The sequence below is a fragment of the Lolium rigidum genome, chromosome 5 (genome assembly GCF_022539505.1).
Source record: "Lolium rigidum isolate FL_2022 chromosome 5, APGP_CSIRO_Lrig_0.1, whole genome shotgun sequence".
NCBI classification, from domain to species: domain Eukaryota; kingdom Viridiplantae; phylum Streptophyta; class Magnoliopsida; order Poales; family Poaceae; genus Lolium; species Lolium rigidum.
The window spans coordinates 55,878,637-55,950,725 of NC_061512.1; the positions used below are offsets into that span (position 1 = coordinate 55,878,637).

Here is a 72,089-nt window from a genome sequence, read left to right on the forward strand (position 1 = left end):
GCTCCCGCTCAGGAAAAATAGGGGTGGGATATTTTTCAAGTGACCAACAGTTGGAACACAAGGTGTTCGTCAGCCGAAAGATGAGCTAAATACATCACCAGTCCTAATAGTTGTATGTTAGGTGCAGTTTAGTCCCAATAGTTGTAAAACGGGGTGAGGTAGTCCCAAAAGTTGTCCAAATATGCAAAAGTAGTTCCAACTTAATCTAATGCAGACACCTGGCTTCGGTAGTTTCACAAAAAGACCCCTACACATTTTCTATACCACTTCCTGCCTATCGTAGGTTGACCCCACCTGTCAGATGAGAGGAAGAATAAGAAAATTTAAGTGTGGGGAAAAGAATTCGAACACAACTGTTCGCTGCCACGCGATACAACCAATAGCTCAAGACATTCTTTTCGACATAGCTCAGACCGTGACCTTATTCATCATACTTAGTCTTCTGATTTGCCTGCCCAAGACGCAATTTTATATGCGGGATTAAGTTGTAGCCCATTTAATATTTACACGGTGAGAGGAAAGAAATAAAAATGTACATGCTCGTGGATGAATTCGAACATCTCCACGGGCTGACCCAAACCTAGGGAGCTTCTGCACGACCACGGACAGACGAGGACACGTGGACGCCCCTTTCTATCCTTCTGCGTCCGGGCATGGCCCATTTGTTTGAGACAAAGCCCCATATCATCCTCTCTTCTATGTTTTTCTTTGGCTTCTTTTTCCAACGAAGGCTTCCATGGCTATCGGTGGGAGGGCTCGCCTGGCGCACTGCCGCCGCCGCTCCGGCTGCACGTTCGGTTAATATGGTTAGTTCGGTTCGGTTAATACGGTTTTTGGTTAATATGATTATAATACTTCGGTAAATACGGTTTCGTATAAACATACGGTTTGGTTTCGGTAATAACCATATAAATTCGGTTTGGTTTCAGTATTAACCAAATTAACCAAAGTTGACGCGAATTTTTAAATAACATTTATTTTTTATGGGCATATATTTGATTTTTGTAGTTTTTTATGACCAAACCGATTGTGTTACAGGAGAAAGAAATGATAAATAACGAAAGTGCAGCCAAAATAAAAAATTGAAGCATTATTAGGAACTTGAACCCTCGACATGTCACAAATATATGCACAGGCCCGGTTCTGAGGGGGGGCAGGCGGGGCGGCCGCCCCGGGCCCCCAAACCTAAGGGGCCCCAAACTCCGGCAAGCTAAGGCAGCGGCGGCGGAGGTTCATCCGGCGGCGCCATTAGAGCATGCAGTGTGTTTCTCTCGTGTAGTTCATGAGAGGGGGACGACTGAACGAAGCGTTATTCTGTTTAGTGGGTATCGGCCACCTCCATCTAGCCGCGGCTCGCCACGCCGCCGCAAGCACGGGTTGCGCTGCGCCACGACTAGTCGTGCCTCGCCACGCCGCCACGAGCACGGGCGTCGGACGCCTCCATCTGGCCGTGCCTCGCCACGCCGCCGCGAGCACGGGCGTCGGCCGCCTCCATCTGGCCGTGCCTCGCCACGCCCCCGCGAACACGGACGTCGGCCGCCGGGAACCGAATTGAATTTCCAACATATCACATATGATTTTAGAACACGTCAATGGTGTTTGCAAGCCTACGTTTAATCATATAATTTTAGAACACCATAGAGGTGGATCGGGTGGTCAATTGTTTACCAGCGCATCACCATAGAGGTGTGCCGGCGGTAAGGAAAGCACATATTTTTGATCTGGCAAGGACATGTTCAAACCTTGTGTTCGGCGCAATAAAAAATTTCAGAAGCTTAATCAATATGTGAAATTTTTATGAATGCCGCATCATTGACGTAAACACAATCTCACATATAGAATTCCGGCTTGGGCAGGCAAATCAGAAAACTGTCATATAAATAAGTTCACGGTGTGTATTCATTCGAAACAATTGTATTGAGCTGGTGGTTGTATCGCGCGGGCTATTACCAGGAAGTTGCGTGTTCGCTTCCTTCCTCCAAGCTTAAATTTTCTTATTCTTCCTCTCATCTGACAGGTGGGGTCGACATACGATAGGCCAGAAGTGGTATAGAAAATGTGTAGGGGCCTTTTTGCGAAACTACCGAAGCCAGGTGTCGGCATTAGATTAAGTTGGGACTACTTTTGCACATTTGGACAACTTTTGGGACTACCTCACCCCGTTTTACAACTATTGGAACTAAACTGCACCTAACGTACAACTATTAGGACTAATGGTGTATTGGAGGGAAAGTGGATTTTTTGGTGGAAAATTCCTCAATCGATAGTCTCCGCATTATTCAACTGGGCGTACACCTCAATAGATCGCACCAAGTACGGAGTACAGCTGAAGTGCCCTCTTTTTCTTGATCGATTATGCAGTTGTTGCCTAGCGTACACGAAGCTAGCAGGATGAAACATATCTCAACGTACAGATCGCCTGGTAGGTAAATTAGTCAAAATTGTTCATCACCAAATCTTATTCTTCCTCTCATCTGACAGGTGGGGTCGACATACGATAGGCCAGAAGTGGTATAGAAAATGTGTAGGGGCCTTTTTGCGAAACTACCGAAGCCAGGTGTCGGCATTAGATTAAGTTGGAACTACTTTTGCACATTTGGACAACTTTTGGGACTACCTCACCCCGTTTTACAACTATTGAAACTAAACTGCACCTAACGTACAACTATTAGGACTAATGGTGTATTGGAGGGAAAGTGGATTTTTTGGTGGAAAATTCCTCAATCGATAGTCCCGCATTATTCAACTGGGCGTACACCTCAATAGATCGCACCAAGTACGGAGTACAGCTGAAGTGCCCTCTTTTTCTTGATCGATTATGCAGTTGTTGCCTACCTACACGAAGCTAGCAGGATGAAACATATCTCAACGTACAGATCGCCTGGTAGGTAAATTAGTCAAAATTGTTCATCACCAAATCTTGTCGCACATTCCTTCCTCGGCTATATGTTTAATAAGATATTTATTTATTCACCAATATGTGGATCCCACCTTTACGATTTCCCATCTAGTTATTATAACGCCAGTCTATTTTCACCGGTTGTGACCTATTCACGCTCATCACGGAAAGTATAGAGTCGTCACAGAATATGCTAATGTATGACGGTGATTGTGTGATCGTCACGGATATTTGAAAATACATGACGTTATAGGCAAAACGTCACACATTATGATATTCCGTGACGTTACATACCATCGTCATGAGGGTTTTCGTCACAGTATATCAGATCTTTTGTAGTGTAAGCTCTTGCATCATATACTTTGCACCCATTAATGAAGAAATACTTAGAGCTTACTAATTTGGTTTGCATATTTGGTTTCTCTAGAGTCTAGATAACATCTAGTATTGAGTTTTGAACAACAAGGAAGACGGTATGGAGTCTTATAATGTTTACCATATGTCTTTTATGTGAGTTTTGCTGTACCGTTCATCCTTGTGTTTGTTTCAAATAGCCTTGCTATCCTAAACCTTGTATCGAGAGGGAATACTTCTCATGCATCCAAAATACTTGAGCCAACCACTATGCCATTTGTGTCCACCATACCTACCTACTACATGGTATTTATCTCGCCATTCCAAAGTAAATTGCTTGAGTGCTACCTTTAAAACTCCATCATTCACCTTTGCAATATATAGCTCATGGGAACAAATAGCTTAAAAACTATTGTAGTATTGAATATGTACTTATGCACTTTATCTCTTATTAAGTTGCTTGTTGAGCGGTAACCATGTTTCTGGGGACGCCATCAACTATTCCTTGTTGGATATCATGTGAGTTGCTATGCATGTCCGTCTTGTCTGAAGCAAGAGAGATCTACCACCTTCATGGTTGGAGCATGCATATTGTTAGAGAAGAACTTTGGGCCGCTAACTAAAGCCATGATTCATGGTGGAAGTTTCAGTTTGGACACATATCCTCAATCTCATATGAGAATAAAAATTGTTGCCACATGCTTATGCATAAAAGAGGAGTCCATTATCTGTTGTCCATGTTGTCCCGGTATGGATGTCTAAGTTGAGAATAATCAAAAGCGAGAAATCCAAAATGCGAGCTTTCTCCTTAGACCTTTGTACATGCGGCATGGAGGTACCCCATTGTGACACTTGTTCAAAACATGTGCATTGCAAAGATCCGGTAGTCCAAGTTAATTAGGACAAGGTGCGGGCACTATTAGTATACTATGCATGAGACTTGCAACTTGTAAGATATAACTTTCATAACTCATATGCTTTATTACTACCGTTGACAAAATTGTTTCATGTTTTCAAAATAAAAGCTCTAGCACAAATATAGCAATCGATGCTTCCCTCTTTGAAGGACCATTCTCTTTACTTTTATGTTGAGTCAGTTCACCTATCTCTCTCCATCCCAAGAAGCAAACACTTGTGTGAACCGTGCATTGATTCTTACATACTTGCATATTGTACTTGTTATATTACTCTATGTTGACTATTATCCATGAGATATACATGTTACAAGTTGAAAGCAACCGCTGAAACTTAATCTTCCTTTGTGTTGCTTCAATACCTTTACTTTGATTTATTGCTTTATGAGTTAACTCTTATGCAAGACTTATTAATACTTGTCTTGAAGTACTATTCATGAAAAGTCTTTGCTTTATGATTCACTTGTTTACTCATGTCATCACCATTGTTTTGATCGCTGCATCCACTACATATGTTTACAAATAGTATGATCAAGGTTATGATGGCATATCACTTCAGAAATTATCTTTGTTATCGTTTTACTCGCTCGGGACGAGCAGTAACTAAGCTTGGGGATGCTTGATACGTCTCCGACGTATCGATAATTTCTTATGTTCTATGCCATATTATTGATGATACCTACATGTTTTATGCACACTTTATGTCATATTCGTGCATTTTCTCGGAACTAACCTATTAACAAGATGCCGAAGTGCCGCTTGCTGTTTTCTGCTGTTTTTGGTTTCGAAATCCTAGTAAGGAAATATTCTCGAAATTGGACGAAATCAAAGCCCAGTGGGCCTATTTTTCCACGAAGCTTCCGGAAGTCCGAAGACGAGACGAAGAGGGGCCACGGGGTGGCCAAACCCTAGGGCGGCGCGGCCCCACCCCTGGCCGCGCCGGCCTATGGTGTGGGCCCCCGTGCCGCCTCTTGACTTGCCCTTCCGCCTACTTAAAGCCTCCGTGACGAAACCCCCAGCACGAGAGCCACGATACGGAAAACCTCACCGAGACGCCGTCGCCGCCGATCCCATCTCGGGGATCCAGAGATCGCCTCCGGCACCCTCGCCGGGAGAGGGGATTCATCTCCCGGAGGACTCTACACCGCCATGGTCGCCTCCGGAGGGATGAGTGAGTAGTCTACCCCTGGACTATGGGTCCATAGCAGTAGCTAGATGGTTGTCTTCTCCTCATTGTGCTTCATTGTTGGATCTTGTGAGCTGCCTAACATGATCAAGATCATCTATATGTAATTCTATATGTTGTGTTTGTCGGGATCCGATGGATAGAGAATACTATGTCATGTTAATTATCAAGTTATTATACATGTGTTGTTTATGATCTTGCATGCTCTCCGTTTCTAGTAGAGGCTCTGGCCAAGTTTTTACTTTTAACTCCAAGAGGGAGTACTTATGCTCGATAGTGGGTTCATGCCTCGCATTGACACCGGGACAGTGACGAAAGTTCTAAGGTTGTGTTGTGTCGTTGCCACTAGGGATAAAACATTGGCGCTATGTCCGAGGATGTAGTTGTTGATTACATTACGCACCATACTTAATGCAATTGTCTCGTTGTTTAGCAACTTAATACCGGAGGGGGTTCGGATGATAACCTGAAGGTGGACTTTTTAGGCATAGATGCAGTTGGATGGCGGTCTATGTACTTTGTCGTAATGCCCAATTAAATCTCACTATACTTATCATGTCATGTATGTGCATTGTTATGCCCTCTCTATTTGTCAATTGCCCGACTGTAATTCGTTCACCCAACATGCTTTTATCTTATGGGAGAGACACTTCTAGTGAACTGTGGACCCCGGTCCATTCTTTAATACTGAAATACAAATCTGCTGCAATACTTGTTTTTACTGTTTTCTCCGCAAACAATCATCTTCCACACAATACGGTTAATCCTTTGTTACAACAAGCCGGTGAGATTGACAACCTCACCGTTTCGTTGGGGCAAAGTACTTTGGTTGTGTTGTGCAGTGTTCCACGTTGGCGCCGGAATCTCCGGTGTTGCGCCGCACTACATCCCGCCGCCATCAACCTTCAACGTGCTTCTTGGCTCCTCCTGGTTCGATAAACCTTGGTTTCTTTCTGAGGGAAAACTTGCTGCTGTGCGCATCATACCTTCCTCTTGGGGTTGCCCAACGAACGTGTGAAATACACGCCATCAAGAACCAACGGTTGAAAGAAAGGTGGGCGCTAACTCATATTTTTTTCTCGAGAGTCCGACACTTGATGTTGATTGCAAAGTTCACAAAGGCCAAAATTTTGACATCCTCTTTGTGCAAGTCTTGCCACCATCCAAACTCGGTTTTGAAGTACCAACCAAGAAAAAAAAGCTTGCACTTTGGAGGACCCCATGGACCATGAAAATTTTGAAAAACTTCCAAGAAATCATGCATATTTCGATTTATATTTTGGTGAAGTTTCATTCGATTTGAATCATAGGTTTGTGAGCAAATATATATTTAGTTTAAACTAGTGCTCGAGTACGTAAGAATCTATTTAATCACAAGCTAGTCATCCGAATGGGATGAAATATTCATAGATTTTAAAACAAGGAATCTACATATTACCGGATTTTTTTTCAAAATTTTCTCGAATAGTTTTTCTTTTTAGCTTCGAAATAAGAGATAGTTTGGAACGTTGGATCTCAAATGGATGGTAGATGGTGGGACACAATCACAATGTATCTTGGAAGCATCAAGTCACTGAAGCTCTGTCCGGTTTCCAAACCAAGCTAGGAAAGGCATTGAAAATGAAGTTCTGCTCTAAAACATTTCTCATTCCATTTTGGTGCTCGCGCGGTTGCATGCTGCCCACGTGTTAAGGTACGTGTCTCTGGCATGTAGAGAACTACGATTATTGGCGAAAAATATATCGAAATGGAAACCGTAAAAAAAAGCCCCCTCCGGCCAACCCGATGTGACGAGACATCACTGCACCAAACGTCGTCGCAAATTTATAGATGGGTGGCGTGCTAGTCTACCAACAGTCAAATCGGCGCCCAGTCGCAGCAGCAGCCTAGAGTACTACCTAGTTTTTGCCCCTTGCATGTCTATCATCTTCTTCTTCACCCCGTTACAAAAAAATAAAAAATCTTCTTCTTCACCCTCCCAGAATCACGCGCACGCGCAGGATCTCGATCCCCATCACGCCGCATCACTAGTACTACTCCGTATACCTTTCTCTCCTTACCCCGGCCGGCCGCGCGCCGCATCGTTCCTTCCATAGCGCTCGCCCTCTCCTCCGAAAACCCCAAGCGCAGCTTGCATCCGCCATCCACCTAAATCCATCTTCACGTGATGGATTATTCTAGGCTTTGCCGGGCGGCGGGGACGGCCACTTGGGGGCTCTCACCGGCGACAACATCGACCTCATCGCTGCGCATCTGGACGTTACCTACACCGTCCGACTTGCCGCATGTTCCAGGGAGCTCTACGACATGATCAGCAAGGATGAAGGTAAGATGCACCATTGGGATGAACCCCGCCCGCCGATGCCTCCGCTCGCTTATTGGTTCGGTGAACACCGGGACCCGGCGACAAGCATCTCGTCTGCATGATACCGTGTACGACCCGGTGCCCTCGACCATCCTCGCCGTTCTGTCGCCCTGCCGTTCATGCACGACAGAAAATGGCTTGGCGCGAACGGCGACTGGATCGCCGCCGCCGATCATCATGGGTACCAGTGGTGCCTCGTGAACGTCTACACCGAGCGACATATCTCCCTTCCATCCCTACCTGATTCGAAGATTCATCATAGTATTGTTTCATATCGACCTGCATACTCTTTTAACTCGGGGTCCAGCAATTTATTTGTTGAAGATTGTAATCTGCCAAGTGCCCACAAAAGGTGGGAGGTACGCAGATTACAAGCTCATCGCCTTGTTCGACAAAACGATTTTCTACCTTGAAGGGGGTGGCGATTGGAGAATGCTAGAGGCCCTTACACCTGCACCTGATTATCCAAATTACTGTGATGCCATTGAACTCCGTGGCCACGTTTTTGCGGTGGACGAAACTGACGGCTCCACGTACTTCTGGGACACCGCAAATGGTATTTTTTCAGTCCTTATGTTGCATTGCATGATACACTCCCTTAACCAATGAAGTTATTCATGAACTACCTTGTTTATATTTTACCTTTCTTATATGACTTAATGATCACACCCCTTTTGCTGAATATGAATGAACCGTTGCTTGCAATGAATTAGTAGTACTTATTAGTCACCAACAAACATAGTATGCTCAGTATGTGATTGCATTCCTGAATTAGTAACTCTACGCCACCGCAGAATATGGGTGTAATTAACCAAGATCTCAAAAGATAACGTGGCACTATGAAGGCACCCTTTTTGATAACCTTTTACACCCATTGTTTCATATATAACTAATTGATTTTGCCTCCAAAAGGAGGACGAGAGACCCCCGCCATCTGCATAAGGACTTTCATAAGTATATGACTTAACGATCACATCCTTTATCTGAATATGAATGAACCGTTGCTTGCAATGAATTAGTACTAGTCACCATCAAGCAAACATAGTATACTCCGTATGTGAATGCATTCCCGAATTAGTAACTCTATGCAACCGCAGAATATGGATGTAATTAACAAGTATCTCAAATGTTAACGTAGAAACAGAAAAATAGAAGAAAATCGTTTGTAATTACATGCGTAGCTTATATTTTCTAGAGATCGGGAAAAAGCCTTGATTGGATGTACCTACATGCAGATCAAACAGCTTCTTTGTTTATATCTGTGAACAATCTGCGTAATGGTATAATTAATTTTGTTTTTGATACATTTTTTCTCCCATTTTATTGAATAGATTTCACTTTCCCACAATTATCTTTCATTAGTGATTGTGACGTCCCATCATTCAAAATAACTCAGGTTATCTTTTTCCTAATTCAATGATATTTAAGTTTGAGTAAGTTTACGATTAATATCTACAACCTCATATATATATAAGATTTAGCACCTGCAGGCCTAACAAAGTTAGCTGCCTCTAGTCCCCCGTATAATTCTTTCTTTTGCTTTCTCGCTTTTCGTAGCCTTGCTACAACCCCGTATGCTCTAATATATAATGATGCACGACTAGGCATGTGTTCGAGAAAAGAAAATCTAAATATCTTTTGTAATATATGAACCTATATTGATGTTTTAGATGTTGGTAGTATAATTTTCGATAATCTTGAACAGTACTTAAATCAGCTTTAACTTAGCACAACCATATAGCGTACCTTTTTTAGAACGCGAAAATGAGGTAAACAAATACCATGTGTACCCTTTACTATCAATAGTAGAGAAGAGATTATGAACCTTCAACTCTAAAATGCAAATTCTTCTACCGAATGGATAGCTGCATCTGATACCTATTTTGCAAATGTTACCAGACTTGGGGTTAGCTACAAAGAGCATTTCTTTCTTGTCAAGCTTCATGCACTACCAACACAACCAAAAGTCCGAACCGATCGCAAGGGCGGCAATCCACTTATACAATTCAACACCCCCCCTCACGTGTGATGGGAGACAAGTCAACATGTGGAAAGACTCAGAGGTATAGCTCAAGAGGCATATACGTGGACTCCGAGGGGGCAACAACAATTTTAGGATAATTGCGAAAGCCAGGACTCGAACTCGAGACCCTGGCTCGACACCATGTCAAGCTTCATGGACTAGCCAACGCAACCAAAAGTCCGAACTGATGAAAGGTCTAGGCAATCCACTTATACAAGCTAAACATTTCTTACCCTTCGGTGGTCACAGGAAGCTCTCTAATAGATCACTTAAGACAAAGGGAATTAACTACAAGACAAGACTTAAACTTAAGATGATATATATTTGTCAAAATTTGAATGTATCTATATGCTTTCACCGTCTAGATACATCTGAATTTGGACAAATCTCGTACACTTTCGGTGGGACAAAGGTAGTATATAACTCGTGTATACACTAACTAGTGTCTAGTTTTGGCGAAGTTTAGACTAGTTTCGTGGGATGGATGCAAGATAACCGATATATTGGACACTCGATTTGAACACATGAATGACCAATGTCCTTAGCTTACATAGTCGTATTTATACCGTGAGCATGAACGATGAACAATGCCGCTGTTTGAATATGGTTGCCAGCAACACCCTATTCGTCTCCATTTCTAATATTGCGTAAAACCCGATGCTCCCGTTTGTAATCCCGCCACCGGTGGTGGATGATCAGCAAGACGCGTGGTTCCTCGCTCCATCTCGCCGATGGCAAGCGATTGATGATCATCCTTACAAGAAACAAGATTGGGATTGCCAATGCCGAAGTACCTCCCGACATTCCCTATGCCGCTAATGGGCTTCAGCCTACGGCAAGATCCTCCCCGTTGCCACCTACGTCTTTGAGCTGGATCCCTTATCTACCGCACGTGCAGTGGACTTTCTTTGGAGGCAGGTTAACAGCCTCAACGACCACTCTCTCCTCGGACTCAATTACCCAATCATTGCCAACCTCGAAGAAGCGTGAATCCAAAGCTCCCGATGGCACATTGGTTCCATTCATGAGGAAAACTGCGTCTACACAGCATACCGGAATATTCGTTATAATCAATACCCTCAAATTTTGCGCCGCAACCTCCAAACCGATGAAGGTGAGACCGTGGGAGTTATCAGCCTTCCCAAGGATGGTTGGGATAGTGTCCGACAAGCGGCTATGTGGTTTAAGCCTCGCTTTAAACATTGCCCGTTCGGTGTTACCTTTAAAAAAACAGTGACACTTTTTTATTATGATTGAAGTGTTGAGAAGTAGTACACTCGTTTTTAGTATGTACTAGTTTGAATCAGCTTTATTTGAACACCGCCCTCGCTTTTGTATTTCGTGTTGCCTTCATATTATAACCCATGCATGGCTGTTTTAGGATTGACTTTATTTCAGCACTATAATTACAATGTGTGTACGTCCTTTATAATATAGCCACCTCTTGTTGATCATACTCATGAGAGGGAGAGGGATATTCCGCAACTAGTTGTGCCCGCACCTCATTTTTGTTGTGACACTTTCAAGTTTCCAAAAATGCAAACTAAAATTCTAGACATACATTGTGTTGTGTCTTATGCATCCGTGAAGTTTCATCCAAAAATATGTCAAAATGTATGTCTAGAATTTTAGTTTGCATTTTTTGGAAACTTAGAAGTGTCACAACAAAAAATGGGGTGCGGGCGCAACTAGTTGCAAATGAGAGTTTCCCCATGAGAGGACCATTCCTATTTTTTTCGCCGCTAAAGGGTAAAGTACATCCACTGGCACGGGGTGTGTTCGGTTCCACCCCATCCCCAAACCGAACATGCATCAACTACGAGCAAGGAAGTAGATGTGCCACCTAGGTGACTCGTGCGGACCCCACATGTGAACCAAAGAAAAAAAAACATGTCAATACGGAACTGATGTACATACGACAACTCCTATATGATATGCGTATGTACGATTGAGCATCTGGAGGTGTGCTGCCACCCGCTTCCTCACACGAAGGGTTGGATCTTGTGTTTCGTACACCGGATCGGAGTGAAATTGTCGTGTGCATAGCAAGGTTCATGTCAATAAGGCTGAGTTTGGCATCTAAGTCTAGGCAACAAATACTTTTGGGTTCCAACGGCCATCTACAAGGTATTTGCTATAGGCCTACTTGCTCCTGCTTTCGAAGCCCAATAACTACAAATGGGCCTTTCTCGCTCATGCAATGTTGGCCCTTTTCTAAAGAACCACGATCCTATGATTGGCAAAAACAAAAACACTGGAGATTCTACATAAAAGTTGTTTGTATTTATTTTGAATTATTGGGTTGCAATTTTTGAAACTCGCTCATGGCCAATATGAAAATCCTTGATCGCTCCATACCCACATAGATCACGGTATTTTCAAAAATTCATAAAGTGGATTTGAAATTTAAAACATATCCTAATAATTCCATGATTTATTCTATTAACTTGCAAGATCTTGGAGCGAAAGAGCTTGTATTAGTCTCATGAAAATAATACCGATAAACTCCGTCGTTAACAAGAAATGAAGGTTTATCGTTCGTAGAGGATGCCATGTGGGACCCATGAGACAAGAGCGTCCTCAACGTTTCAAAGAAAAAGGCAAGTAGCCCGAAAATAGGGGTAAAAAATAAATCCTACAAAGGAAACATTTATAGTTCATAGAGGCCGACATGTGGGACCGATCCGCCACCGCATCCTCATCATTTCGAAGTCGGCAGGATCGAAGAAAAAGGCAAATAGCCGTAAATTAGGGGTCAAAAATAAATCCAAAAAGGAAACTTTTATTCTTCATAGAGGATGACATGTGGGACCGACTCGCCAGCCAGCGTCCTCATCGTTTCAAAGGCCGCAGGGGATCAAAAGAAAAAAAGGCAAATAGCCGTAAATTAGGGGTAAAAAATAAATCCAACAAAGGAAAGGTTTGTTGTTCATAGAGGCCGACATGTGGGACCCATGAGCCAGCGGCGACCTCAATTTCAAAGGCGGCATATGATCGAAAAGAAAAAGGCAAGTTAGCAAAAATCGGGGGTAAAAAAATCTAAGAAAAGAAACTTTATTGTACATAGAGGATGACATGCGGGTCCCATGAGCCAAGCACCTTACTCAACGTTTCGCAGGCGGCATGAGATCAAAAGAAAAAGGAAACCGACCAAATATCAGAGCAAAAATAATCCAAGAAAAGAAACTTTTATTGTACATAGAGGATGACATATGGGTCCCACTTATACAAGCTCTTTCGCTCCAAGATCTTGCAAGTTGATTGTACATAGAGGATGACATGCGGGGCCCTTGTGTCGACAGCTTAATCAACGTTTCCAAGGCGGTAGGGATCAAAAGAAAAAGGAAATAGCCAAAAATAAGAGGGTGAAAAAAATCCAAGAAAAGAAACTTTTATAGTATAGAGGATGACATGTGGGTCCCATGAGCCAGCAGCTTCCTCAACGTTTCGTAGGCTGCATGAGATCGAAAGAAAAAGGCAAGTGACAAAAAATAAGAGGGTAAAAAAATCTAAGAAAAGAAACTTTATTGTACATAGAGGATGACATGCGGGTCCCATGAGCCAGCACCTTACTCAACGTTTCCAAGGCGGCAGGGGATCAAAAGAAAATGGAAATAGCTAAAGATCATAGGGTGAAAAAAATCCAAGAAAAGAAACTTTTATAGTACATAGAGGATGACATGCGGGTCCCATGAGCCAGAAGGTTCCGCAACATTTTCAAAGGCGGCATGAGATCGAAAGAAAAAGGCAAGTGACCAAAAATCAGAGGGTGAAAAATAATCGAAGAAAATAAACTTTTATTGTACATAGAGGATGACATGCTCGTCCCATTTTGCAGCAGAGGTCCCAACGTTTCAAATGCGGCTTGAGATCAAAAGAAAAAGAAAGTAGCCAGCAGCCTTACTAAACGTTTCAAAGGCGGCAGGGGATCAAAAGAAAAAGGAAATAGCCAAAAATCATAGGGTGAAAAAAATCCAAGAAATCAAACTTTTATTGTACATAGAGGATGACATGCGGGTCCCATGAGCCAGCAGATTCCTCAACGTTTCAAACGTGGCATGAGATCGAAAGAAAAAGGCAAGTGACCAAATATCAGAGCCAAAAATAATCCAAGAAAGGAAACTTTATTGTACATAGAGGATGACATGCGGGTCCCATTTGCAAGCAGCGGTCTCAACGTTTCCAAGGTGGCACAGACCAAAAGAAAAATGAAGTAGCCGTAAATCAGGGGTGAAAAAAATCCAAGAAAAGAAAGATTTCAATTGGGCTGCATCCGGACATCCGGGCCTTCGAACTATCCTTTCCGGGCCTTTTGATTCGTACAATTTCAGCCCACCTGCAACATGGAAGTTCGGATTTTTCTCAAAAAAAAAACAGGAATGTCCTATGCTTCGCAAAAACAAAAAACAAGGAGATTCAAGATATAAGTTGTAAAAATAAAGATTTAAAGACGAACTTTTATTGTACATAGAGGATGACATGCGGGTCCCATTTTGCAGCAGAGGTCCCAACGTTTCAAATGCGGCTTGAGATCAAAAGAAAAAGAAAGTAGCCAAAAATTAGGGGGTAAAAAAAACTCGAAGAAAAGAAAGTTTATTGTACATAGAGGATGACATGCGGGACCCACGAGTTAGCAGCTTACTCAACGTTTCCAAGGCGGCAGGGGATCAAAAGAAAAAGGAAATAGCCAAAAATCATAGAGTGAAAAAAACCCTAGAAAATAAACTTTTGTAGTACATAGAGGATGACATGCGGGTCCCATGAGCCAGCAGGTTCCTCAACGTTTCAAACGTGGCATGGGATCGAAAGAAAAAGGCAAGTGACCAAATATCAGGAGCCAAAAATAATCCAAGAAAAGAAACTTGATTGTACATAGAGGATGACATGCGGGTCCCATTTTGCCAAGCAGCGGTCCCAACGTTTCAAATGCGGCTTGAGATCAAAAGAAAAAGAAAGTAGCCGTAAATTAGGGGGTCAAAAAAACTCCAAGAAAGGAAAGCTTTATCGTTCATACAAGCCGACATGTGGGACCTATGAGCCAGCAGCTTACTAAACGTTTCAAAGGCGGCAGGGATCAAAAGAAAAAGGAAATAGCCAAAAATCGTAGGGTGAAAAAAATCCAAGAAATCAAACTTTTATTGTACATAGAGGATGACATGGGGGTCCCATGAGCCAAGTAGATTCCTCAACGTTTCAAACGTGGCATGAGATCGAAAGAAAAAGGCAAGTGACCAAATATCAGTGCCAAAAATAATCCAAGAAAGGAAACTTTATTGTACATAGAGGATGACATGCGGGTCCCATTTGCAGCAGCGGTCTCAACGTTTCCAAGGTGGCACAGACCAAAAGAAAAATGAAGTAGCCGTAAATCGTGGGGTGAAAAAAATCCAAGAAAAGATAGATTTCAATTGGGCTGCATCTCGGACATCCGGGCCTTCGAACTATCCTTCCGGGCCTTTTGATTCGTACAATTTCAGCCCACCTGCAACATGGAAGTTCGGATTTTTCTAAAAAAAAAAACAGGAATGTCCTATGCTTCGCAAAAACAAAAAACAAGGAGATTCAAGATATAAGTTGTAAAAATAAAGATTTAATTTATCCGTTTGCAATAGCTCGTAGCGAAATACACCGTTTATTGTCCGCAAAATAATCAAGATATCACATGTTTCTTGTACGGGGAGGTCGACATCGTGGACCCATGAGCCAACAGCGTCGTCAACGTTTCAAAGGCAGGGGTCGAAAATAAAAAAACAAAAATCAGCTTGGTAAAAAAATCCAAGAAAAGAAAACATTTATCGTTCCGAGAGGATGACATGCGGGACCGATGAGGCAGCAAGCATCCTCAACGTTTCCAAGGCGGCAGGGGATCAAAAGAAAGAAAAAGGAAATAGCCGTAAATTAATTAGGGGTCAAAAATAAATCCACCAACGGAAACTTTTATTGTTCATAGAGGATGACATGTGGGACCGACCTGCCAACAAGCCGTCCTCATCGTTTCAAAGGGGGCAGGGATCGAAATAAAAAGGCAAATAGCCGTAAATTAGGGGTCAAAAATAACTCCAAGAAAGGAAACTTTTATTGTTCGTAGAGGATGACATGCGGGACCCATGAGCCAGCAGCCTTACTCAACGTTTCAAAGGTGGCATGAGATCGAAAGAAAAAGGCAAGTGACCAAATATCGGAGCCAAAAATAATCCAAGATTTATTGTACATAGAGGATGACATGTGGGTCCCATTTTGCAAAGCAGCGGTCTCAATGTTTGTAATGCGGCTTGAGATCAAAAGAAAAAGAAAGTAGCTAGTAATTAGGGGGTGAAAAAAATCCAAGAAAAGAAAGTTGATGGACATAGAGGATGACATGCGGGTCCCTTGAGCCAACAGCTTTACTCAACGTTTCAAAGGGGGCAGGGATCAAAAGAAAAAGGCAAGCCAAAAATCAGAGGGTGAAAAAAATCCAACAAAGGAAACTTTTATAGCACATAGAGGATGACATGCGGGTCCCATGAGCCAAGCAGGTCTCTCAACGTTTCAAACGTGGCATGAGATCGAAAGAAAAAGGCAAGTGAAAAAATATCGGAGCCAAAAATAATTCAAGAAAAGAAAGTTTTATAGTACATAGAGGATGACATGCGGGTCCCATTTAGCAAAGCAGCGGTATCACCGTTTGAGAGGCGGCAGGGATCGAAAGAAAAAGGCAAGTGAAAAAATATGAGCAGCCAAAAATAATTCAAGAAAAGAAAGTTTTATAGTACATAGAGGATGACATGCGGGTCCGATTTAGCAGCAGCGGTATCACCGTTTGAGAGGCGGCAGGGATCAAAAGAAAAAAGAAATTGCCAAAAATCAGAGGGTGAAAAAAACCAAGAAAATGAACTTTTATAGTACATAGAGGATGACATGCGGGTCCCATGAGCCTGCAGGTTCCTCAACGTTTCAAACGTGGCATGAGATCGAAAGAAAAAGGTAAGTGACCAAATATGAGGTGCCAAAAATAATTCAAGAAAAGAAAGTTTTATAGTACATAGAGGATGACATGCGGGTCCCATTTAGCAAGCAGCGGTATCACCGTTTGAGAGGCGGCAGGGATCGAAAGAAAAAGGCAAGTGACCAAATTTGAGGTGCCAAAAAAATTCCAAGAAAAGAAAGTTTTATAGTACATAGAGGATGACATGCGGGTCCCGGCTAGCAGCTAGCGGTATCACCGTTTGAGAGGCGAGTAGGATCGAAAGAAAAAGGCAAGTGACCAAATATGAGGTGCCAAAAAAACTCCAAGAAAAGAAAGTTTTATAGTACATAGAGGATGACATGTGGGTCCCATTTAGCAGCAGCGGTATCACCGTTTGAGAGGCGGCAGGGGATCGAAAGAAAAGGCAAGTGACCAAATATGAGGTGCCAAAAGTAATTCAAGAAAAGAAAGTTTTATAGGTGACAGGGGATGATGGCGACAGGGACATCTCCTCGCCATGCCGGCCGACTCCCGGCCGGCGGACAAGACAGGCCACTACGCCTCAACGGCTCCATGACGTCAACGCCTCGGGAAGGAGCGGAAGCCGGAGCCGGCCAAGCCGGCCACTAGACTATAGGGACTTCATTGTAAAGTGCCAGCGCCTATATAAGCTGCACTACCCCCCTCGTGCGGGGGATGATCGATCATTTCTCACTTCATTCTAGACTTAGCGCTACTCGAGGAGAGAGACCTTCGTCTACCTTAGCCTCCCCGAGCAGCTCGGATACGGCTCTAGGAGCACCATTGTACTTGTGTGATTACCATATACACTCATAGCAGGAGTAGAGGTGTTACCTCCATCGGAGGGCCTCGAACCTGGGTACGTCGCCGTGTCGCTCGTGCCCATACCCGCATCCGGATACCACTGTGAGACCATCTAGGAACCACCTTCGATTAGCCACCCTATGGCATATGCCGTGACGATACCACGACATTATGCACCAATTAAGAGAGCATAGTTGTCATTCTTAGTGCAATGTGCATAGTCCCAAAATTATTATTGATTGATTCATGATTGTGCTATTGCTTGCTCTCAAATTACTTGTATCTAGTCACACTTTGAACTTTGAAGGTAACCTTGCATTTATGTTTTGCTATTCCATAAGGACATGTTGAGTACTACTTTATTATGTTTACTCTATGATCATAAACACACAGTTGCTTTCAATGCACTATTATTCATGATCCTTTGTTTGAGTTACTTTTCATGTTATAACATACTTGCTAAGTTCAATTGAATTATATCTATCATGCCTATGTTAGAGTACTTAGATCCCAGCTCACAATGCTTTACATGCTTGATCAAGATTGTGTTGGCTTCATGTCACCTCAAAAATTATTTTGTTATCACTTACCTACTCGAGGACGAGCAAGAGTTAAGATTGGGGATGCTGATACGTCTCAAAAGTATCTATAATTTTTGATGCTCCATGCTTGTTTTACACCAATTCATATGTGTTTTGCTTACACTTCGTTGCACTTTTACATGATTTCCAGAACTAACCTATTAACAAGATGCCACAGTGTCAGTTCCATATTTTCTGTTGTTTTTGTATTTCAAAAAAGTTCTACATGAAATATTCGCGGAATTGGACGAAACAAAAGCCGAAGTCAATACTTTACCGAAACGAAGATGAAGTCCGGAGGGGGGATGAAGAGGCACACCAGGGCGCCCACACCTGCCCTTGGTGCGGCCTAGGGCTGGCCCGCGCCAAGGCATGGTGTGGGGCCCACAGGTGCCCAACCGACCTCAATCCTCCGCCTATTTATTCACGATCTCGGGAAAACCATGGATACCTAAGCCAAAATCCATGAAAAGTTTCGTCGCGGCCGCCATCGCCGAACCCATCTCGGGGGGTCTGAAGCTCTTCCTGGCACCCTGCCGGAGGGGGAAATCATCACCGGAGGCATCTACATCGCCATGCCCGCCTTCGAAGTGATGCATGAGCAGTTCATCCCTGGACTATGGGTCCATAGCAGTAGCTAGATGGTTGTCTTTTCCACTTTGTGCTTCATGTATCGATCTTGTGACCTGCCCTACATGATCAAGATCATCTTTAAGTAATCCTCTATGTTTGGTTTGCTGGGATCCGATGAATGTTGAATACTATGTTAAGATTATTATATATTCATGTCATATGTTATTTGTGATATTGCATGCTCTCCGTTGCTAGTAGAAATTCTGGTCAAGTCGATACTTGTGACTCCAAAAGGGGGTATTTATGCTCGATAGTAGGTTCATGCCTCTAGTAATCTGGGAGAGTAACTTTATAACTCCTAAGGTTGTAGATGTGCTGTTGCTACTAGGGATAACCCAACAATGTTTTATCCGAGGGTAACTCTATTTTTTTACTTTACACACATTGCTTAATGCGATAGTCTGTTGCTTGCAACTTTATACTAGAAGGGGTGCGGACGCTAACCTGAAGGTGGATTATTAGTCATAGACGCAGTTGGATTATGGTCTATGTATTATGTTGTAATGCCCAATACCAAATTATCATAGTAATCATCTTGTCATGTATCGATCGATATTCTGTCAATTGCCCAGCTGTAATTTGTTTACCCAACATGCTATTTCTTTATGGAGAGACACCTCTAGTGAACTATGGACCCCGATCCTATTTCCTTTACTGATAAATTCAACTGCAATCATGTTCCGTTTACTTTCTGCAAAAATCTCCTTCCATTCGATACATCTAATCCTTTGTGTTCAGCAAACCAGTGAGATTCACAACCTCACTGTAAGTTGGGGCAAAGTATTTGGGTTGTGTTGTGTGCAGGTTCCACGTTGCTTCTGACGCTGGTAGTGCACCCTGCTACTAGTCAGCTAGCAACACCTTCAGAAGTCACGCCTTTCCCCTACTGGTCGATTAAACCTTGGTTTCGTACTGAGGGGAAACTTGCAGCTGTGTTCTTCACACCTTTCTCTTGTGGTTTCCCAACAACGCGTCTGCGTACTACGAGTGCACGCCAGCAAAGGTTTACAATCTTTAGAGAGATTCTCAATGAACCTTTTGTACAACCTGTTGCGGTCAGAAACCCACCGGCGAGCAGCGACGGGCAACACAGTAGAGCCGGGAGGCTCCCAGGACTGCGGCTGGCCCTGGTCCCTCGAGCGACGGCCCGCAAAGACTCGGCACGCATGTCCGATGCTGGTGCAAGGGCGTGCCACCTGACCTATACCCGGTCAGGAAGGTGATGGATTTGCCTCGCTTAGTTTCCTGCATGGCATACACGTAAACATTAAATACGAGCCTCGATCGGCTCTCAGGTTGTCCCGTGAATCGGCTCAAGGAGCCGATCCACCCATGATTCGTACGAGGTGTACGATCACATGGTGGTCTTGCTTGATCAAAATAAAGCTAAAACGACCTACTACGATTTAGGGTTTTCACCACATAATCGGAACATCCTACGCGTGATTGAGCTCAGCGGCCACGCACGGTGATCGTAAACCGACCCTAGACAAGGCCTAAAAACCAACATGAAGTTGATCCCGGAACATCCTATCTAGGGCTAGCAAACTACACCCTACGCGCCACTGGATCCTTCAACCCGTTTGTAAGGCCTAACTATGCGAGATATTAAACTAATCCTTGAAGAACAAGGAGCAATCATAACGGATCGGATCTACTAAATAATGATCAAGCGAGGTGCCGCCCTTACACCTAAGATAGGTGTAAGGGCGGCTAGACGTCTAAGGGTTGCACGGACGAAAGCATATGATACGATGAAACAATGCTAACCCTAACACATCTATGATAACTACGTTGCTCGCCATCAACAAGGCTTCAGCACGAGCAACGCATGAACAGCGAATAAACGTGTACTTGCCTAGATCGCAAGATGCGATCTAGGCAGCATGATGCTTACCCGGAAGAAACCCTCGAGACAAGGGAGTTGGCGATGCGCCTAGATTGGTTTGTGGTGAACGTGATTGTTGTTTATTTCGGTAACCCTAGATACATATTTATAGTCCGTAGACTTTCTAACGTGGGAATAATCCCAACCGTGTACGAGCCAAACTCTATCTAACCGACACGTATCCTACTATATTTACAGATACACGGGCAAACTAGCCCAAACTTTGTAACAAGGCCGATTCATGTATTTCTTCCATGTATATTCTTCAAGCCCATCCTAATCGCGGCCCACCTCTGATCCGGTCAAATTCTGGTGATAACACATGCCCCCCTGGTTTTGGAAATGACAATTCCAAAATCACTCTGCTTTTTCTTCGTCGGGTCATGTCATGGCAGAGCGGAACCGTCGCGAGTATCCTTCATCATGATGCCTTGCCCTCACAACTTCTTTGCAAGATTTGATAGCTTTAACATCACTTCCTCGGAAACCGTAATGGCATTAAATCTCCACTATACCCCCTTTATTTAACTGTGCCGAACGGTTCGCCACTTCATCCCCTTGCTCTGTTCTGGCCATCGGCACCTAAAAAACTCTCTTTCCCTGTAGCAATGTCTTCCTCTTCCTCCATCTCATCAGGCCTCTCTTTCCAATCTTCTTCCTCGAGCGAGCAGGAGTGGAACTTTGACCACGTGCCAGATGGCCCACCCGAAGCACTCGTCGGGTCAGATGGTGACTTACCTCCGACCGATGGGGAGGACGACCTCCAGTTCCTCATCGAAGGGGAGCTGAAGAGCGAGAGCGAAGACGACCTCCACTCCTGGGCGAACTCCACCTCCTCCGACGAGGAGGAGGAAGAAGAAGAAGCGGAGGAAGAGGAGGAAGAGGAGGAGGATGATTCCTCCTCCTCCGCTGGGTATCCGACGGCGAAGCGCTTCCGCGCTTGGTGATACGTCTCCGACGTATCGATAATTTCTTATGTTCCATGCCACATTATTGATGATATCTACATGTTTTATACACATTATATGTCATATTTATGCGTTTTTTGGAACTAACCTATTGACGAGATGCCGAAGGGCCGGTTCCTATTTTCTGCTTGTTTTTGGTTCCGAAATCCTAGTAAGGAAATATTCTCGGAATCGGACGAAATCAACGCCCGGGTTCCTATTTTGCCCGGAAGCATCCGGAACACCCGAGAGTCGCCGGAGGGGGCCACACAGGCCCCAGATGATAGGCCGGCGCGGCCCAGGCCCTGGCCGCGCCGCCTTATGGTGTCGTCGCCCCGTTGACCTTCTGACGCCGCCTCTTCGCCTATAAAAAGGTCCCAGACCTAAAACTTCGATACGAAAAATCCACGGTACGAGAAACCTTCCAGAGCCGCCGCCATCGCGAAGCCAAGATCTGGGGGACAGGAGTCTCTGTTCCGGCACGCCGCCGGGACGGGGAAGTGCCCCGGAAGGCTCCTCCATCGACACCACCGCCATCTCCATCAACGCTGTCTGTCTCCCATGAGGAGGGAGTAGTTCTCCATCGACGCTCGGGGCTGTACCGGTAGCCATGTGGTTAATCTCTCTCCTATGTACTTCAATACAATGATCTCATGAGTTGCTTTACATGATTGAGATCCATATGATGAGCTTTGTATCGCTACTAGTTGTGTGCTACTCATGTGATGTTATTAAAGTAGTCTATTCCTCCCGCATGGTGTAAAGGTGACTAGTGTGTGCACCGTGTGGTTCTTGTCGTAGGCTATGATCATGATCTCTTGTAGATTGTGGAGTTAATTATCATTATGATAGTATTGATGTGATCTATTCCTCCTTCATAGTGTAATGTGGACAGTGTGTGCACTGTAACGGCCCCGGGTAGGACCCCATATAGATATTGCTTGTTCTTTTTCTTTTATGCATCATCATGGCATATGCATCACATCCACCATGTTTTCAACAAGTAAAAATATTTTCTAAACCCTAGCTTGTTGTTTTCCCTCTCATATGTTTATTTTAAAAACCCCTTTCTTTCTTATCTTTTTCCAATAATAATAAAACCCAACTATATCTCTCTCATATTTCTTATTTTGTAATTAAGCCTTTCCAACAAAGAAATTTTGGATATAAAATTGTGTTTTGTTTTGGGTTACAAATAAAGTATATATTTTGAAATCTATTTTTATTATCACTCACACCCCTGGTTCAATTCAAATTGAAATGTCTTTGAATTCAAAATGGTTTAAAATAAAAACAGAAAATAAAACCAAATCCCCGTGGGCTCTCTTCCTCTCTCCCTGGGCCTCTCTTTCCTTGGCCCCCGTTTTCCCCTCTCTCTCTCATTTCTTCCACCGCGCAGCCCAACACCAAGTCAGGCCTGAACCACCTCTTCCTTCTCGGCCCGACCCAGCCACCGTACCGCTTCGAGGAGAAATATCTCCTCCTCCCGTGTCGTCTTCTTCCCTCACGCGTACTGCGTGCCTCCTTTCCATCTACCGTGGTCCTCCCCTCCTCCCTCGCGTGAAACCCCCCGTCTCTGCTTTATCTCTGGACGTGGAGGCCGCTCCTCCACGCAACCCCAATCTCACCCGCTCCCTTTCTTTCCCATTGTGCACGCCTCTCTCCCAACCACCTTCTTTCTCTGTAAGCAACCAAACGGAGGGGGTTTTGCCCGTGTACCCGCCGCCACCGCCCGGTCGACTCCGGCCACCCCTCGCCGTCCCAAGGCCACCATCAGACGCGCCTCGTCGACCTCTACCACCCCCTGCAAGCAATCGACCCACCACGCCCTGTGCTGACACCACGGTCGCCCTTTCTTCGCCACGGCCGTCGCGCTCCGATGCCGATTCCGGCCGCCATGGGCATCCTCCGCCTCTACCGCTGGCTCCTCGAGTCTTAGGGTAAGCAGGCGCACCTCCTGGACCCCTCGGTTGCCTCCCCCTCCACCGGTTCGCCCTCTTTTCGTTGATTCCGCCGCCTTCCTCCGCAGACATCGCCGCCGGCGAAGCTCCGGTGAACCTCCGGTCTCAGCTGCACCACCATCTGGTCCGCGCCGAAGAGACGGTTCCAGCGCACCAAGCCTCGCCAGTTGGGGTGCCCGGGAACGTCCGCGCGCATCCGCGCCATGCCGCGGTGACCGCCATCTCCTGCGCTGCGCACGGCAACACGTTCCATCGAACAGTTTCCGTGCCCTCCCGCATGCTTCGCCACGCTGGCGTCCAACGTGGCAGCGGGCCCCCCTCGTCAGCCTCTGCATGCTAACTTCCTCTCAGTGAGAAACGCCCCAGATCCAGATCTGGATCTGGCGGTTTACAGTTTGACCCCTGGAACCCTTTGCACATCAACCCGGGCCCCATCGCTTCGTCAGCGTCCCAGTCAGCGGTCTGGACCCAGGCATCAGCCACTGTGGCTAGATCTCTCTGGGTATAAAATGTTTCCCTCTCTCTGTTTTTTTTTTCCAGAAATTGCAGATAATGCCTATATCTTGCAAAATTCATATCTTCCAAAATATAACTCGAAATAAAAAGTGTTATATATCAATTTTGATCAGAAAAATGCGCTGAACATTAATATGCCATCCATATGCCTGTTTGCATCTTGCATCATGTCGCGCGTTGATAGTTATGCATGTTCACCTAACATATATGCGGAGTATTTCGGATATCCAACTAGGGTTTCCCCGCTCCGTTTAATATTGAAGTATCTCACCCCTGACATGCTATGCCATGATAATCAACCATTAACTTTGTCGGTAGATATGCAACTCCAACTTAATTTGTTTGTCCGGGGTTCAACTCCGATTAAATTGGATAAGTGCATTGCATCATTGTTGCCATGTCATGCATACCATCTTGATCATGTTGGATCTTCTTTATCCGTAGTAGTAAAACTTGCATACGTTGTTTGTCCAGCATTTGCTTCTTCCCGGATAGGATCACGAAGTGTTGATGTGAGATACGACGAGTTCTCCGACAAGTGCTTCTGCAGTTTTTCACAGGCGAGCCCTCTCTCTTCACCTATTTTACTCTCCCCCTCGCATTGCTATCCTTATGTTGCGAATCTTTATTGAGTCACGTGTCCTATTCCACTTGTTTACCATAATAATCCTATATGTATCATTCCTCACCCATAGCCGTTGCTTGATGTTTGAGCCTTGCGAGTCGTAGGCGTGTTTAGGCTCTGTTGTTTATCTCGATCTGTTATCGGGATATGTTGGGTTGTTGGGAGGTTATCACATGCTATATCAGTTGTTGGAGATACACATGCTTTACTTAATTGTTAACAACTAAAATTGTAAGCGAGAGGCATCCGTGAGCCCCTTTGCGAAAGCATCGGAACTTTGACTTGCTAATGTCCCCTAGGACCCGAGTTCTTGGTATACGTTCCGAGATTGAGCGCTCTACCCATGCGTGGGGACGATTATTGGGACCCCCCTCACCCATTACCTTTTCTCAAGTCGGTTGAAAAGGGGGCCACAACCTTGGTTTTATTTGCCGATGCCATGTATGTCATGCTTTACTTCCTGTTGCCTTCGGGTGTTTATATTCTGTACTGTACCTTGCGGGAAGTTTAGCGAAGCGTGTGGTTTGCACGCCTAGCCGCCGGCGCAAACCTCTGAGTCCGCTTCGGAGTACGGCCGGACTTCGTTACGGGTAGCTTAGTTGGGTGGCCCCCCTAGACTTTCTTGTTGAGCTGGGAACGGTCTTGTTGTGAGACATCCACACTGTCGTAAGTGGGTCGAGCATGCGTATGGTTACATTTGGGCAACCCCTGCAGGGTGTACATCTTATCGATAAGCCGTGTCCGCGGTTATGGACGACTTGGAATTGTATAGCTTGATCATAGAACAACTTACACCGTTACCTTGTTGCTAATAATCTGCTAATAACTTGTGTAGTAACATAGCATTACTACAACCGATACCTAATAAAACATGTCCACCGTTGAGTGCCTTTTACATTGCCTCTTCGCAATTGTTGAAGGGGATATGTGTATTTGGCTGGGTTATGTTTGTGTAGTATTTTATCTGTTACCTTATGCGCTCTCTTATCTTCTCTGAGTAGACGGATGTTGTAGTGTGTCTCTATTGGTTATAGTTTTGCTGCCGCTAACCATATAGCCCCAGGCGATATATATATATATATACTCGCTCGGCGAGCATAGCCATTTCCAGTCTCGCTAAGTATGTGCCGGAGTTCGTTCCTTGGTACTTACTCTCGCCTTTTCCCTTTCTCTTTTGCTTCCTCCCTTTTGTCGGCAACCGATGGCCCGACTTTGACAAGTACGAGATGACGACGTTAGCAAGGTTACCCTTCCGGCTTGGCCTGGGCAGGGTTATGGACGCCACTGGTTATCTTCAGGACTCTTAGTCCAATTTGTATCTTGTCCGTACTCGGACGTATTCGATCTTATGTATGATTTGGATCTTTGTATTGTATGTATCTTGACTCGTTGGAGTCGTTGTTGTAATATATGTATCTTGTGGGCTCTATTTTTTTTTTGAAACTTTCTTGTGGGCTCTATTGTAATCCTGTTGTAATGTTACCGCTCGTGTTAATTCCTCTGGCATCACGTGTGTGATTCGTCGCGCACGTCGTGTCGGAGGGCGTCTCAGAATCGATATCATGCGGATTTTGGCGGGATCGCTGGAATCCTCAGGATACCGGTTCCGGGGCGTCACAAGTTGGTATCAGAGCCCGGCCCCGGGTAGGACCCCATATAGATATTGCTTGTTCTTTTTCTTTTATGCATCATCATGGCATATGCATCACATCCACCATGTTTTCAACAAATAAAATTATTTTCTAAACCCTAGCTTGTTGTTTTCCCTCTCATATGTTTATTTTAAAAACCCCTTTCTTTCTTATCTTTTTCCAATAATAATAAAACCCAAATCTATATCTCTCTCATATTTCTTATTTTGTAATTAAGCCTTTCCAACAAAGAAATTTTGGATATAAATTTGTGTTTTGTTTTGGGTTACAAATAAAGTATATATTTTGAAATCTATTTTTATTATCACTCACACCCCTGGTTCAATTCAAATTGAAATGTCTTTGAATTCAAAATGGTTTAAAATAAAAACAGAAAATAAAACCAAATCCCCGTGGGCTCTCTTCCTCTCTCCCTGGGCCTCTCTTTCCTTGGCCCCCGTTTTCCCCTCTCTCTCTCATTTCTTCCACCGCGCAGCCCAGCACCAAGTCAGGCCCGAACCACCTCTTCCTTCTCGGCCCGACCCAGCCACCGTACCGCTTCGAGGAGAAATATCTCCTCCTCCCGTGTCGTCTTCTTCCCTCACGCGTACTGCGTGCCTCCTTTCCATCTACCGTGGTCCTCCCCTCCTCCCTCGCGTGAACCCCCCGTCTCTGCTTTATCTCTGGACGTGGAGGCCGCTCCTCCACGCAACCCCAATCTCACCCGCTCCCTTTCTTTCCCCTTGTGCACGCCTCTCTCCCAACCACCTTCTTTCTCTGCAAGCAACCAAATGGAGGGGGTTTTGCCCGTGTACCCGCCGCCACCGCCCGGTCGACTCCGGCCACCCCTCGCCGTCCCAAGGCCACCATCAGACGCGCCTCGTCGACCGCTACCACCCCCTGCAAGCAATCGACCCACCACGCCCTGTGCTGACGCCACGGTCGCCCTTTCTTCGCCACGGCCGTCGCGCTCCGATGCCGATTCCGGCCGCCATGGGCATCCTCCGCCTCTACCGCTGGCTCCTCGAGTCTTAGGGTAAGCAGGCGCACCTCCTGGACCCCTCGGTTGCCTCCCCTCCCCTGGTTTGCCCTCTTTTCGTTGATTCCGCCGCCTTCCTCCGCAGACATCGCCGCCGGCGAAGCTCCGGTGAACCTCCGGTCTCAGCTGCACCACCATCTCGTCCGCGCCGAAGAGACGGTTCCAGCGCACCAAGCCTCGCCAGTTGGGGTGCCCGGGAACGTCCGCGCGCATCCGCGCCATGCCGCGGTGACCGCCATCTCCTGCGCTGCGCACGGCAACACGTTCCGTCGAACAGTTTCCGCGCCCTCCCGCATGCTTTGCCACGCTGGCGTCCAACGTGGCAGCGGGCCCCCCTCGTCAGCCTCTGCATGCTAACTTCCTCTCGGTGAGAACCGCCCCAGATCCAGATCTGGATCTGGCGGTTTACAGTTTGACCCCTGGAACCCTATGCACATCAACCCGGGCCCCATCACTTCGTCAGCGTCCCAGTCAGCGGTCTGGACCCAGGCGTCAGCCACTGTGGCTAGATCTCTCTGGGTATAAAATGTTTCCCTCTCTCTGTTTTTTTTCTTCAGAAATTGCAGAAAATGCCTATATCTTGCAAAATTCATATCTTCCAAAATATAACTCGAAGTAAAAAGTGTTATATATCAATTTTGATCAGAAAAATGCGCTGAACATTAATATGCCATCCATATGCCTGTTTGCATCTTGCATCATGTCGCGCGTTGATAGTTATGCATGTTCACCTAACATATATGCGGAGTATTTCGGATATCCAACTAGGGTTTTCCCGCTCCGTTTAATATTGAAGTATCTCACCCCTGACATGCTATGCCATGATAATCAACCATTAACTTTGTCGGTAGATATGCAACTCCAACTTAATTTGTTTGTCCGGGGTTCAACTCCGATTAAATTGGATAAGTGCATTGCATCATTGTTGCCATGTCATGCATACCATCTTGATCATGTTGGATCTTCTTTATCCGTAGTAGTAAAACTTGCATACGTTGTTTGTCCAGCATTTGCTTCTTCCCGGATAGGATCACGAAGTGTTGATGTGAGATACGACGAGTTCTCCGACAAGTGCTTCTGCAGTTTTTCACAGGCGAGCCCTCTCTCTTCACCTATTTTACTCTCCCCATCGCATTGCTATCTTTATGTTGCGAATCTTTATTGAGTCACGTGTCCTATTCCACTTGTTTACCATAATAATCCTATATGTATCATTCCTCACCCATAGCCGTTGCTTGATGTTTGAGCCTTGCGAGTCGTAGGCGTGTTTAGGCTCTGTTGTTTATCTCGATCTGTTATCGGGATATGTTGGGTTGTTGGGAGGTTATCACATGCTATATCGGTTGTTGGAGATACACATGCTTTACTTAATTGTTAACAACTAAAATTGTAAGCAGAGGCATCTGTGAGCCCCTTTGCGAAAGCATCGGAACTTTGACTTGCTAATGTCCCCTAGGACCCGAGTTCTTGGTATCTGTTCCGAGATTGAGCGCTCTACCCATGCGTGGGGACGATTATTGGGACCCCCCTCACCCATTACCTTTTCTCAAGTCGGTTGAAAAGGGGGCCACAACCTTGGTTTTATTTGCCGATGCCATGTATGCCATGCTTTACTTCCTGTTGCCTTCGGGTGTTTATATTCTGTACTGTACCTTGCGGGACGTTTAGCGAAGCGTGTGGTTTGCACGCCTAGCCGCCGGCGCAAACCTCTGAGTCCGCTTCGGAGTACGGCCGGACTTCGTTACGGGTAGCTTAGTTGGGTGGCCCCCCTAGACTTTCTTGTTGAACCGGGAACGGTCTTGTTGTGAGACATCCACCTGTCGTAAGTGGGTCGAGCATGCGTATGGTTACATTTGGGCAACCCCTGCAGGGTGTACATCTTTTCGATAAGCCGTGTCCGCGGTTATGGACGACTTGGAATTGTATAGCTTGATCATAGAACAACTTACACCGTTACCTTGTTGCTAATAATCTGCTAATAACTTGTGTAGTAACATAGCATTACTACAACCGATACCTAATAAAACATGTCCACCGTTGAGTGCCTTTTACATTGCCTCTTCGCAATTGTTGAAGGGGATATGTGTATTTGGTCTGGGTTATGTTTGTGTAGTATTTTATCTCGTTACCTTATGCGCTCTCTTATCTTCTCTGAGTAGACGGATGTTGTAGTGTGTCTCTATTGGTTATAGTTTTGCTGCCGCTAAACCTACCATATAGCCCCAGGCGATATATATATATATATACTCGCTCGGCGAGCATAGCCATTTCCAGTCTCGCTAAGTACGTACCGGAGTTCGTTCCTTGGTACTTACTCTCGCCTTTTCCCTTTCTCTTTTGCTTCCTCCCTTTTGTCGGCAACCGATGGCCCGACTTTGACAGGTACGAGATGACGACGTTAGCAAGGTTACCCTTCCGGCTTGGCCTGGGCAGGGTTATGGACGCCACTGGTTATCTTCAGGACTCTTAGTCCAATTTGTATCTTGTTCGTACTCGGACGTATTCGATCTTATGTATGATTTGGATCTTTGTATTGTATATTTGTATCTTGACTCGTTGGAGTCGTTGTTGTAATATATGTATCTTGTGGGCTCTATTGTAACCTTGTTGTAATGTTACCGCTCGTGTTAATTCCTCTGGCATCACGTGTGTGATTCGTCGCGCACGTCGTGTCGGAGGGCGTCTCTGAATCGATATCATGCGGATTTTGGCGGGATCGCTGGAATCCTCAGGATACCGGTTCCGGGGCGTCACATGCACTATGTTAGTTCTTGGTTTATTTTGCAATGATCTATTATGCTCTAAGGTTATTTAAATATGAACATTGAATTGTGGAGCTTGTTAACTCCGGCATTGAGGGTTCGTGTAATCCTACGCAATGTGTTCATCATCCAACAAAAGAGTGTATGTAGCACATATGAGAAAGAGTTATTTATTATGCGATCAATGTTGAGAGTGTCCACTAGTGAAAGTATAATCCCTAGGCCTTGTTCCTAAATACTGCTATCGCTGCTTGTTTACCGTTTTACTGCGTTACTACTGCTGCGTTACTACTGCTCATACTTATTTATACCACCTGTATTTCACTATCTCTTCGCCGAACTAGTGCACCTATTAGGTGTGTTGGGGACACAAGAGACTTCTTGCTTTGTGGTTGCGGGGTTGCATGAGAGGGATATCTTTGACCTCTTCCTCCCTGAGATCGATAAACTTTGGGTGATCCACTTAAGGGAAACTTGCTGCTGTTCTACAAACCTCTGCTCTTGGAGGCCCAACACTGTCTACAAGAATAGAAGCACCCGTAGACATCACTTGGGCGGACAGCGAGGACGATGATGATGACGAGGAAGAAGAGGCTTCAGCCGAGGGCTGGGGCAGCAGCGACGAGGAACTCTCCGGAAGCTGCGCCGACGGCAGCTACGATGCCGACGACGAGGCCAGTGAAGATTAGTAATGTAGGATTAGTAATTCCTGAGCAATCGGCTCTTCTTTTGTTCTTCCTTTCTTGAGCAATCGGCTCTTCATTGTAAAAAACCCCTCTTATTAATGAAGAAGACATTTCTCAGCTGATTCTATCCCTTTTTCAACTTTGCCGATTGTTAAAGTGAGTCAACACGTTAAGAGCCGATGGCAGCGCATCGGCCCTTGCCATAAAACGCGAGCAAGGCCAACTCTATTGTCTATTCAAATGGTAACCTGCGACTTATCCGAAAGAGCAAAACTCAAATCCCCAAATCGCCGCTTGAACAGATCCAACCCACGGCCATATGAACCTCAGATGTCAATCGCGCAGGTTCGCAACTGCAACGGACCCAAAGGCAACATCATCCAATGCCCACGCTATGGTCTCAGGCCTGAAGGTGATCCTTAACCACTCCTTGCTGTTCAAACATAGCGCCTTGCTCTATCTTTTGCATCAACAGAAACGGCCCTGACCCTGTAGATGATGACGGCTTCCCTTTCAGATTCCTTTCAGCAACTCTGGTGGTCTTCTTTTGCGACAACTCACCGCTTTTGAAGCAGGTTATGATGCAGGGTCAGCCGATGACACTCCAATCGGCTTCCAAAAACAGAGCATCTACCAGGTCAGCTGCCCCCCGAGCCTCAGTCAAGGCGAGAACAGCGGTGAGGACACATAGTTCAGACAAATGGACCCGAGCTCAAGCAAATCTGAGAAAACCACCACGCAGGGCCAGCCAGACTTGCCACCATCGGCCTCCCCGAAAAGGTCAGCCACTCTGGTCCTAGCCATTCCTACGAGTGTAGCTGAGAAGGTGGCCAACTTGGCCAAGCCGACAGTAGATACACAAGAGCCGATCACCTTTTCTTCCGTTGAAAGCCGATATTGCAGACGAAACACCAACGGCTTAATGAGTAAAAGGCTGCCATGTACGCCAAAACTGACACCTCTGACAACACTGCTGAATTGGCGACCTTGTGCAAAGGGTTGGAGGTCCTCGAAGAGAAGGTTCGGGCAACAAAACCAGCTCATTGATAGCTGAGGAAGCTCTCATTGTTCACTCCCTCGAGGAAGCAGAAGGCCTCGAAGCTGAACTGAAGACCGACTTGGCCTCGAAGCTGGTAGATCATGTGTAATTTGTACTAGAGTCGATGGCTGTGCATCGGCTTTGTTTCATAGCTCTAAAGTCGATGTCTGTGCATCGGCTGTACATCGTGGAAATTTTTTTTACTGGCCGATTTTTCTATCGGCCCCCAATATTTCACTGCACATGTATCGCACATGTTCATCTGATTAGGTGCCCCCCGAGCCGAATATGCTAGGTAACTGCGGATATCGGCTCTGTAGCTAGCCAAGGCACTGTATTTGAACGTCGGCTCCGTTAGGACCAATGTTGACTTCTTCCAACTCATCAACCGACGTAAACCCGTTGCCCATTAGATCGACATTGAACACAGGCAGAACGTATGGTGAGGATAATTTTGGCCGATTGCTGGAGTCGGCCTCCATGTTGATTGAATCGCTCAATGAAGGTTTTGCAATGTTCGCCCATAGATCTTTGGGGCCGATCACAAGGATCGGCCTCGCCACGTTCGTCCATAGATTTGTTCTTGCTATACGGTCAGGCCGGTGGATAAGACCAGCCTAACCCCGTCCTTCGTCACGTCGATGCGCTCGCGAGTCGTCCAAATTGATGCCCGAGAGTGGCTCTTGGCCCGTCGTCTCCCAAACGTTCATGCCTGCCGATGAAATCTCGGCTGAGTCATCCGCGTGGACGACCTCTACTTCATCTCCATCCCACTGTATTAAGCATTGGTGCATCGTGGATGGAATGCAACGATTGGCGTGGATCCAATCTCTCCCTAGCGAGACAGCATAGGTGCTCTTGCTATCGATAATAAAGAACGTCGTAGGGATGGTTTTCCTTCCTACGGTCGGATCCACGTTCGGAACACCTTGTGCGTCGGATGCTTGGCCGTTGAAATCGCTCAGTGTAACGTTGGTCTTGATCAGGTCCGAGCTAGAGCGTCCCAACCGATGTAGCATGGAGTATGGCATAATGTTGACTGCCGCTCCGGTGTCCACCAGCCTCTTGTTGACAGGATGCCCATTGATATAACCTCGCAAGTACAGGGCCTTCAGATGTCTGTAGCTTCTTTCTCGTGGCTTCTCAAAGATAACTGGCCGTGGGCCGCAGTCAAGTTGTGCCACAGGTGCTTCGTCTAATCCTGGAGCACTAAACTCCGTCGGAAGGATGAACACCATGTTTGTGCCAGCCGACGTCTCATCATCGGCTTTCTTTTGTCTGGGGCGCCACTCTTTCTTTTGTGGCCGACCCTCTTCGTCCAGAGTTCGCTGAATTTTCGCGGCCAGATCAGGCCGCGCCTTCCGTAACGTGTGCAGGTATAACCTTTCGGCTTCTTCCAGACCACGTAGTCACTGAACCCTACGCTTTTGGGAACGGCTGAGTCCATCAGGGCACCACCTTGGCCGGTGGTACTTATCTTCTTCTTCTTCATCACCGTCCTCTAGTTCCCCGAGATCTTCCACCCGAGAGGACTCAGCGTGCCTGTTCCGAGGCGGGAGAGGCCCTAGACGTTTGAACACGGACACGTTAGCTGCATCCTTCTTCTTCCGTCTACATTCGGGCGCTTGCCGATTGTAGGCAATCGGCTCATTCCCGAATCCCAGCGAGTGTCCGAAGAAGGGACAATCCCAGTGCCTATCCACGTCGTCTTGCTCTCTCGACTTTTCCTTGGCGTGGCGCTCATATCTCTCCTCGTCGCGATCATGCCGACGATGTCTCCTGGCGTCCCTAGCCAGACGATCTCTTTCTTCATCGTTGTTGTATCGTCGGCGTTGGTCGTATTGACTCACATATTTGTTGAGGAGGTGATCAGAGAGAGGTCGCTGATATCGCACATTCCTCACTTCTCCCTCTGTGATGTAGCGCTTGCCATCGTGCCGGAGCCGATCGCGTGGAACGGCTTCCTCTTTGTCGTTGTCATGAGAGCAGACTGCCCTCGTCTCTGTCCTTACCGGAGTGGTGCCCAGGTCCTACCATGTTGATGTTGAACGAGAAACTTGGCCGGCACCTCCCGGGGTAAGTGCACTCCACCATGTTAACGGCCGGGAAGGGGTGTGTGTCGACTTTCATGGCGTATCGGCTGAAAATTAGACGCCCTTGTTCTATCGCCATTTGGATCTGTCGACGCCACACCCTGCAGTCGTTGGTGGCATGGGTGAACGTGCTATGCCACTTGCAGTATGGCTTTCCGTTCAGCTCCTGAGCCGTGGGGATCTTGTGGCCTTCGGGTACCTTTAGCTGCTTCTCCTTAAGTAGGAGGTCGAAAATTTTCTCAGCCTTGGTCACGTCGAAGTCAAACCCTCTTGGAGGACCTTGTGGCTTAACCCACTTGCAGGACACGGGGCTTGCCCCCCGAGTCCATTCAGCCACTGCTACCTCTTGATCTCCCGCGGAGCCTTCATCTTCATCTGCCTCAACCAGGACCACCACACGCTTGAATTTATCCTGGTATACATCTGGGTGGCGCTGTTCATATAATGACAGCTTCTGCACCATGTGCGCCAGTGAAGGGTAGTCTCGCTTGGGAGGCCACATCCTTGATCGGTGATGCGAGACCCACCACCGCCAACTCGATCGCTTCTTTTCGGTCACACGAGCCGAATAGCATCGGTTCCTAACCGTCCCGAAGCGCTGGATGTATTCGACACCGTTTCTCCGCGCTTCGTCGTACTTGTGCTAGATCGGCAATGCCAGCCTCGGAAGCCTCCGAGTGACACCGCATGTGGAACTCGCTCCTCCAACTCGCTTCCAAGTCCGGATTGAGTCTCGGTGGCAGCGATGTGTACCACCCGAAAGCCGATCCCGTGAGGGATCGTGCGAAGAACCTCACACGCAGCTCATCCGATGCTGAGATCGTGCCCACTGTGCCAAATATCGGCTCACATGCTCGATTGAGCTGGAACCATCCGATCCACTAAACTTGGAGAATTCGAGGAGCCGATATTTGGGTGGTAGTGGGATCAACTCGTACTCGTTGGGGTACGGCTTGGAATAGCCGATTGCCCTCCTTTTCGGCACCATGCCGAACCGGGTCTCTCAAGATTGTACCGATCTGATCCGCGGTGCTGGCTGCAGGAGTCGAACTCGAAGATTTGCCGGAGTGGCATACTTAGCCAGCCATGCTTGCTTCTCAAGCTCCGAGCCAACCGCAGGAGTTGGGCTCGGAGGTTTATCGGAGTGGCATACTTAGCTAGCCACGTCCGCTTCTCAAGATCTGTTCCCGAAGTTCCTCCCGGCTGTTCCGAAGTCCCCGCCGTTGCCGGTCTGGTTTGTGAGTGCCCGATTCATCGCGGTCCTGGCACGTATGTGCACGTGTATCCGTGAGGGATCTCCTTAGGCGCCTCATGCAAGAACTGGTAATCACTAGGGTCACCACCGATCTTGTAGATGACGTATGCCGGTGAACTCGGCACTTCTGGTGCTGCCCACGCGAATGGCTGCGGTGGTCGGGACTGGAGTGGCATCTCTCCTTGGTGAGTCCCTAGAGCTGGTCCTGACGGAGAGTACTGATGCCTCATGATTTCCTGGATCACCCGAAGAGCGACACGCTCCAAAGTGTTCACCGAGGCTCTCGGAATGGCGGTGCGGCGAATGAGCTACCATGAAATTAATCTCCCGACGCGAGACACTGGTGCGTTCTTCCGACGGGGCGGACAGGTCCACTCCATCGAGCGCGCCTTCGAGTGAGAACCCTTTCCACCCGATGCCGTGTGAGCGGGTTCTCCGGAAAGAGCCGATGAGGTCGGCTTCGAGGATCGCTTTGACCTCGTCATACTTCTTCTTGAGCTCCTCGGTGAGATCCTCGTACGTGATCGGAGTGCCTTCCGCCATCTCGGATGTAGATGGCGATGCGGTTGATGTCGAAGACCGTCCCACCGGGCGTGCCGGAATGTGTTGCGGTCGAAACCCACCGGCGAGCAGCGACGGGCAACACAAGTAGAGCCGGGAGGCTCCCGGGACTGCGGCCGGCCCTGGTCCCTCGAGCGACGGCCCGCAAAGACTCGGCACGCACGTCCGATGCTGGTGCAAGGGCGTGCCACCCGACCTATACCCGGTCGGGAAGGTGATGGATTTGCCTCGCTTAGTTTCCTGCATGGCATACACGTAAACATTAAATACGAGCCTCGATCGGCTCTCGAGTTGTCCCGTGAATCGGCTCAAGGAGCCGATCCACCCATGATTCGTACGAGGTGTACGATCACATGGTGGTCCCGCTTGATCAAAATAAAGCTAAAACGACCTACTACGATTTAGGGTTTTCACCACATAATCGGAACATCCTACGCGTGATTGAGCTCGGCGGCTACGCACGGTGATCGTAAACCGACCCTAGACAAGGCCTAAAAACCAACATGAAGTTGATCCCCGGAACATCCCGTCTAGGGCTAGCAAACTACACCCTACGCGCCACTGGATCCTTCAACCCGTTTGTAAGGCCTAACTATGCAGATATTAAACTAATCGTTGAAGAACAAGGAGCAATCATAACGGATCGGATCTACTAAATAATGATCAAGCGAGGTGCCGCCCTTACACCTAAGATAGGTGTAAGGGCGGCTAGACGTCTAAGGGTTGCACGGACGAAAGCATATGATACGATGAAACAATGCTAACCCTAACACATCTATGATAACTACGTTGCTCGCCATCAACAAGGCTTCGCATGAGTAACGCATGAACAGCGAATAAACGTGTACTGCCTAGATCGCAAGATGCGATCTAGGCAGCATGATGCTTACCCGGAAGAAACCCTCGAGACAAGGGAGTTGGCGATGCGCCTAGATTGGTTTGTGGTGAACGTGATTGTTGTTTATTTCAGTAACCCTAGATACATATTTATAGTCCGTAGACTTTCTAACGTGGGAATAATCCCAACCGTGTACGAGCCAAACTCTATCTAACCGACACGTATCCTACTATATTTACAGATACACGGGCAAACTAGCCCAAACTTTGTAACAAGGCCGATTCATGTATTTCTTCCATGTATATTCTTCAAGCCCATCCTAATCGCGGCCCACCTCTGATCCGGTCAAATTCTGGTGATAACACAACCTACATGACCAAGAAAACTTCGGATACCTTTAGCATCTCCTAAAGGTGGTAGTATTTCTATTGCTCTTATTTTTGATTTGTCAATCCCTATACCTTTAACTAAGATTTTATGACCAAGTACTATTATTTACTTACCATGAAGTGATATTTCTCCCGATTTAGAACAAGATTAGTATATTCACACCGCTGCAAAACAAAAGGAAAAGTGAAAGTAGTCTTGAGATGATCGTCAGAATCAACACTATTCGTGAAAAGATAGTGTACCCATCTAAATAGCAAAAGTAGGAATGCTTAGCAAGCCTTTCTAATGTTTGATCTATGAATGGAAATGGGTAGTGGGCATTTCGAGTCTCCTTATTCAAGTTCCTGAAATCAATACATATTCTATGCGCAACAATAACTCCAATAGGGGTTAGCTCATTATTCTCTCATTAGGTACAAGTGTGAATCCTCCCTTCTCAGGAAGATAATGAGTTGGTCTAACCTAATCGATCTCAGCCACATGATACATGATACCATCATCTAATTGGCGTATAATTTCCTTTCTTACCACTCCATTCATTTGCGGCTTAAGCCTCCTTTAGAACTCCACAATAGGTTTAGCATCTTCTTCCATAATTATTCGATGGGTGGCTATCGAGGGACTAATCCCCTTCATGTCATCCGTTGAATACCCAAAAGCGTTGCGATTAGTCTTTAACACGATCATGAGCTGATTCTCATCTTTCCCTGCAAGGTCAGCGCTAACAATGATAGGATGCTATTCGTACATCTAAAAATTTATATTTAGTTCCTTTAGTAGAAGTTTCAATTTTGGAGGTGGAAGTTTTTCATCCACTTCCTCTCCGGCACCTCATATGTTTCATTTGACATTTTAATCACTTTCCACTCGGGTGGTATGGGTTGAGATTGAAGTTTTTAAGTTTCAAGATTTTTTTAGAGCTCTTCGCTCTTTAGATGTAAACTTAGGTTTGAGACAACATTTTCTTGGATGCGGTAGATTGGTTGGGATTATTTGTGACATTTGATTTTTTTCCTTATAAGACATAAAAGCATCTAAATAGGTGTTTTCCCTTGATCTTGTTACATGATTACATGAGAAGAAGAGCGAGAAAAATCCTATGAAAGCAGCTAGTCCCGCTAGTTGAGATGTTGCATCCTAATTTAGGCCCGAACCGATGAGAGAAACCTACCTCGCTCGCGGGCGATGCTATACACCAACCTGATCGGTAGGCGCAAGGCACCACACACCCCCGCAATCCGGGACGGTTCAGTGGGTCGTGACCCATTGCATCAGGTAAGTTTTCTTTTCCTTTTTCTTCCCCCTTTTCTATTTATATTTCTGTTTTTATAAAATCTAACATTTTTTTAAGAAAAACAAAACCATTTTTCGAGAAAAGATATTTCGCAAAATTTGAACAGTTTTTCAAAACTATTTCAAATTTGTACATTTTTTAATTTGAACATTTTTATGGAACATTTTTTAATTGAACAGTTGAATTTTTCAAAACTTAAATTTGAACACTTTCTAAATCTAACCTTTTTTCAAATCAAAACAATTTTACAGTTTGAACATTTTTTTAAAAAAACTAAATGATTTTTGAAAACTGAACATTCTAAAAAATGAACATCTTTTAACCGAACATTTTAAAAAACTGACAAAAAAACCAGACAGGACGTGTAAAAACCAGAAAAGAACAAAGCAAACAGATTTTTTTTCTTTCCAAAAAGTGACAAAAAAAATAGACAGGACGTGTAAAAAAAAACCAAACAAACAGATAGAAAATCGTCTCAACTGGGCGAGGAAGAAAGAACCACGATTATGGGCCAGCCCATAACAGCAATCGGCGGTGTGCGGCACTAGGTCGGTGCCGACCTGCTCTGTGTATGGGGATTGCCCTCGCTCTCTCGGATACGTCGAATTGCAGATCAGCCCAGTTGATATCTGGGCCTCGTTGCGCCGGCCATTTGATTTCTCCATGTCCAAGCCCACCATTTCGTCGTCCACAATCATCCGCAAGTGGATCACTGCTAAAAAAAATCCGCAAGTGGTGTACGTGCGAATATACGGTTTCTGAACGGAAAAAAATGCGAGCATATATACGGCCGGGACACATGTGTATTACGAGGATTATTTTCGTTCCACAACACAACACACCACCTTACGCAACACGACACAGCACCTTACGCATGCTCCAACGGCACACTAATTAATGACCAGCTAGCTGTCGCCGACGACGCGCGAGCTCCGCTCCGTCTGGGCGGATGCGGCGCCGACCATGGTCAGATCAGATCTCAGATGGTGGTCGGGCAGAAGACGACCTTGAGCTCGCGGGGCGCGCGGCAGCTCTGCGGGACGGGCTCCACGTCTCTCCCGCCCACCCGCGTCAGCGGGCACCGCTTCTTGAAGTAGCCGTAGTCGCCCTTGCACGCCAGCACCACGCCGCCGTTGCCCATGACGCGCTGGTCCGCGGGGCACCCGTCGTTGAGGTTCACCGGGCAGCCCAGCACCGGGCACTGCCCGCCGCCGACGAACTGCGGGCTCACCGCCGCGCCCACGTTGAACCCGTCCGTGAGGCTCACGCTGTAGGTCGCCAGGTCCGCCCCGGGCCCTGCCTCGGCCGAGTGCACGACCAGCTGCACCACCGTCACCGGCGGCGCCATCCCCGTCTGGCAGTTCGTCGGGGACGAGCAGAGGGTGCGCGCCACCACGCGCCCGGACCAGGAGGTGGGCGGGATGGGGAAGTAGGCGAGGCCGTTCGCCTCGAGCTGGAGTTTGTTGTCGGCGATGGAAGGGAGGCCTCCGTTGGCGGTGACCAGCGGGTACACGGTGAACGGGCAGAGGTTGTGCAGCGTCAGCGTGGTGTTCACTGCCGATGCCGCCTGAACGGCGGCCGCCGCGAGCAGGAAGGCGAGGGCGAGGCGCCCCGCCATGGCAGCCATAGCCTGGTGGAGCTTGTTTCTTGGGTTTGCAGAGTGGTGAACTGGTTGTGGGTTTTAGACGCAGGTGCAGGCCGCCTGTTTATGTAGGCAAGATTGTCGTGACTCGTGAGAGTGGACCATCGCTTAGCTTTCGTGCACTGTGTTCTGTTCACCACTCGCACAAACAAACAAACAAACCAGTGACAAACTCTCCTGAGTATTGACTCTTGAGTCCTGAGTTTTTTTCTTAACATAGGTCCAGCTTTAAATTAATAAAGCCACGCGGTTAGGTTACAAAGATGCTGAAGAACAGCTTACAACTCACACAAACACCAGCAAACATAAGGTACACCAGAAACTAGCTGAAGCCCGTGGAGCCCTCCAACGCGATCGAAGCACCAGGGAGCGGGAAAGGGGAAACTTGGGATGAGATCATCGGCTTTGCTTGGGAGAATTCATGGCTGGACCAAGAGGGTGAGTCATCGCCTGTCCATTCTCTTCCATGGCCGGAGAGGGACCCCTGCCCCCTCGCGCTGGCTCGAAGAGCTCCGTACCGCCGCCCATGGAGACACGCTCACCCAGAGCACAGAAGGGACAAGGAACCAGACTGCCAAACTGAGCCAACACTAGAGCCCACCCGAACACTGCGTCGAGCACACCACGAAAAGCCTTGCCGCTGGCCGCGGCACCAGACACGAAGAGACGAAACTGCAGGGCGAGGACGCTGAAGAGAAGGAGCTATGAAGGAGACGAGAAGTGACATAGCCGAGCCTCGGGGCAGCACCTGCAAGGGAGAAGCATCGTGCTCATGTCGTCCCGCAACCTCGCACCCGAGCGAGTGCATAGCACGAACCAGCCGAGCATCCAAAGGGATTGCAGGAGCCAGACCCTTGAGCTCAGCAGCACCACCACCACCCATACCACAGCCACGACGCCAACCACCAGGAAACAATGCCAACCCACAACCCCAACTGACCCAAGGCGACACCTTCAGGAAGGTGACGGCGTACGGGGCGTCGCCATCGCCCAATGCAAAGGATTTGGAATTTCTCCCGGGCATCAGGAAGGGGAAGGGAGGGGGGAAAGATACCTTGACGGCGCTCCAGGAAGAACACGGCGCCCGCGGGCGTCGCCACCACCGTGGCTGACATAGCCAGCCAGGGATTTCTAGCCAGCCAGGGATTTCTCCTGGAATCCGCACCACCTCCAGCACCCAGCTCGACACCAGATCCGCCAACCAAAACCGTCGGAGTTGGACGCCAGGAGGGTGGGGCGCGCCAAGCGAAGGGGGGGAGACGCCATCCTTCCGATCTGGTCCTTGGCACCGACACCGCGGCCCCCGCACCACGGCCAGCACCCTGCGCCTCCCTGCCGTCCACACAACCGAGGAGGAGGACCCGCATCGCGCACGCCGCTCGCCGCAGAGCCCGCGCTGCCACGCCACCAGAGGCCGCCGCCTAAGATCCTGAGCCCCCACCGGGGAAGCCGTCGGACAAGCCCGCCCGCGAAGGGGAAGCTCATCGCGCCGCCGCCTTGGTCATGGCAAACCCCGCGCGGAGATCCTCCATCTAGCAACCACGGGGGGAGCCGAGAGCTCAGATCCCTGCCGCCTCCTTCACCGGCGTCGCGAGCACAACCCGGTGGCATCTCTGGGGGCGGCGAGGCAGGGGAGAGAGGAGGAGGAGGGCGGCGGCGGTGCAGGGTTAGGGTTTCGCCTCCCCGATCGCCTGGAGGAGGCGACACGAGGAGCAAACCGGTGAATCCTAATATTTCCGAGTTCTTTCGATCACTCTGTCGCTCATTATTATTTCCGTAGTGAATTCTCTTCCATAAGAGCATTGATTCTCGCTAACATACCCACGAGCACGAGCATAGTTGGTTGATCACTCGTGCGATCGATTTTTGACCTAATCCACTGCTTCTTGGACAGACTTAATTCTGTATTCTGCCTTTTGGATCCTCAATTTTTCAGTTGGATGTGGTATTCATCTCTCTATCTCTTATTCAACGACTGGATACGCGTGTTCGTGATCATTAAACTAGCGTGAGGCTTCGGTTTCGTACACGTTCCTTTCTGCAATGCATCGGTCCGATGAGAGCTGTTGTATGCCTATTAGGAAGAATCATGGAGTTCTTTGGTTGCTTAGCTACGAAGGAGAGCATCACACTGTTTTTCTTTTTCTCAAGTATGCATTCCAGCCTGTGTCGATGCTAGGCTTTGGTCCCGTCATGGCGAGCGGCTTCTATTCTGGCAATCTAGCGTCGAGCAGATGCATTTATTTCTTCCTGCAGGGTACATTAGCTTCTTTTGGATGCGGCGTACTGACGTTCTCCAGCTAGCTAATGAACCAAAAATGCAAACGCTTGCTTGTCCGGTGTATAGCTAGGTATGGCAAGTGGACATGGAGGATTCAGAGCCACACATATGATACATGAATGGTTAATCGAACTATGGTGTGGCTTGGTTCGGGTCCGTGTTGTTCAGGAGCTAAACCTTGACCTCGATGTAACCCCTACTGCTTAATATATCCTCTTTTACCTGCACAAAAAAAAAAGCATCAGTTGCTTACTGATAGCATTATCGCTTGCACGTTTGGCTCTTACTCAACGAACAATACTTACTGGTCGTACGTAGCAATTTCAGGAACAGACAAGATTCAATATTATGTTTCAAATCTTTTTATCGAGTTCTGTAATATTGGAAGAGTAACCACTTACTAGACCTTTTTATTTAGTTCTGTAATACTGGAAGAGTCAGTATTAGGTTTCGCGGTGTTGAGGACAAAACTAGTCACCACATAGTTTAAAATAGCCGGGTATAGCCGGGCTATAGCCCGCTATAGCCTTTCCTGCATGGTGCGGCTAACTGCATTAGCCCGTTTAAAGGTGTCAAAGTCCTTATATAGCCGGCTATAGCCGGGCTATTGCTGTTTTGTAGCCGCGGCTATATCCTGTAGCCGGCTATTTTACCCACCCAAACAAAAATTCAGCTTTGTACCCTACAGACTGTTCTTTTTTTTCCTCGGACGAGAATTTCGGAAACCAACCAGAAACAGGAAATTCCTTTACCCTGAGAAATACTGATACCAATAAAAATGTTGGCTAAATTTGAATTTAAAACTCCAATCTTTGGCCAAATAGGCAACATATGTTGTACTTATTAAAGAGCTTGGTTTGCCGTGGTCAGTAGGTGCCCAGGAGCTTCCATAAGGTCGCGAAGCCGAGTACTTCTCCCTGCGTAATATAATTTTTGTTTACTAGTAAAAATACTAGCTGGTACTTCGATCGAATTTAGGCTCAGTATTAAAATATGATCTCTCAAAGTTGCACAATTGAATCGTGAACGATGTGACTATCCTATTTACATGCTTTGTAATTCTTACAACCAAAAGAGTCCCTTTGCCCTTTCGCAGTGATTTAGGCACTCTAGAGGCTTGGATTCAACTAATTTTAAGGGATGTAGGCCTACCAAATCAAACAAACCACCTAATACTATGAAGAGTGTAAGGAGGAGAGCGTGCAAATCTCAGAGTTCAAGATTTGGTCAATGGGGGAGCTCTAAAACTGCATCAATCAAATGTAAGGACATCCTTTAGCTTGAAGAACATATAAGTTTTGAAGAGCCAAACATCTTTAGTAACCTACATGCTAATACCACCTGAGGAAGACAAAACAACTCAATGTGAGGTTGAACACGTAAGCATGGTTGTCAGAATCCAGATGCGTCTTGTAGTATCTTACAATTTTACGATATTACCATGGCAAATCCAAGATGTATCGTGATGGTGTCTCAATCTGATAGTATCTTACTCGTATCCTGATGCACATTATAGTATATTTAGTATCCTGACACGAAGTCGATACAGTAGGATTCCACTCGTACGCTAAAAACTAAGAACACAACAACGTGGCAAACTAAAGATTAATATTAGTTTTTTTTGTATTCTCAAGGCTAACTAACTATAGCAAAATGTAAGGCGCCTAAGATTAGTCAAAAGTTAAATTATACTAACTTTGACCAAATATTTAGAAAAAAGTATCTACGTCTACAATATTGAATGTACTCATTGGGAAATATATTTTATGTTAGATCTATTGGTATTGATTTAGTATTGTAAATATTTATATATTTTTGTATAATTTTGTCAAAGTTACAATGTTCACTTTTGATTGACCTTAGATAGTTAGACGCCTTACATTTCGGGATGGAGGGAGTACAATGTTTATTAGTTTTATCAAGCTGAGTATATAAATTTTACGTGTAAAAAAGCTTTAACTAGCTATTTATGTGTAGTGGTTTCAAGCATTGGGCCCAGTTTTTTGTTTGTGCATCCGTATTTATTTTTTGTTTGTATCGTGCATTAGATAAGTCAAGTCATGTTTATATTATATAAACACATCATTTACATGACCAACTTTATGGAAAATATAAAATATGCTCAAAATTTAAATTAAACATTAAATTTATATCTATTTGTGGATGCATTCTATGCCTTACTAACCTGCCGTCGAGCGAGGGGTTGGCATATTATAAGATAGTGTTGGGACTTACCTTCTGAGGAGATGTTGGAGAATTCAGGGAGGGGGTGGCTGCTCGACCTGCTACCCAAACTAAATGAGATGCAGTGCATGATGGTCCTGTTGGTATTGTCGAGGGCATGGCATGTGCACAACCAGCTGACGCATAACAAACCAACTCCACACCGATCGAAGTTTTTTTTGGAGCAACCGGCAGGAGCACTGCCTTTTCATTAAGCAAGAGGGAAAACTATACAACTGTACAAAGGGGTTGCATGTTTGTGTTAAGGTGTAAACATGCGAGAAACCACCGAAAGAGGCAAAAATAAAACCCTAATCCGGCTCAGCCGGGATATTCTGCCTGAAGGCGGCAAAGGCAAGATTTCTTTGCGCGATGTCGTCCCTTGCGAGCGAAGCCACCTCAAGGAAGGTCAGGCGCCGACCCGTGAAAATGCGTCCGTTTCTCTCCTTCCAGGCGTTCCAAAGGACATATAGGAGACGTCCGCTATGCCGGCGTTTGTAGTCCATGGGCTTCCCAGCAATGATCTCGTCCCACCAGTCGGAGGTGGAATCGAAAGTTTGTCCATGCGTGACGGGGACGTCAGGGTAATCCTGTTGGATACAAGTCCAGATGGCTGAGGTGAAGGGGCAGTCCTTGCAGAGGTGATCAGCGGTTTCCGGAGCCGACAAACAGAGGGGACAGACCGGATCGTGAGGCCATCCACGAATGGCAAGCATGTCCGCAGTGAGGAGCTTCCGGTGTAGGGCGAGCCAAGCGAAAAGCTTGCATTTGGGTTCGGCGTGCGCAGACCAAATCTTCTTGGCATCGAACTTGGGGTAGCAACCCAAGAACTGAATGTGGTAAGCGGAGCTGGCGGAGTAGACACCTTGAGTGTTGATCTTCCAAGAAATGGTATCCGTGATCGTCGGGGTGAGATGCGTACCCGCAATGACCTCCCAGACCTGCAGGTATTGGTCCAGCTGTACCGGCGTTGACAACCTAGCGACGGAGCGAATCCAGTTGTCGTTGAGCATCTCCTTGGCCACCGTTCTGCCTTTTCTTGAGGCCACCTTATAAAGGTCAGGTGCCCAAAGTCGGATCGGCCCCCTCTCCGTCCATGGGTCGGACCCGTAACTTGGTGGATTCACCATTCCCAATAGTAATCTTCGTGGCGGCCCTAAAGAGATCCATGTCAGCTTCATCGCAAGGGAGTTTAGACCCAGCCCAAGTGCGATGTGGGTCGGTCCACTGAAGCCAGGGCCATCTAAGACGCAGGGCGCGGCCTGAACGTTCGAGGTCCGTCATGCCCAGACCTCCCAAGTCCTTAGGTCTGCAGACCGTCTTCCAATTCACTAGAGCATGCCCACCGGACGCGTGTTCGGCATCATCACCCGCCCAGATGAAATTACGGGCGATCTTGTTGATCTTGTCACGGGCCCATTTTGAGAGAGGAATGGCCGTGGCGTGGTATGTTGCCGTTGCCATGAGAACAGACTTTGCCAACGTGATCCGTCCGGGCCGGGCGAGGTTTTTGCCGAACCATCCCGGTAGTTTCCTAGCGATCTTGTCGATGAGTGGTTGCAGATCCACTTTGCGAAGACGACGGTGATGTAAAGGCAGCCCTAAATACTTTCCCGGAAAGGTGGCGATTTTGGCGGGGAAGTCCGTAAGGATGTCATGGAGATCCAAGTCGTCGCACCTGACAGCGAAAACCTCAGTTTTGGCCAGATTGGTAACAAGGCCACTAGCCTTCCCAAAGCAATCCAGGATGCCTGAAATCGCATGAAGCTCCGCTTTTATAGGGTTGATGAAAATTCCGGCATAGTCGGCGTAGAGAGAAATCCTGCAGTGCATCGTGCGCGATCTAATGGGGCTGAAGTTTCAAAACGTTCTTTTATGTAGCTACATCGACGCTCTTCTAATGATCAAAAAACATCCAACAACAGATGCCTGCAAGGGTAAGCAAGTAATCTCATGTTGAGGACATGCAACGAAGTGGACGGCGAAGGATGAGATGGCAAAAACCTGAAACAGTGGGAAAGGCCACAAAGGCTGAGACTGATTGTTGAGGGTAGATACCTTGAGCGATCAGGAGACGAAGACGTGATATTTACTGCCCGCAAAAGCTTGCGGTCGAAAATGCACTGTCACTTATGAAATGAGGCGCAAGTGAAATCTGAACCATTGCATGTTATTGGGATGTTCACCAGTGGGGACCGCACATGTGACCACTTATAGCAGGAGATTCCCTTCTCCAACTACACTACGAATTGAAAAACGAGCACAACTTTCACGGAACAAATGTAAATGAGATTTTGTTTGCATATTTGACTTCCTCGCGACGAGCTCGTCAAAATGAGTCTAATATTTAATATTTTAAAATTTATTTCGTGACCTATATCTATAGAGTCCTCTATTATTTGCGCATGAAGTTTCTATGACATGACTATGTAGTCCTGCGATATGGCGTGCTAAATTTATAGAGTCCGCCCAAATTTATTAGATGGTACATACAGTCCTGTCAGAAGTACTGTTAGTTTTACACATATGACAGCTGTAGATTCTCTTTTCATGTGAGGTCGTGCCGGACCGAATCTCAAGACACGTGAGTAACAGGAACGGTTGTGATATCACCTTCGCCCCATTTTGTATGCACCATCTGCGGGTCGGCTTGCGGTACTGTGCCTCGGCATTAGAGCGGAACTGGCGGCATATGATGAGGTCTGAGGCTGGCTTTGAATTGATCGACGAACCAATCGACTTGGAGATTCACTGTGCCACTGCGTTGAACATGTATCTGAAAATGGGAACGATCAATCAACCCTAGTCGATCTGGTACGCAACATAAAAGAAGGATTTGGAGAAAGGAAGATAACAATCAGGAAGATAACTAGAAGCCAGAATGAAGTCGGCCCTGTCATGGCAAAGCTGGGTAGGGAGTTAGATCACACTCTTTTTTTGACGAAGAGTTAGATGGACTCAGTTATAGATGCGAAGCTTTCCTTCTGTCTTAGATGATATTGTACACAAAGACTGACGTTTTCATGATTTAATGAATTCCGTTTTCCGCGCAAAAAAATTTAATGGGCCAAATGGGAACACCAGAAATTTTAACTTAAGATATATGCCTGATTAGTTTGGTTTGTATATGAAACAATCCAAATCTGAATTACACAAGTATGATTGCTAATTATTCCATATGATCCATGGGTGTTGACGATAGCATCCAATTATTCAAAGCTCACATTTTGAAGAAGTCACGAAGAAGAAGATAATAAGAATATTGCTGAAAAAGGATCAAAATCGCCAGTTCATAATCTGCATCAAGTTCTACATGAAACGTCAACCATTCCATCAATGAACGTATGGAATGTCAAAAGTGAAGATACTATGGGTGTGTTTGGTACTTTGGTTGGTGTCCACACCAGCCCTACCAAATATTTGGCAAGAGTAATATTTTGGTCAAGAAATCCTTGGCCCACATTTAGCCATTTATTAGGCAAGAATCTGTGAGTGGAAGGGCTAGCCATCTATTGACACCCAAAATATTGGCTACAAACTAAACAACGAGCAATACTTGATGGGCAGCCAATTTTTTAGCGTGGCTATTTGGGGAACCAAACCAAACACAGCCTATATTCCTAGGGAGGTTTATGAAGAGAGTTCAATATGATCTAAGGGCTGCATGTGGGAATTTGTAGATTTTCCGAACTTGTGCCATTTGCACGCGATACGTTCCCTCCTTTTCGTAGCGTGCACGGGTTGTTTGTATCGAGTAGAAACGCTTTTAAACTTTCACAATGCATACCATAACATAAGCAACAGTAGGAACGAAATAAAAAGGAAGGAACTCGAACTCTAAGACCTTTGTTTGCTGTCACGTATGAATTCTCATGTCACAACACCTTACACATGCATCAATGCCACGATAATGAGTAATGACCAGCTAACTGTCGCGGCCCTGACGACGAGCTCCGGCCGTCTGGGCGGAGGCGGCGCCGGCGCCGAGCATGGTCAGATCAGATGGCGGTCGGGCAGAAGATGACCTTGAGCTCGCGGGGCGCGAGACACCTCTGCGGGACGGGCTCCACGTCGCTGCCGCCCACCCGCGTCAGCGGGCACCGCTTCTTGAAGTATCCGTAGTCCCCCTTGCACGCCACCACCATGCCGTGTTTGTCGACGACGCGCTGGTTCACGGGGCAGCCGTCGTTGAGGTTCACCGGGCAGCCGAGCACGGGGCACTGCCCTCCGCCGATGAACTGCGGGCTCACCGCCGCGCCCACGTTGAAGCCGTCCTTGAGGCTGACGCTGTAGGTGGCCAGGTCCGCCCCGGGGCCGGCATCGGGGGAGTGCACGACCAGCTGCACCACCGTCATCGGCGGCGCCGTCCCCGTCTCGCAGCTCGTCGGCGACGCGCAGCCGGTGCGCGCCACCACGCGGCCGGCCCAGGAGGTGGCCGGGAAGGGGAAGGAGACGAGCCCGCGGCCGTTGGCGCCGAGCTGGATGGTGTTGTCGGCGATGGAGGGGTGGCCCCGGTTGGCGGTGACCAGCGGGTACACGGTGAAGGGGCAGAGGTTGTGCAGGGTCAGCTTGGTGTCCACCGCCGATGCCGCCACAACGGCGGCCGCCGCGAGCAGGAAGGCGAGGGCGAGGCGCTCCGCCATGGCAGCCATCTGCTCTTGTTTCTTGGCTTTGCAGGGTGGTGAAGTGGGTGTGGGTTTTAGACGCAGGTGCAAGCCTGTTTATATAGGGAGCAAGGTCGTGAGTGGACGATCGAGCTGGTTGGTGAGCACAGTACTTAGCTTTCGTGCACACTGTTCACCACACGCCCAAAGCAACAAACAAACGAGTGGCAAAATTCACCTGAACAGAATCATAACAAACTCTCCTGACTGACCGAGGAACATGCCAAAGCTCGTCGATTGACCAAGTATTTCGGTCACTTAATTTGTCGCTCATTATTTCTGCAGTGAATTCTCTTCCATATATAAGAGCATTCATTCTACTAACGTACCCACGACCACAATCATAGCTGGTCGATCACCCGTGCGATCGATTTGACTGAATTCACTGGACGGACTTAATGTGGTATTCATCTCTCTATCTCTTATTCCAGGATTGGATACGTTTTCATGAGTAAACTGCTGGGAGGCTTCAGTTTCTTACATGTTCCTATGTGCAATAGTAAGATCCGACGAGAGCTGCTGTATGCTGTATGCCGTATGCCTGTTAGAAAGAATCATGGAGTTCTTTGGTTGCTTAGCTAGGAAGGAAGAGCTTCACACAGAATATTTTTTCGAGTTTCCATTTTAGCCTGTATGGAGTGTCTTCAGTTTTTTCGAGTGGCTTCTATCCTCGTCGAGCAGAGATGCACCTATAATTTATTCCTGGAGGTTATATTAGCTTCTTCCGGATGTGGCGTACTGGCCTTCTCCAGCTTGCCAATTACTTAAAAATGCAAAGGCGTGTGTGCCAGTCCGGTGTATGTCAAGTGGACATGAATTATTCAGAACCGCACTTGTTTCATATGGAGTGATACAGATATGGTTGATGCTAGTAATTTCTTGCCCGCCTGGTTCTTGCTCAACCAAGAATACTCACTGGTCATTCGTAGCAATTTTTTTTTAAAACGGACTCGTAGCAATTTTTAGGAGCAGACAAGTATCAGTAATAGGTTTCGCGGTGTTGGGGACAAAACAGAAAATCAGTTCTGTTGGGGACTAATCAGGAACCCTTGGAACACAAGGAAGCGATCATACTTAGGAAACTAACTGGCAGCTTCCTGCACAACGCACATTCAGATGCATGGCCTGGCCAGTACCGTAAACTGGGAAAATCTTAGCGGAGAAGTTTGCTGAATGCTGAGTCCGGTGAGGAGAAACCACCGGCGAATTCACAAGCCTCGAGCGGAGAGTTTTTAACCCAGATCGTTGTTAGGGAAGTGCAAAGTGGTGCCTCGCGTCGAGAGTCACCCAGATCGTGGTTAGGGAAGTGCGAAATATTTTTAGGAAAAAGGAATTGGGTCAAAGCGTAAGTGAAGAGGAGGCATGTCAAAAAGGCACACATTTCGTGTTGCAGCCTCAACAAAACCTGTTGGTAAGATGCACACGTACTAGGTGCATGATTTTACACAAATGCCTGGATTTGTTTATTTTTGAAGGGAAAGTCTTCATGGCGCGCTTTATTTATCTTTGAACAAAGATACAAGGATACATAGTTCATTACATAAGAAATAATAAAGTTTATGTGATAGCAGTCGGAGAAAAATGAATTGTTCGAATGATAACTAAGTCTAGCTAGTTTGTGCGCCACATTGTTAGCTTCCCGGTAGCAATGCCGAACTGATACAAAAAAAAAAAAACGCTCCGCATGCCGCCGTGTCATTCTCGCTTGGGCGGCACGTGGGGCGACACCGGTTTCCGCCTCAGCGCCGCCTCCTCTGTGCTCCTACGGCCGCCATCATGCCTCCCTTCTTCACCTACTTCTCCAATCCTGGCGGTTCAACTCCAACCTGTGCTTTAGGGCGGCGATGGAGGTCGTAGAGGGTCTTGGTCGTGCGGGCTCGTCCACCGGTGCACGAGAGTAGGGTCTCCCCTCGCTGGTTCGGTCCTGATGTCGCCGACATGCCGCTAGACCTGACCTAGGTCAGGTCGCGGCTAGATCTGAGTTGGGAGTTGATCTGCGGCCATGGACCTGGACATCTGAGCTACATTTCGGGCGTGGTCCGCCCGGGGCCGCGCTGATCTGTGTGTATCTTGTCTTGTTGAGATTTGGAGTATTTGTGTCGGGGTTGCAGGTACCGGAGGTGCGTCCGTGCGGCAGCGGGGTTGGCTGGCTGCGCTCTCGCGTCTCGTTCCCTCGAGGGAGACGGGTTTGGTTGGCTCCTGGATTCTTGAGAGGCGGCTCCTTATGGTGGACACGGAGGCGCCTGGCGGCGGGTGCCACCGTGTGGGTGTTGGTCGACTATCTTGGTTGTGTGGGCAGCAGGATGGGTTGCGTGGGAGGCATTCGTGGTGTTGGAGTATTCGTGATCTTGGCAACGCCTACCCAGATCTGCTTTGGTTTCACCTCTCCGGTTGTGCGAGGTGTTGTGGCTAGGGATTCCATGGATAGTGGTCTCTATTCGGGCGAAATCCTTGCCCGACATGGTCGGTGTCGGTGACATCGACGCTCTCGAACGCCGCTTCCCTCCTTGGAGGCGTGATTGTTAATCAAGCCCCTCCACCATTGGCTTCGGGTGAAAACTCATGTCCGGTCTATCGGTCGGGGCAACGGCAGCGCACTGGTGCCGCTCCCTTCTTAAAGGTGTTGCCTTGGTAGCCTATGGTCCTTTTCAGCTAGTTGTTGTGGGTGTGGTGTGTGGGCTGCGAGAGTGTGACTTTCGGAGTGGCAGGCTTCCCCTCGGCGGGCTTGCTCGGATTCTGCTTTTCTTTGATGGTCTTGCTTTCGTTCGCATTTCGAGCTCTAGGGTGAACGCTCCATCGTTTGTCGGTGCGTCACCCTCTATCCTGGGCGAGATGGCAAGGGCCAGATTGTGTGTCATGTTGTATTTCGTCGTGTGCTGTGTTTTGGGTGATCGTTGTGGCTCTTTTCCTCAGCATCATGTAATTTTGCCGTAAGTGGCTTTGTTAATTTAAAGCTAGACGTAATGTCTTATTTAAAAAAAAATGCTGAACTGATTAATACCTGACAGATTTCTTTTGTGCTTGGCTAATGCACATCTTTTCTTTCTTAATAAATGGCCCCATTTTGCTGGTCTCTCAGCGAGCCACGTCACCCCAAATTCATCCACGCAGTCACGAACGCTTCCTTCGCTCGGACGTCACACGCTTCCCTCGCTTAGAGCATCCCCACTCGTTGGCGCTCCCCACGCCCAAATCCGGACGAAACAACCGCCGGATTGGACGAAATTGGGTCGTGGGGAGTACCGTATTTCCAGTCGTCCACCCGGAGTTCGGCGGATAGAGTTTAAATTCAAACAAATCGCCGTCCCGCGCTACAAGTACGGTCAGTTGATCGGCAAAAGGAGCAAAAGGATCAGCCACAGATCGGCGATCGGAGGGAAATTACACGGAGACGAGGCTCGTCGGCAGTCCCGGCCGGCACGGCGGTGTCCGACGGACCAGTTCCCTCACACGCCGTGGCCGAAGCGGCTGCGGCGGGCGACGAGGAAGCAACGGCAGTGGACGTCGAAGCAGCCGCAGTCGACGAGGTAGATGGTGAGGTGGACGAGGTAGTAGCCGGCGGAGACGACGAAGGACTGGCCGGAGTGGCTCGGAGGATGTCGCTGCGGTGGCCCTGGTACCAATTCCTCGTCTCCTCGTCCATCAGTTCCATGTCGCCGCCGCCCATGAGGAACGCCAAGTCTGTGTTCCTCTTCTTCGCCGCCGCCGTCGTCTTCAGCAGGGCGATCCGGACGCCTTGGTTGGCGAGCATCTCCCGCCACCTGCCGTCGAACTTGTCGTTCCTCCCGTCGGCGTGCGACCTCAAGTCGGCCCAGCACTTGTCGATCGACGCCCGCAGCTCGTCGGCGGGACTGTCCGTCCGTTTGAGCTCTTTCAGCTTCTTCGGCCGAGTTCGGGCGCCCTTCCGCCGCGCAAGCCGCCGGAGCGTCGGGGTTGTACTGCTCGGTCTTGCTCTTCGAGAGGGTCGTGCGAGTTTCCTTCCACTTCTCGCAATTCTCGAGGCGGGCGTAGACGTTGAGGAACTTGAACCGCAGGCCGGTGTCGTCCGTGTACATGTCCAAAGCTCGGCGCAGCTGGGGAAAAAAGAGCACGGCGATACGGGTCAGGTAACGATGATGTACCTCGGTGATGCAGGGTCGGCGGAGCATACCTTTTGCTCCAAGTCGTGGCCGCTGATCGGCCGTTTGTCGACCTCCTCCTGTATGCCGTGCCATTTGCTGCACGCCGTCTGCATGATCCCCCAATGGGTGGCCATTGCCTTGTCTCCCGGTACACGTTCATGTTCGTCTTGTTGAAGTAGGGATCGACGAGTTTGCGTTCCTCGTATGCCCTGCCTCACTCGAAGCCGCATGTGTCGAACGACCGATTGGCCCCGATTATGCCGTTCGTGGACACGGTCATCCAAGCTTCGGCGAGGCACTCCTCTTCCTTCGGCGTCCATTTGATACGCGGTTCGGCAGGCGGCGAGTCCTTCTTCCTCTTCTTCTTCCCCTTCGACAGGTTGGCGGCGGCTTGAGTTGGCTCTTCTTCTTCCTCGTCTTCTTCTTCGACGGCTTGGCTTCCGTCGGCAACATCCTCCTCGATGCCCGTTGCGCGCCGCCACGGCTGCCGTCGCCCTCGTCTCCTCTTGCGTGAAGAACCCCGGGCACGCAGCGGCGGCGGCCATGAAGAACCCCGGGCTCGCAGCGGCGGCCATGGAGCCGGAGGTGATCATCTCGTGGATCTCCTCTTCGTTCGGCGCCGCCATCGCACCGAACGGGAGCGGCCCTCGTCGCAGGGCCGGTGAGGTGTCCTCGAACAGGCCGCCGCCGCCGACGTCAAGCTCGGGCGGCGACGTCGTGGACCTGGACGGTTGGACGTAGGCGCCCTCTTGGAACACGGCAGTCGGCGACGGCGAGTACAGCAAAGGGGAGAAGGACGACGGGGAACTGGTTGTACCTTGCGTCGGCCATTGGCCGGGGAACACGCTGCCGCCGCTCGGGGCCATGCCGATCATCCTCGCTTGTTCGTCCGGGCCGCCGCCGCCCTCTTGACGGCGGCTCTTTTCACCTCTCTCCGCCCGGCGCTTGTTTCCACCTCGCGCCGTTTCTCGTCCGCCGCCCACTCGGCGTTCGACATGCCCGGCGGCTTCGTCTTCTTCGCCCGCATCTTCCTCACCGGCGCCTTCAGCGGCATTGTGGTGGACGAGAAGACGAGGAGGAGAGTGGTGGTGGACGAGAAGACGCCGCCGGGAACTGGAGCTGGAAGACGAGGAGATTGAGGAATTTCGGCGGGAGAGAATGGGGATATGCAAGCAAATTGGAGGGAATGGGGATATGCAAGCAAATTGGAGGGAAAATCGACAGGATTTGGTTTTCCAGTCGCGACTACGCGGGTCCACACGACGTTTCGCGCCAAAATCTTTCGTCCGGAGTCCCCGAGCGCGCCCCGGGGCCGGGGATGGCGTGGGCTCGCCGGATGGATGAAGGGCCAAATCCGGACGAAAACGAGGAACCGGGGGCGCGACTGGGCCGAATTTCGCCGTCCGGATGGAAAAAACGTCGCTCGGGGGCCTCGTCGGGGGGACGAGTGGAGATGCTCTTATAACCGGGGAGTGCTGTACACCGACCTGGTCGGTGTGTACGGGCCACCGCACACCCCACCGACCAGGCCGGTTGGTTGGGCCGCGGCCCATTAGTAGTAGGTACGTTTTTTTTTTGTTGTTTCTTTTTTGTTAATATTTTTCTTTTTTAATATCTAACTTTTAAAAAATATATTTCGGAGAACAAATTTTCAAAATCTGTTCAGATTCGAAATTTTGGAAATTTTAAAAATGTTCAGATTTTGATTTAATTTTTTTTGAAATTTAAACATTTTTTCGAATTTGAACATTTTTCCAAATTTGAACGGATTTCAAATTTGAACGCTTTTATAATTTGAACATTTTTTATTTGAACATTTTTCAAATTTGAACGGATTTCAAATTTGAACAATTTTTATATTTGAACATTTTTTAAATTTGAACGGATTTTAGATTTGAACATTTTTTGTATTTAAACGGTTTTAAAATTTGAACGTTTTTCAAATTTGAACATTTTTTAAATTTTGAACAGTTTTCAATTTTGAAATATTTTCAAATTTGAACAAAAATAAATATAAACAAAAAAGAAACAAAACAAAAAAAAGAAACAAAAAGGAACAGAAAATAAAAAAGGAAAAGGAAAAGAAAAGAAAAAAGAAAAGAAAAGAAAGAAACAGAAACAGAAAACAGAAAAAGAGGCGAACTGGGCCGACCAGGCCGGCCCATACCGCGCGCGGGGGGTGTGCGGCGCGCGGTAGGGACCGACCTGGTCGGTGTATAGGATTTGCCTTATAACCGCTCGTGGGCTGCAACAGATGGTTCGGCGTGGGCTGCGCTACGTTGTCCTACTTCAGACTGACATGGGCTGGGCTACGTTGACCGCTCTACCCGTTCGACGCCTAGACTGATCGGAAGCTTCGCTCGCCCTCCACGTCCTCCACGTTCGTCCCAACAAAAAAAACACAAGCCTATGTTCGTCTTCCTCTGCATTGCCTGCGACCCTACTCCTCCCCACAACTGCGCGGCGATTAAATACTGATACATCCCACCATTCAAACCAATAAATCCAAGGATTTACAGAGTGGAAACTGCTCCGTGGAACTCATCCGTCGCCCTGTTGTTTCCAGCTTAAAAAGCAAGCCATGGTGTCTTCTGCGCCCACACCAATCACCGAAGCATGCTTGCGCCGCCACGCCGAGCGGCCTCCTAGCTGGTACCTTCCCACTCCCCATCCTACTTCCTCCTTCTTTTTTGTTAAATCCCTCAATATACGTTCCCGATCTTGCAGGTTGATGCATGCTCTGGATTTTATCTGCTCCTATCTCAAGCCGTCGGGATTTCTTGGGATTTTCTAAAAAAATAGTCTACTCCTACCTCAGACCTTCCGAATTTCTTTCGGAACCCTTAGGATTTCTTTCGGAACCTTTAGGATTTCTTGGCTTGATTGACTTCTTGGTCCGCCGTTCATCAACGACACTGCACAACGCCTTCTTCCATTGGTAAACATACTCTAATCTCCTCCTTAATTTAAATTGGCTGAGCGCATTCACCTTCCACTTTCCTAATCGTGATGTACAAATTTATTGGTTACCCTTCGTGGAATGCATGTGTTCAAACATATGGACTACAGACTACACCGATAGTACCTGCTCCTTTTCAGTTTGGTGTGGTCTGTAGGCCACACAAATCCGTTTGCATGTGTCTGATGATTTGCAGTAATACTGCATTTCTGTCTCAAAATACCCAACCTGGTAGCCATTCCGTCTCCTTTTCAGTTTACATGTCTCCGGTTGCAAAGATGAATCAGGAAACTTGGACAGCAATTGCTTTCTCTACGGTTACTGATGACTTGCTGTCCATGCTTCTCAAAATATGAAAATAGAACCTTCAGAGCATGTGATCATCCTCAATAATGCCATTGGTAAAACCAAATTATTCCATATAGAAATGAAAGATGATTCATCCTCCAGATTCCCTATCAATTATATCATAAAAAAGATCTTCTCAGTCGACAATGCACAAAAGGTTAGACAATTCCTTCTTATCTGCATATTTTCAGGCATCTAAAGGACATGAAAGAATTAGCAACCCATCTCCAATCATAAGTACCTAGAGGTTTGCTATCAATCCTACAATTTAAGTTACACACACATGTCCAGAGTAATCTAATGTTGCATGTTTTATCTTTTAGTTGTGGCGTTTTCCATGTATTATCTCAGTTAAAGAGCCGTAGCTCTGCGAGACCGTTCTTCTCATGGCGTTTTTTTGTTCCTGGTAAGACTGAATGTTTAGTCTCAATTTGTTTTTCTTGCACTCTTTCTTCCAATTTGGTTCTCTGTACTGTCTGCATGAGAATCTGTCTTTTATGCTGCTGCCACTGGTTTTGCAGGTAATGTTAGATATGGGTTACATGAAAGAGAGATTAACATGTGTGTACACAAGAAACTAATGTTGCAGTATGAATTTCTCTACCTTGAGATCAGTTTTCTCTTTCAATGTTGCATCGGGAGTTTTTTTTTCACATATTAAATCTTCCCTAAAATCTTATGGCTCATTCTGAATCAGGCTACCTCAGGTGATAACTTTATTTGAACTAATATGCTATGTAGGTACAATCTATAAGTTGCCTTCATTATTCCTTCCTTCTCATGGTATAACAGGAGGTGACAGCTTCTTTGATTCGTCAGCTGTCTAGGCACTCTGCCAAAGAGAGAGACGAGCATTCAGTTTTATCCACCAGCATAGTTGTACTCATTTAGTATGCTATTATCAAGCCATAACATAGCTCACATCCACAATTTTGTTTGGTACAACAGGAATTGAGTTTGGACTTTGGAATTATTATTATGTGCAGATTGGTACGCTTCATCAAGGTTGGGTATGCAGGTTGTTGAGGTGTGTTGGAAGTTGGAACTAAGTCTTATGTTGCAGGATTTGATGATGAACGAATTAGCTCGAGGTATATTTCTGCACAACTCTGAAATTTATAGCGCCACTATGATATAATTTGTGATGTGTAGACTCTGGTTTTCAGATAAGGGTATTTTCCAGTTTTAATTCAATGTGTTTTAGTTTACAATGATGCCCTGATTTCTTTGGATTCAACATGAATTTCATATGGAGGTTTTTTTACAGCCACTCTGCAACAAAAAGAAGCATTGAATTTTCAAAAAATGAACCAACAAGCAAAGAAAGGTAACAGAAGATCAAAAAATTACAGCACAATCATTCAATTCTCACAAATGCACATTTTTACAAGCCAGAGTGAGAAGGTGTAGATCACCCAGCTGGGAACTTGATCTTCAGATCATAAAACGACCTAATCAAGAGTATGTACATCTCCTCATATAAATACCAAATATTGCATTTCCATTCTCATTTTTCATACATCTTCTCATATCAACTACCCAAAATCTCATTTGCCACTCTCAGTTTTCATCCTCAAACAACACGTCAGGCAATAATGTTGCAGCAAACATCTAAGAAAGACAAGAGCCTAAACAATAAAATAACATAGGTATTATAGCTTTTCATATACATGCAAAATTATCCAAAAGTTCAGTATATCATGAACACGAAGACACAAGCATTACCTTTCTAATACTTCTGATTTGTTAAACAACATGCGGGGCTCCATCAACCATACATGGAATAACTCAGAACTGCAGTCAATTCTACCTAAATTAGTGGTATGATTACAAGATATACTCGCTTCTATTGTGATCCAAAAGAACTTGAGATGACCCATTGGTGTCTGCATGAATAAATACTGGGCATCAACTCTTCATGGCAGTTTTAGTTAAATTCTATACCATGCCAAATCCTTCATGTACTATTCATTTGCCAATAGTTATCACTTCTCTATCGGTATTCGCAACACCATGTTTGTCCCTGCATAAATGTTTGTGCAGCGAGGTGTCATGGCTCCTTTTTCCCGCTATTTGCAATTTTCTAATTCTGTAGCGTACAAGAAACACTAAGAACTTAGTCTGCTTCTACACCTGTTGATGGACATTTACCTCATACTGCCCATCATATAGAAACAGAACATATTTCGAGGCCCTCATACATATTTCTCTATTTACTATTTTTCTAATATTAATCTATATATACATGTGTGATGCGTTTATTGTGTGTATCCAGCACGCCAATGAGGCCTGCCGCATCAGTGCTTCCACCTGTATCTAATCGCCAGAGAAGTTAACAAGATGTATATTGATACAATACAAAAACTCAAGCAGATCAAACGACCACTTCATCTAACTTTACAAGAGAGTAACCAGGGGAACTTCATGTGCTGACATCAAAAGCATACTTGGATCAGATCACTTCTTCACAATTGAGTACATCAAACAAGGAAATAGAAATGTCACGGCCATTCTTTCTGATGACTATTTTGTTTTTACACAAACACTGAGTAGTTACCAGTGCAATCATCAAGTACTCAGATCATGTTATAATTTTTTTATCAACTTCCAAATAATGAAATGCGCTGCCTTGAATCAAATATTTCATAAAGCTATGAAAACATATATGAATTTTTATTCTATACATTGCTACAAAAATCTCGCTGCAACGCGCGGGGTATCATCTAGTATTCTTGATGGTTCTTCCATTTTCTCGTGGACTTCCTTTCTCCAACCCATGTCGTCCAAAGCCACGAAGCCAGCCCAATTCCTGCAATTTCTCAGCCCAGTACATGGCCACTCCTCATGCCCTCAACTATTACGGCCCCTTCAACTTCAAAGGGTAGGCATGTACCGAATTGCAAACTTTGTAGTCCCCAAAGTACAACTAACACTATCACATTTTATAATTCCAGATTTAGTTATGATTCTAGAGAAACTTTCATGTGGGATGGTGATCCTACCCCTTCTCCTCCGGGCGATGTACAAACGATGTATTCTTGTCAGTAAATGAATAAAATGCGCCTCTTTGATTAAAAGGAAAAAAAAAACCTTTTCGCGGGTGGATGTTTTTGTCTTCCGAGCTCGAGTGATCATGTTACATTATATAATTCAAAAAAATTCTACTTGTGTTAAAAGTGTTGATGTATCCCACAAACTTACAAAATATCAATTTCAAATACTTTATATTCCGATTTTGTCATTTTTGCGTAGCCCACCATATAAAGAATTCGGCATTGCGATTTCGCATGCTTGTAGTAGGATGAACACTTTGAAGATTGCCTCTACATCTTTCAAGATATGTATTCCCATGTTATACTTTGCATGCAATTATGGAGACAAAAAATCGTAAGTTGAACTTGATAAAACTTTGCTTCTTTCCAATTACAACTATCACTCACATATAGTAATAGTTTAGAAACATTAAAGCCATGTATTGCACGTTCGGTGGCGCTCCCGAAGTATCGTATCACGTCAAATATTGAATTGTGCATTTTCATTTTTCATAGGAATTGAATTTCCGTGACTACCATTTATATTTTCAGGGCGTTGGTTATGTAAAACTCAAGCTGATGTTCTCAGCATACAATGGTTGTCTGGCCGGTGTGGCTTATTAATCTAAAGCCGCCCACCAGGTGCTTTTTATCTACTGTTTAGAAAATTTAGTACTTTTTTTTTTGTCTTTGGAAACCCTAAGAACTACATAAGTGATAAGTCCATGAATCAAGTAATTCAATGCAATTCTTTTGTTCCTTTTTCCGTTCTAAATTTTCTTTATCAGGATCCGGTGTTGCTTATGGTCTACACAGTAATGTGTGAGCACCTTCGTTAATCCGGGAATGGCACCATTGTATCATAAAATAAAATAAAATCAGAAGTAACTTGATCTGTAGTAGAACAAGGATATGTTCTAGAGCTTTGAGTCAAAAAAAGGATATGTTCTAGAGCTTGTAGAGCTGTCTGGTCACGCCGCAAACCAAAATCACACGGCTCGAGAGCTTGGCCTAACATGAGTGAAAGTGTTTCTCTTGGAGTACCTTTTTTTTAGTATGGACCTACTATTCTTGAGTACTGGACCAGTACTGACCACGATCGAGTTTACTGTTTCCGTAGCTGCTGATGTACGCGACCCGCCGCCGACGAAGATGTACTCCGTGTGCGTGGTATGCTTAGAGTCAGGTCGAGAATGCTCTTGAACGTTCACTAATCAGCACCAAATGCCGAGGGGTAAACATACCCGCGAAATCAGGATTTCTTTACAAATCTACCTTTCTGCCCGTGGGCATTAGCAAAAATATCCCTCCAAATTATATTGTCAGAATTACCCTGGACGGACGTTGAAAAGCCAACACGTGGCGTCTCCCGCCACCGCACCTGGGGGAGCAAACATCCTGCCATGGGACCGGCGAAAAGACCCTCCCACCCTTGAAAATGGCGGTAAGAGGTATGCCACTTCGACATGCTAGCAGGAGGCCACCTGCCGCCACGTCGGATGGCGGAAAGACCTCCCACCGAAGGGGATGTCGGAAAGGGGGAAAAAACATTGCCGGTGCCCTGTTGTCCATGTCCCCGATTGTTGTGTTGACATCCCGCCGCTGCATACTCGAATGCAGATTCACTGCTTCTTTTTTGGCCCTGATGTTTCCATCGTTGCTACAACAAAATGATCACCAAAAGTGCAATTTTCTGTTCATTTTGGTGCCAATTTTCCTGCTAATTTCCCTGCTATTTTAAGGCTATTTTCGGACTTCTTCCCTACTCTTGTTTGCCATCGAAGAAGAAGCAACATCGTTCAAATTATCATATTTTATCTGTAGTTAGCATGGGTAGGCCATCATCTGATCTCGTAGGCAAGCCCAAGGTGAGGTTTGCATCACATGCCAGAAGGGGCTGAACCTTTTAGGTGTTGGTGTGGCGATATTTGCAAGGTCACAGAGTCTGACGTGTCCTCATACACATACGGTAGGAGGTTTTGTGTGCCAATTATGCCCATGATCCGACCACTCCGAAGAATGCCCGTCAGCCGACATGATTTTGAGGCGGCCTATTTTTCCGGGTTGATTTGTTTTGTCACATTGGGCTAAACATATTTGTTATTGTTTTGTAGTCTCCACCATCGCTTTATGCATATTATCACGGAATAGAGACAGATATGCCATCATGGACAAAAGGAGTATATAAATAGGAATCACGTTGAGAAGTGGCAAAGGTTGGGAAGAGGCACAACGATTGAGAAGTGGCAAAGGTTGAGAACTGGCAAAGGTTGGGAAGTGACCCCAATATCTAGTCCACTCTTGATAAAAAAACGCCAGTAGGGGATCTTCACTTTATCTAGCACATCAGCATCCCAAAGAGAGAGTCATCCTCTATGATCATCGTACTTATTAGACGAGAGCGGTTTGCCTACTTGGTTGAGCTTCAACTAAGTTTTGAGGTGATATGCCGATTTGACACTAAAGAGCCCGTTCTTGGTGTAATTCCATGCAAGATAGTCAGCGGTTCCAACACGACCGATGGGTATGTTTAGGATGTCCTCAACATCCACATCAAATAGGATTTCTTTTATCTTCTCATACAAAAGTTCCCAAACTCTGCCATCTGATAATAGCAACTCACTAACCTTGACAACCTCCTTGTCAGATCAATGACCAAGTGGTCTCTTTGTAGAATTTCTTGGGATCCAGTTATCCTCCCAAACCTTCACATTCTAGCCATCCCCGATCCTCCACACTAAACCTTTCTTCAACAGTTTTCTCCCATACAAGATGCTTCTCCACGTATAAGACACCCTCTTAGGGCATTTCGTTGAAAAGAAATTGTCGTACTTGAAGTACCTCACAAGGAGACTCTAGAGCAAAGAAAGTCTAGGTGTGTGACAACTCTCCATGTCTGCTTAGCTAAGAGAGCTTGGTTAAAATCTGCAAAACCCCTTAAAACCATGCCCATGCTACGCTTCGATGCACACATACGCTGCGAGCTGGCCCAATGAACATTGCACTGATCATCAATAGCTCCTCGTCGGAAGCGTGAAGAAATCAACATGAGGTGGTGGAACTGAACTTTTGAAAGCTAAAAGCAGCCCATGACATATGTGGGTACTGCTTGAAGCTCTGACTTGATCAGTATTTCCTTCCCCGCCTTCGAAAGCCCCTGACTCTTCCATCCACCTACTTTCCCTGTTGATAGGTCTATTAGAGATTTGAAAGCTCCATCTTTGATCGTCCTAGAATTGTAGGAAGACTAAGATATTTCTCGGAGAGAGCCTCACATGTTGTACCAATAGTAGACTTTATGTTAGTACGAGCTGCCTCCCTGCAACCTTTCCCAAAGAAAATGGAAGATTTCTAAAAATTTGCCCTTTTGCCCAAACATACTTTGTATTTCTGCAACACCATTTTAAGGGAAGTCATGCTACCTTGACTAGGCTCCATAAACACGACGTTATCGTGGGAAAACATGAGATGTGTAATTGTTAGACCTTCTTTTCCAATGTTTACACCTACCAACTTCTTATCTTTTTGTGCTTGTGGAAGAAGAGGAGAGAATCCTTCCACACAAAGCAAGAATAAATACGATGACAATGGATCTCCTTATTAACGACACCCCTAGGTGGTGCAAACAGATCTGACACCACACCATTAGCTTGACCGAAAACATTACCGACATAACACATCTCATTATCATATTAACCCAAGTCTCTGCAAAACCTATCTTCAATATCATTAATCTCCAAAACTCCCACTCTACCTGATCGTACGATTTTATTATATCCAGTTTGATGGCGCACACCCATTTTTTCTGTTTTCCTCATCCTGATCGCATATACACAATCATAAGTGAACATGTTATCCATAATCGGCCGTCTGGGAACAAAGGCATTATGCTCTTCCGAGATAAGAATTCGTAAAATCTTTTCCAATCTATTTGAAACTGTTTTTATGCGATCTTGTACAGTACATTGCAAAGACTGATTGGAGAAAACTGAGAAAGTAACTCTGGTGAGTTAACTTTAGCAATTAGGATCATTGATTGTATTATTAAAATCATCAGGGCACGGCTATACCATCCAAGAAATCTTGGACAGCTTGGCAACCATGATCCTTTAAAAATGACAAGTGTCTTTGATAAAAAGAGTCGGGAGCCCATCCAAACAAGGGTCCTTTGTTGGGCCCATTTGTAAGAGTGCCTCCTCTATTTCAATGCTTGATTCATCTCTTCGTTAATTGATTCAGCAATAAGATTAAGGACAATAATTATTGCTTGAGCCTTGTGAAGAGTACAACAAGTGGTAAAAAAACGTACGCCAATTCACCCATCACATCATGGGCCTTGCACAAGGATCCATCAGGCCTCCTGAAACCCTTGACTGTGTTCTTCCTTCTTCTATGTGAGGCCCTATTCTGAAAAAAAAACTTTGTGTTGCGGTCCCCTACCTTAAACCATGAGGCCTCGTGCAGTTTATGCTCGATATGTCGAACCACCTCGTGTGAGGATATTCAAACAAGCGCCGCTACTCGAGCATCTTCTAGTTTGGCATTCGTGCTCAAGCTGACCCAAACATCCCAAAGCTCAATGTTTTGTACGAGAGGACAGATTACGAAGCTTATCCCTTAGACCATGGATCCCTCGATCTCCAGCGAAAAATTATCCCAAGCCTCCTTCTCCATGGGTTTGTAGCCCTTCTGCTCGCACCACATCTCCTCAAACTAGCTAGAAGCCACACCACGATGTTGGCACTCGACGTGGCAGATCTTTTTGGATTCTGATCAGTAAGCCAAAGGATTAGATTCTTCAGTAATAAAATGCTCCACTTGTGTCATAGGGAAAAGGGGTAGGAATTGCAATGTCATTGTTACTCTATCTAGCCTAACTTGCATGTTTTCTGCACCCTCATGCCTATTGTCTGAAGTGTAATCATAACCTGAATAGCCAAGGTCTATGAGCCCACACATCGCCAAACATTCACGGAAATTCTCCATCCTACGCTTACTTCTTGGGTTGCCACCGACCTGCTCAGCTTGCTTCAAAACCTCGTTAAAATCACGTGCACATAACCAAGGTAAACTGTGTTGGATTTTTAGATATCTCAATGCTTCCCAGGTTTTGTGACATAGCTCTCTCTTTGGTTATCCATTGATTTTAGTGATTTTCCAAGAGAATTTTATACTTTGGCACACTTTTTCTGAACCTCTATTATTTGCCACATGAACACCTCCTGTCATTGTCACCGGCGTGTGGTGGTCATGCGACAAATGATAGAGGCGTAAAAAAGTGTGGCCAATTATAAAATCCCTCGAATCTCCATGACTTGTTGTCAAAAGTGATCTTGGCATCAATGTAATATTGACACCAAGGTCTCACGGACACCTCCTCATCATTTCGCAACCACAGATATAGGCCACCACTCCTGCCTCAGTAGTCCACGACAACACTATTAGAAAATCCCTAAACTCAACTTAAGCATATTCATATCATTTTATTTTTTGTCTCACTCAGAAACACCAGCGCCGGGTTGAATTAGCTATAGAGGTCCCGGAATTTACCTACCACTATGTCCAACCCTAGTTTGCGGTAGTTAAGGCCTCATTGCTCTCCAGAGACAGGACTTCAATTCTGTCAAAAACCGAATTGGTGTGCTGCCTCTTCCCTGCACACCATGGACTCCCTTCACCCACGACCCTGACTGACATCGATATACAAACCTCCTTTGGGCCGCGCTTCCTATTCTCGTATGAGAACGCTTGGTCATGGAAGCTTTGTCGGCCTTCCTCTGCCTTTTGATGTATGTGCCCGGTTTGATCTTTCTTAGCGTTAAAGAAGCAGGTTCCTTGCATGTGTCCGTCTAACTTGTCGTTGCCCGGTGGTGCTTATCGGGCTCGTGACATCACCCTCGCATCCCCTCAAATCATTCCCACAAGTGCGAGAGGAGCTGGAGTAGGAGTAATCTTCAGATAAATTCCTTCTTGTCAACTCGATCTTTTCACCATGCCATCTCTTCCTCGTCCACATCCAGAGATATGTAATTATCAATCCAACCGCCTATCGGCTCTCCATAAGTTTAATTCATCATGTACATAGGCAAGTCCAATACCCTTACCCAGATGTCCATAGTGACAAAAATCATGTCTCATGGGCGAACAACTCCATCGAAGTTCTTCACGAACACCACATTAAAATCAAAATGTTACGGGCCATTGCGCATCACATGTTTCCAATCTCCTTCATGAGGTAAAGGGGACTACAAATCCATTATCTCCTATATCTTTGAATTGTGTAGATCTGTGGAGACCTCAATTCTTTGCATCGCAGATTCCAGGGAACATATAATCAATTTACGAGGGAAGCAAACATTACCCACCACTAGCCACTTTGACCGTGGGACGGATGCAGATCCGATACATCCGATCACAAGCTCAGCGACTTTCTGGCCCGTTAGCAATATATTGTCTAGTTACACGCAAACCTATAGCCAGGTCATACGCCACCAACTTCACGGGCGAACGCGGCAACATCCTAAGGTACCCACCGCTTTGTGATGGAGTATGATCCTGACATGAGAGAGGCGCAAGAACACCAACACGTGACCTTCGAAGACACAACCTCGCCGTCGAGATCAACCTCCGCTGCCAAAAACCACCCACACTCAAGGAGAAAACCCTAGCTTGGAGGCCATCGCCTCTAGCCCAAGGTAAGAACATCTCCAGTCGCGTCCCCCAAACCGTCCCCCGAAGGAATTTGGGGTGCACCGGACAAAAAAACATTCCCAGTCGCGTCCCCCAAAGGCGCTTTTTGTCCGGCGCGGCCCGATACAGTGTCCGGCGCCCCGAGCCCGTCCCCGCTACACAGAGGACGCTCCGGGGACGCCGGACACACCGAAAAGCGAGGCGGGGAGTGGCGGGACCGATGTGTCAGCGTCACATTGAATTTTAACCTAACCGTCGCCTACCTCACGACAGAAGTTATTGGCTCGCAGCGACGGTGCAGTTCCCGCAGAGGCGCAGCGAAGCGTCTCATCGCGCCTAGCTCGGCGTGCCGGCATTAATGAGCGTCACCGCTCCCCCGCCTCCCTCCGGCCTATAAAAAGGGTCGCTCTCTCATCGTCCCTCATAAACAAACCCTAACACCTCTCTCCCCAACCCTAGCTGCCACCATCTCAAGAGTCGATGCCATGCCTGGTAGAGGCGAAGTTCGAGCTCGCGGCCGTGGTCGCGGTTGTGGCCGTGGCAGAGCTGAACGCTCGCCGTCGCCTGCGACGCCATCGTCTTCATCGTCGGACATGCCGGAGGAGGAGCGGCCAGTGTTGTTCGAGTTCGTCGTTGTCCTCAAGGGCGACCCACATGCCATCCATAGGCTACCGGACACCTTCCCGACTTCGTCGCCGGCGACGGGCGCCCGGGCTCGCTGCATCTGTGGGAGGCTGCCTGCGGCTGCTGCCGATGGATCGTGGACGTGATCTACGACGCGCGCGACAAGATGTACCTCCACATCGGCTGGGAGAAGTTCGCGCGCTACCACCGCCTCGAAGCCGGCTTCGTGCTCATGTTCTCCTAGTTTTGCGAGAGGGATATGAGCGTCAAGGTGTTCGATGAGACGCGTTGCCGCCAGCACTACCACGGCGACAACGCCTAGGAGGACGACGAGTGATGAGTGTTGTTTCTTCGCAGTGAAAATATGCACAGAGGTTCTGGTTGTTCTTTCTCGAAAGAACCAACAGGGGCACCGTCAACAGCTGGATTTTCCAGTTTGGGTGACTGGGTGTGCCCTCGAGTGTTCTTTCTTGGCAGAAAACACACGAAACTTTCGATGCCCGGCCTAGTTAGGTTTAGTTATTTTGCAATGTTTTATATTTGTGTTAACCATGGTTCAAACTATGTATTAGTTTGTGGAAAACCATGTTCCAAACTATGTCTTCGTGTAAACCACGTCCCCAATTATGTATTAGTTTGTGGAATGTTTCTTCTCTTTATTGAAATAAAAATGCAAAAAAACAAAAAAAAAACTATTTTAATGTTTGGGGCGGCGTTTGAGGGACGCGATTGGGAAGAGACATCCCCAAACGCGGCACGAACAAAACACATCCCCAAACACTCAATTCAGCGCCATTTGGTGACAGTTTGTGGAACGCGACTGGACATGCTCTAACTTATGTGTTTTTGGTGGACCCGCATGATGTGGTAGGTTCATCCCCACCCCAAGTGACCTTATCCTCTCCCGCTACAGTAACGAGAGAGAAGATTTGTGAATCGCTGGCCGATCCACCTCGCCGTCGAAGTTCCGCCGGGTCCCTCGCTCTCCGTCGGCCGCTCCGGCGGCGGGAGGGTGGGGGAGCCACGGTTTTCGTCTGTATATAGCGTAGGGTTGTGCAGGTACCAGCCGGCGGCGTCGAGGAGGCGGCGGCGCGGACGGAGTGGCGTTTTGTGGCGGCGGTCGTCCTCTTCGGTGGTGATGCTCCGGTGGAGTTTCGCCGCAGATTGTCCGCCCTTCTCTCGCCTGCAGGTCCTTGGAGCTGCTGTGCGAGTTGTTCCTCACTGGAGGCCGAGTAGCGGCGGATCCGGGCCAGCTGTTCTGTTCGAAGGAGCTGGTGATGGTGGCCATGGCGTTCGAGTTGACAGAGCGAGGTGGAGGCTCTTCGGAGTTCGAGGATCGATGACTTCCCGTCCGCAGAGGGACACCTCCGATCCAAGGCTGAAGGGAGGTGCAGCGGCGGCGCGCCGTCGGCACGGCTTGCTTGTCGTTGACGAAGACGGGATCCAGAAGGACCTACTTGTAATTTTGCTCTTTGTGCTGGATCTTTCTGTAAGAACTGTGGCTTAATATTATCAGCTTTTTCTCGCGGAAAAAAAAGTGGTATATTTGTCAATACGGACGGGTAGATGGGGTATATTTGTAAAAAGAAGTCGATGAGTCAGTGCTCTGCCGTTTTTTTTTTTTTTGGAGTAAACCGTGAGCTTTATTAATCACGAAACACAAAGTTACAATCAGCCTCAAGGCTATGAACTAAAAAGGAAGGGCACTCCCCCAGCCATTCGTGTGACACCACGTTGTTGCAAGCATATTTAGCACACAAGTGGGCCACACTATTGGCTGAACGGCGTCTAAAACACAAGCTAAAAAACTGAAAAAACACACTCAGCTCACGGATATCATCTAAGATAGGAGAGATAACTGATCGATCTCTCTCGGCCTACGCCCCAGCATACGGACGAGCTCGGAACAGCCGACCTCAAAAATGACCCGAGGGTAATTATGCTCCCTCGCAAAAACCACGGCGTCTCGGAGGGCAAGGGCTTCGATCGTGAGAGGATCTGACATAGCTGGGTAGACCTTACACCAAGCTCCTTTGAAACCCCCATTGTCTCTAGCAATCCCGCCTCCTCCTGCTACTCCTTCGGCAACCGCAACCGCCCCATCTGAGTTCATCTTGATAACTCCTTCTGGCGGCCTCTGCCATCTACACTCCGGCCTCCTTGGCAACGGACGCTGCTGAGGCGGCGGAAGATCAAGGGACAGAAGAGTATCCCTAACAAAACCAATAGTAGAAACCGGGTTATACCCCTTCTCACCATGGGTCCACTTGTTCCGTGAGTCCCAGATCGAATACATAATAGTGATGATCTTCGGTCTGTCCTCCTTTGAGATAAGGCTGTCACAGATAATGTCCTTAGTCCATGTATCCTGATGGAGGCGAGGGAGTTTAAGATTCAGAATCTCCTTTGCCGCCTCCCAGAACAGTTTTGCATGTGAGCATTCGATCAAAGCGTGCTTCACATCTTCAATGGTTGATTTGCAGATCCCACAGATACTTTCCTCCTTTGAGATAAGGCTGTCACAGATAATGTCCTTAGTCCATGTATCCTGATGGAGGCGAGGGAGTTTAAGATTCAGAATCTCCTTTGCCGCCTCCCAGAACAGTTTTGCATGTGAGCATTCGATCAAAGCGTGCTCTGCCGTTGATCAGACGGACAACGTGGTGTGCAGGATGCAGGTGCACTGTACACGCGTGCACCCTTGGTAAATCGATGCCCGCTTCGTCTCTTTCTGCTTTCCCGGTTTCTCAGCGGCTGCTGTAGCTTTTTCCCCGGCGATCGATGCTGCTAGGATAAGGACGGTGACTGTAGAGTGCGGAGGGGATGGGCATATGCCGATGCAGAAATGGAATCGATCTACCTACCCCACGCTCGCCTGCTTCCCGGCTGAAAAGACGACGACAAGCTTGGACCATGGTCTCGTTCTGTGAACTTCACCATTAATCTGGTTCCGTTCAGGGCTCTATACACTGACAGCCTTATGCACGCCTCCATCACGAAAGCATGTGCGTCCTTGCACAGATGTCTTGTTTTTACTAGCACGAGTGTTTTGTTCCAGGGAATCCATGATTCGGAAACTGCAAATGTGGCCGAGCTAGCTTGGTTTTCTGAAAATTTTGAAATTGAAATTTTGAAGTTTTTAAAAGAGCTAAAAGAAATCCTACAGGTTGAAATGATATACTATTCTACCAACAAACAAAATCTCAACGGGAAACACCTTATATTTCAGGCCACACAAAAGTAGCAAAATCTAACCAAGTTGAGAAGTTCGAAATCTAGGGCTGTTCACTGTACTTTGGATCCTCATTTTTGTCGTTTCTGCACATGCTACAATACAAATGCGTTTCAAACTAAAATTTTACATGTTAATAGAATACTTCATCTCCTACATCTAAGATTCTATTTATTCTTTAAAACTCTAGAACATTGTTTATAAAATTTTCAAAAAAAAAGAGCTCAGGTCTACAAATTAAACGCGGCAGTATGTATGAATCTTTTGATATGTCCAAGAATAATGCTACCTCCTCTCTATGAGTAAGGTACACCCATTTTAATACGAACTTTCAGCAAAATAACTACTGTAATACCTTTGTATTCACAATAAAACTATTTTCAATGAAACTAATTCTATGCCAATAATGATTATATATTTAAACTAACTATTGGTCTAAGCAAATGTAAAAAAAGGCATGGATTGACAGTACAAATTAGATTAGCTAGAACACAAACAAACCAACCAACATTGACTGATGCAGTTCATGCAGTGGATTGTAATGTTTACATGCATGCCGTTGCATTACCGCATCGAGAGCTGAAACTAGCTATTCCAAGCACACGGTTAACTAACTAGCCACTGCGGTACTGCCAACCATCCGGCCGAGCCCGAAACAATGCAGTAGAAGCAGGCTAGCAGCTAAGCTAGGGAGCTCGGGGCCGGAATGCGGGATAGATCGACTATAGATGGATCTAGGATTCATGTGCAGCACGGCTCACATTACAGGCATGTGAGCCGTCCATTGCTGTCTTCCATCGGCCATTGGAATTAGCACAATTTCTTTTATTAAGAGTACTGCAAATCTAACACGAAACGACATTACTGGCTATGAGAGTTCAAATGACATGATTTAACTAAAGCAGGAGCTGCTACGCTACTAACAATCCGACCAAGCAGCTACTAACTTATTGAACACACTGGACTAGGAGCAGGCTAGCAGCTAAGCTAAGCTAGCTCGAGGCAGGATTGCTCGCCAGATCCACATTAGATCTAGGTGCTGCAGTAGACGATCTTCATCTCGGAGACGCCGTGGCAGTTGCCGCCGGGGACGGAGTGCTCGAAGCACTTGGATCTGTTGCAGCCGGCGGTGGGGCAGTGGCCCTGAAGCTTGCCGTGCGGGGTGCAGGAGACGGGGATGGTGGACTTGGTCGGCCCGGGGGTGAGCTGGTACCAGCCCCCGCCTTCGTGCCCCAGGTGGAATTCCACCATGTCGGCGCCGTACAGCTTCACGCGCCCCGTCCACGCGCACACCGGGAACTCACGGTGGGTGCCGCGGGGGAGGAGGTACCCGTTGCTGAAGAGGAGCTTGCTGTTGGCCAGCGGCTCGATGTTCAGCCGCAGGTCGTGGTCGCACAGGTTCTGCACCGTCACCTTGTGACCGTCGCAGCTGGGGGGGTCGTACTGCACGGCGGCGGACACCGCCGTCGCCGCCAGCGCCAGCAGGAGAGCGACTAGGGCCTTGGAGAACGCCATGGTGTTACTGTGTAAGGAAGGAGAGAGGCTGATGCGGGGCTTTGGGTTGAGGTTTAAGGCTCAGGGGTTGTACGGTATTTATAGGCGCAGCTAGGGCAAGGGTTAGGGCTTTGCAAATCCTCTGTGGATCAGTAGCAAGTGGGATAGCAAACTTCAAGATTAACTTAACCCTAGACGCCGCCTCACAGTCACAGACACTAGGTTCTCACAAGATGAATAGCCAGTGATGTCTTGTAGCCTGTAGCCGCCCTAGCTCGTGTAACGTGTGACATGCTACTGTTACCGTAGGGTTGGTGGCCAGCAAAATCGAGTGCTTGGTTTGCATGTGTGGACCAGTGGCGTGCATTCGCGCGCCAGGCAACGGTGATTCAACTCTCTGTTTTTTATTACTAGGCTCTGTTTGCCATTGCCACAGTATTTACGCTACGGGAAAAACAGTGCTTTGCCGTGCGCCACTTTGCACGGCAAAGATCCCTATATGCACGGCAAAGGCTTTGCCGTGTGTGC

General features: G+C 47.0%; 3 protein-coding genes and 1 long non-coding RNA gene across 5 annotated transcripts in view; all 4 read right to left on the reverse strand.

Moving 5' to 3' along the window:
• The window catches only part of LOC124655125, a 1,584-nt gene extending 1,578 nt beyond the window's left edge, over positions 1-6 (reverse strand). For both annotated transcript variants that reach the window (XR_006988578.1, XR_006988577.1), the window contains exon 1: positions 1-6. This exon is cut by the window's left edge and continues 337 nt beyond it. This is a non-coding gene — a long non-coding RNA (uncharacterized LOC124655125).
• A 39,224-nt stretch (positions 7-39,230) lies between these two features.
• Positions 39,231-39,878, reverse strand: LOC124651884 (osmotin-like protein). Its single transcript, XM_047190902.1, has one exon. It carries the CDS (start codon positions 39,876-39,878, stop codon positions 39,231-39,233), a length of 648 nt encoding a protein of 215 aa, XP_047046858.1.
• Positions 39,879-48,395: 8,517 nt separating this feature from the next.
• On the reverse strand, positions 48,396-49,049 carry LOC124655990 (osmotin-like protein). The gene has a single exon (XM_047194808.1). It carries the CDS (start codon positions 49,047-49,049, stop codon positions 48,396-48,398), a length of 654 nt encoding a protein of 217 aa, XP_047050764.1.
• Positions 49,050-71,099: 22,050 nt separating this feature from the next.
• LOC124655992 lies at positions 71,100-71,582 on the reverse strand. Its single transcript, XM_047194810.1, has one exon. The coding sequence runs from the start codon at positions 71,580-71,582 to the stop codon at positions 71,100-71,102; it is 483 nt and encodes a 160-aa protein (XP_047050766.1).
• Positions 71,583-72,089: the final 507 nt, after the last annotated feature.

Coding starts and splice junctions, on each gene's coding strand:
- LOC124651884 (XM_047190902.1), bottom strand. CDS start 39,878: ATGGCTGCCATGGCGGGGCGCCTCGCCCTCGCCTTCCTGCTCGCGGCG.
- LOC124655990 (XM_047194808.1), bottom strand. CDS start 49,049: ATGGCTGCCATGGCGGAGCGCCTCGCCCTCGCCTTCCTGCTCGCGGCG.
- LOC124655992 (XM_047194810.1), bottom strand. CDS start 71,582: ATGGCGTTCTCCAAGGCCCTAGTCGCTCTCCTGCTGGCGCTGGCGGCG.